The sequence below is a fragment of the Tiliqua scincoides genome, chromosome 5 (assembly GCF_035046505.1).
Source record: "Tiliqua scincoides isolate rTilSci1 chromosome 5, rTilSci1.hap2, whole genome shotgun sequence".
Classification (NCBI taxonomy): Eukaryota; Metazoa; Chordata; class Lepidosauria; order Squamata; family Scincidae; genus Tiliqua; species Tiliqua scincoides.
Genome location: NC_089825.1, coordinates 87831460 through 87903400, shown reverse-complemented (window position 1 = coordinate 87903400; position 71941 = coordinate 87831460). Strand labels below are relative to the sequence as shown.

General features: G+C 45.5%; 2 protein-coding genes and 1 pseudogene across 3 annotated transcripts; 2 read left to right on the top strand and 1 right to left on the bottom strand.

Annotated features, from left to right (window-relative positions):
• The first annotated feature begins 13993 nt into the window (after positions 1-13993).
• Positions 13994-14110, top strand: LOC136654533 (5S ribosomal RNA; annotated as a pseudogene).
• A 15733-nt stretch (positions 14111-29843) lies between these two features.
• On the bottom strand, positions 29844-53433 carry CDK5RAP3 (CDK5 regulatory subunit associated protein 3). Of its 2 annotated transcripts, none has more exons than XM_066627881.1 (14): positions 53376-53433; positions 50180-50225; positions 49857-49988; positions 49501-49601; positions 48769-48817; positions 46448-46626; positions 45400-45536; positions 44821-44965; positions 41728-41853; positions 40729-40810; positions 36512-36600; positions 35752-35957; positions 33209-33380; positions 29844-30177 (listed from the first exon to the last, which is right to left on the bottom strand). In XM_066627881.1, exons 1-14 carry the CDS (start codon positions 53379-53381, stop codon positions 30112-30114), a joined length of 1536 nt encoding a protein of 511 aa, XP_066483978.1. In that variant the 5' UTR covers positions 53382-53433; the 3' UTR covers positions 29844-30111. The 2 variants fall into 2 exon arrangements, with proteins under 2 accessions (XP_066483978.1, XP_066483979.1); XM_066627882.1 differs by having other exon boundaries at positions 41728-41850.
• A 6022-nt stretch (positions 53434-59455) lies between these two features.
• PRR15L (proline rich 15 like) lies at positions 59456-64616 on the top strand. Its single transcript, XM_066626918.1, has 2 exons — positions 59456-59502; positions 64265-64616. The coding sequence occupies exon 2, from the start codon at positions 64287-64289 to the stop codon at positions 64614-64616; it is 330 nt and encodes a 109-aa protein (XP_066483015.1). The 5' UTR covers positions 59456-59502; positions 64265-64286.
• The last annotated feature ends 7325 nt before the right edge of the window (positions 64617-71941 follow it).

Below are 71941 nucleotides of genomic sequence, written 5' to 3'. Positions count from 1 at the left end.
TTCTTCCAAAAGCTGGCTTGCTGCTTTGCTCCAAGGGCGTATTTGCCCTGCATTGCCCAAGGCAAACATACACACCACCCTCCCCTGGTCTCCAACTCATTCCTCCCCCTCCCTGCCCCTGCTCATCCCCTATGCTGACTATCCAGCACCACATTTTTTTCCTGGGGTTTCTGGCTCTCGGCTATGGCTGCTTGCTATTTGCGGCAACAGCCTGGCTGCATCAAATGGTATGCTTCCATTTGTGACCTCCATAAAGCACAATAAAGCACCTTCTGGGCTGCCAGAAGGTGAGTTCCAACAGCACAGCTTGCCCATAGGATTGGGCCCTTATTGGGGCAAAAACGTTGCCTTTAATATTTCTCTAACCCCCTCCCCATTTTGAATATGAACAGGTAGTAGATAAATAGATTTTTAGTGAACGGTTTAATCCACATAATTGTTTCTTTCTAAAAGAAGGGGTTCCAGGGCTCAATTCTGCCTGTAAACTATGTATTGACTCAGTGGCATTGCGAGGGGATTGCAGGGGGTGCAAGCCACACCAGGTGCCACGCATGGGGGGTGACACCACTAATGGCCCAAATTTTTAAAATCTTGGCGTTTTCGAACAATATCATGATGTTATATATCATTCGATGTGTGCTTCATGCAGAATGCAATGAAGCAAACTGTGTTTAAATATCTCTATTCTATCAAAAGTTATAGCCAAGAAACCAGCAGGGGCAGTATGATGGTGCATCAAATGCCCACTACCCGAGGCATTGCCCTGCCCACTGCCTGAGATGAGGTCCATCATGGGAGTAATGCACTGGCCTTCCACACCAGGTGACACAAACCCTAGTGACGCCACTGTGTTGACTTTAAAGTTTCATCGTTTCAGACATTTGGTGCATGTTGGCTGTAGTTCTCTCTGCACACACTGTACTGCTTTTACATGTTCCAGGGGGAAGCACAAGCACTGAAAGCAGATGATGCAGCTGAAACCTGAATCTATATTATGACACCTTGAGGATGTGCCCTTGCTCTGTCTTTCTATACAGAGGTTCATCCGACCATGCAACACTAGGGCAGGGTGCAACACTGTCTGGGCAATGACAACCTCGGTAGAACCATCAGATGGCTGACCCCTTTTCCCCTGTCTCACCCCCCCCCCACCCATGCAGGACATTCTTCCCATCCATCACTTGTCACTCGGAGCCGGATGTCCTGAGATCGATCAGCTGTTCATCCCAACTGCCCTTTAACAAAATCTCTGCTCAAGAGGGTCAGGTATTTTATTTTGGTTTATCAGGAAGCCACAGCAGTGGCTGGCTGATAACAGGCTCTTGTTCGGAGCACAACTACACTATTCAGATCATTCAGGACAAAAGCAAAGGGAGGATCACAGAGAGACAGGAGCAGCAGGCGGTCTTGAGGAAGGCAGAGCCATCACAGGCTGCTTCTGTTCATTGTGCAGCTCCTGCTTATTTCAATGGGAATTGTGCAGAAGAACTTCCTTGTTTATTACGCCCCCCTCTGTCTGCCTCCCATTCTACTGTCCCAAATGGTGCCTCAAGTCTGCTATGCTTTGCTTCATGGGAAGGCTACCTCTGCACAGATAATTAAGAAGTTGGTCAGCACATGCAGTACAGAACTTTTGTGATGAGCCAGGGGAGAAGAGGGAAGTAGGCTTTCTAAGGCAAGGATGGCAAACTCTTGGGGTCTTCTTGGGGTTCATTTTGTTGTCCAGACTGGAAGTGTATTTTGGTGTACAAGCTGATGAGCGTAGTGATGAAAAGCATGAGTAAAAGGCTAGGAAATCCTTAGTTCAAATCTCATAACAAGGTTGAATTGACCGGATAGATTTAGCAAGTCTCTAACTCTCAGCTTTCTTTCCCTAAGATGTGGGCAATCATACTGGCTTATTTGCGCAAGAATGACACAGACAAGTAAGTGATGTGGCCTGCACTTTCATAACAACATAAGAAGAGCCCTGCCAAAGGCCCATCTAGTCCAGCTTATCGTATCTCACCATGGCCCACCAGACATCTTAGGGAGCACACAAAGACAACAAGAGACCTGCCTCCTGGTGCCCTCCCTTACATCTGGCATTTTGAGGTAGCCTGCTTCTAAAACCAGGAAGTTGCACATTCCCATCATGGTTTGTAACCTGTGATGGACTTTTTCTCCAGAAATCTGTCCAATCCCCCATTAAAGGCATCTAGGCCAGATGCCATCACCACATCCTGTCACAAGGAGTTCCACATACAAATTACATGCTAGGAAATGAAATATTTTATTTTGTCTGTTCTCAGAAAAACCATGATATTAATACTAAATATTATTCACCTGAGCCCCGCTGATATTGTCAGGCTACATAACAAAATCAGAGGAACTTATTTATGGATAAAGAACACATGTATTCAGGTGATATAAAGTCACTGATGGGGAAGAAGCAAACACTTTTTTTTTCTTTTTCAAAGATCCCCTCAGGATACAGATTCTTAGCAGTCCTTTGTCTTTCTGGAACATGCCTGAGACTTTAAAAAACGCAGTGTGTGATTGCTTCTCTGAGGCACTATCAGCCAGTGTTCCATACAGTCAGGGCCTGTGGGGGGGGTAAAGGGGGTCATTTGTACCCAGGCCCAGGTTTAAAAAGGGGGCCCAGGAGCCAAAGAAGGGGGCCCAGAAATTTCCTGGGATCTTAAATTTTCCTATCTCAGTCACTGGACTCGCTGCCCGTATGGGATGCTAGGTGCGCAGCTGCTACTGCTACCAAAAGCCACATGTGCTGGTTCAAGGAATGCATGCATGTTACTCCTTAACACAGTATCAAATCTGGGAGGAAACTGGCCAGCTACAGTAGTTCTTTGGCTTGTGGATCCAGGAGCTCAGGGACACAGCTGCGGGCTACAGCTGCAGAAGTAAGTTTTGGTCCACCCAGGACACTTTCCATTCTAGTGTGAGCCTAAATAGTGGGCAACCTTCAGTCTCGAAAGACTGTGGTATTGCGCTCTGAATGGTGGTTCTGGAACAGCGTCTAGTGTGGCTGAAAAGGCCGATTCGGGAGTGACAATCCCTTCCACACTGGGAGCAAGTGCAGTCTGTTCCTGGTCTGTCTCCCTGACTATGGGCCTTCCTTCTTTGCCTCTTTGCCTCAGACTGTTGGCCAAGTGTCTCTTCAAACTGGGAAAGGCCCTGCTGCACAGCCTGTCTCCGAGCGGGCCGCTCAGAGGCCAGGGTTTCTCACTTGTTAAGGTCCACTCCTAAGGCCTTCAGATCCCTCTTGCAGATGTCTTTGTATCGCAGTACAATACGATACTAATCTCCTGCAATGATTTTCTCTATTTAAAAGATTTTAGAGAGACTAGCAGCACAACCCTATGCAGGACTACGCAGAAGTAAGTCCCATTGTGTTCAAGGGCCTACTCCCAGGAAAGTGTGTCTAGGGTAGAAGCCGTAGGAGTGTGTTTGGTTTTCCATATTACTGTATTTAGCTGCCAATAATGCATGGGCACCTGGGCTCTGCATTGGGAAACCCAGCATACCTGGGCTCCGAAGATTTTTCCAGTTGTTGCCACCCTCCACTTGTTTGTTTCCTCCCCACTCCTGCCCATCTTTGTCACCACCCTCTGCTTCTGTTTCATCCCCTCCTCTCCCCTTTTGGGAAGAGGCGCAAAAGAAACTTGGTGCCCCCTGTTAAAATTCGTTGGAAACCCTGCATACAGAACTCAAAGAGAGATGTAAAATTAAAGTATAGAATATTTTTCTGTGATATGCATTCCAAATATGTGGGGAAAAAACTACTGCTTCCAGAAGAGAAGGACTGCTTATTTAAATTCTCTCAGAGACTGCTACATTGGAGAAACTATCATGCTCTATTCGATCATTAGAAATGAATATTCATTCAGGCAGTTAAAAAAAAAAAAGATTTATATCCTTGGCTTTCTGGAAAAGACACACATTTTTAGGAATTTGATACTGCTGTGGAGAATGTATAGAATTTATTCCAACTGTGAAATACCTGTTGGTGATGGTATAAAATGATTAAATAAATTTGATTTTTTTTTAAACTATAGAATACAGTATTTCTCTCATACAACTTTTGAAAATATTTATTTTCCTCATGATGAATATTTGTACTGCACCTTGTGGAAAGCAGGGGGTGCAGGCCACACAAAATTGCTTAATAGGTCAGATCTAGTCTGTATTCTGCCACTTATCCATTATAGCCATATACGTAGTATGCATACAGTACAAAACTCCATAGGATTGGAAAGGTTAAATATAGCACTGCCCACAAACATGTGAGGAGCTAATGCAGATACTGTGAATCAGTGGTAATATTCTGTCAACATGGAAGTAAGGGATATTGGGGAACAGAGATGGGCAGCCCAATCCTGAGTTGCCCATTGTGCTGGGACTGCTGCAAAATAGCTGCTACAGCATCCTATGCACAACAGGGCAGCAACTGGCAGCTCCTCACCACCTGGCTCCTTGCTGTCGTCCCCTTCCCCCAGGTAAGAAAGGTAGTCCTGCAATGGGGCTAATCAATTCTATGGCAACTCTTGGGTCACCATAGAATCAAGAGCCTCTTTGTTGGGCTGGTGGCCCAACATGGAAGCTCTGGCTATGGAGGAGCCCAGCTCCTCTGGTTCCGCCTCCCCCAGCCCCACCCCTTCCCCACCACACCTCCTCTCTACCGTCTCCCTACCCTCTGTCCACCTCCCCCCTGCCCCGGAACATCTCCTCCCTGCCTTCCTCCACACCCCCACCTACCTCTCCACTGCCCTGTGGTTTGGGCAACTGCTGAATGGCAGAGCACCAATGATCCACTGGTGCTAACCCAGTACCAGTTGGCGCTGAGCTAGCACCGACGGATCAGCACTGAGGGCTGCAAACGTGCTTTACGGCATGTTTGTGATACTCACCGCTGGCAGAGTACCAGCAGTGCAAGCTCAAGATTGGGCTCTTAGGCTGCAATCCTATATAGGTACACACCTTCCTAGGAGTAAGCCCTATTGGACACATTGGTACTTATTTCTGAATAGACATGTGTAGGATTGTGCTCAAAAGCAGAGATTGTCTACTTTATTCCTTAGGTGTAGCAGATAGGGAAATACTGCTCCTTTTCCCTAAAGCTGCCTAGGGTAGAGTTCAGCACAGGAGGTTTCATGTAATTCAAGTGGCAAAAGGAAGTCTGATGCCCTTGGGAGGGCATCAGTGCAGAGAAAAGCAAACCAGGGAGAAATGCAGCACTGCTTCCCAGACTGTCCCTACTAAGGGCCCAGGGGAGACCCTGGGGAGAGTGAGGATAGTTCATCATTCCGGTCTAAGTAGTTATGGGACCAAACACCTCCTCCAGTTTGGGGGGAGGAGAGAGAGGATACCTGCTCCCCAGAGAAAATGCAGACAGCTCAGCCTCTCCCAGGTCTTCTAAGGGGGAGTTTTTGCTTTGTTGCGCGGCGATCTTCTCCATTAGCTCCTCAATCTTGCGGAGATAATGCATTGCTGGCATGCGGCTGTGTGGTTCATTTGGGGAAAGAAAGGAAGGGGGAAGAGAAGCTGAGAAATGAGGGTGGAATGCTGGGTGCCTAGCCGAATGCAAATGAGGAGCACCGGGCAAGCAGCAGCCCCAGCTGTAGAGAAATGGAAGGAGCAAGACCCGCTCACTCCCCTGCAGCCTGAGGCCTGCAAAAGAAGACCAGTGGAAGCACAAGCAGAACCAAAGGGCTCAGCCCCTAAGAGACCACAAAACCCTCCTCCTGTCCATAGCTTCAGTGCATTCTGAAGAACCTTTCATGGTAATAAATGCTGGAGTCTTTTTTTCCAGTGAAAGTATATTGCAAGGATAGACATGGGGAGGGGGGAGGCAGGTGGAATCCTTAAGGCAATCATATAAGAACATAGGAAAGAAATAGATGCATGGAAAGGAAGGAAGGAGACAGCCTGGCTGGAAAGAGAGAAGGTTGGGGGGGGGGGGAGGCTGCAAGAACAGACAGCATGTGTATATTGGTAACAGAAAAATAGAGACAGAGCATGGAACCAAGTAAAAAGAGAGGATTTATGTATTCCTCACTTTTCTTTCTAGTGCTGTATTTGCCTGTATGGGAGGAGTGAGCGGAATTTCATTAGGGCTGGGGCTGCATCTAATGTAGCATAATCTCTCCCAGTAGCCCTGGGAAGCTCACAAGTTCATTTTATTTATTCATTTATTTCACTTATTTGTATCCTGCCTTTCCTAGCCAGTGATCAGCACAAAACTACCAACTCAGAAATAGCCACCCTCTGTTTATCCCCAGGAACTTGTAATCAAGGTATTTTTCCTCTGTACCTGGAGGTCCTATTTTTAGCCATCCTAGTGAGCAGCTATCGAAATTCATAAACCTTTATGAATTTATCTAATGGTTTTCAATATGCCAACTGGCAGACCTACCCACAGAGCAAGTAGACCCAGCTACAGTTATTAATGCCTCAGTTACCGTGCATATAGATTATTGCAGTGCACTCTATGTGGGGCTCCATGAAGACTTTTCAGAAACTTCAAATGATTCAAAATACATCTGCCAGGGTGCTGAACTGTATGATCATGTTACTGGTTGTTGATGCAGCAGCAATATTTACCAGTTTAGTTCCAGGAGTGATTCAAGATGCTGGTTGTAATCTTTAAAGCATGACCTGGTCGGCAACCTTCAGTCTCGAAAGGCTATGGTATAAGCCTACAGCACCTGGTAAGGGGTCTCCCATCCAAGTACTAACCAGGCCTGCCCCTGCTTAGCTTCCAAGATCAGATGAGATCAGGCATGTGCAGGGTAACAGTCATGGCTTAAGGAATAGTACCTCAGGGACTGCCTTCCAGCACATAAATCTGCCCATCCTGTAAAATCTGCCCAGGGAAGCTCTCTTATAGGGTCTACTGCCTTCTGAATTCCAGTTGGTAGCAACTAGTGAGATGGCATTCTCTATGGTGGCCACCTTCCTGTATAATTCTGAGTCCTCTGAAGGGTGGCAGATATGTTTGGTGGCTGATGCATTTAGTCACCAGTTGAAGGCCTGCCTATTTCAGCAGGCTTTTGCTCATTTGTCATAAGTTGCTGGGTCCCCCCCCCCTTTTTCCTTTTCTTTTTCCACTTTCTTCTGGGTGTTTTATACGGTCTGTTCTAATGGTTTTTTTACTGCTAGTTTGCTTATTTAGTTCTGACTCTTATGTTTGCAAAATCTGATAGATAGATAGATAGATAGATAGATAGATAGATAGATAGATAGATAGATAGATAGATAGATAGATAGATAGATAGATAGATAAGAGGACTATGAGATGGAATAGGTAGATGAAGAGGAAGAAGAATAAGAATGAAGAACTGCAAAATACAACCAGGGAAGGATTGATCACAAGTATAAAAAAAGGATTGATGAATGGATGGACAGAGACGATAGGTAGACAAAGAGACAAAGAAATAGACAACAACAAGAACGGATATGGGGTAGCAATTTCTGATATTTTTTGGTGCCTGTGGGGCAGACGGAAAAGAAACTTAGAATAAGGAAACAGAGAATAAGACACATCTGAGTAAGGAGAAAGTTTAGAAAATAAAGTATGTGACTTTTCACAAAATAGATAGATAAATAGATCTGAAAAGATAACAGAGGCCCTGAGTTGTCACTTTGAGCTCTCGCCAACCTACGCTAATATACAAAGAGCCTTTTAATTCCCCATTACTACAACACACACAACTTCACCCTCCCTTCCTTTCCGACTGTCACTTTTTCCTTGCTAGTCACAGGGCCAACTGACCCTTGTTGGGAAAAACCCTGACCCTTGCCCACCTCTCTTCAGAGGTCACCCCTTGACCTCACAACTCAAGGCAGAGGCCTAGGTGGAGCAGCTGCAGCACCTCGGGGGCTGGCAGTGGCGGTGCAGGGTCACTGGGGGTGGCATGAGGGGCTGTGTGAAATTCCCCCTTCCTTGGCCCTTTTGCAAGCCCAGCAGCTGGGGCCACATTAGTTCCACTGCCTGTGAGGAGAAAGGACCTATTATAGATAGGCATAAAATAGCCTTCTAGATTCATGCCCCCTTGGGTTACCATGGAGACCAGGAGGCTCTCTGGCTCCACAAAAGGGATCGGAAAGGGAGACAAGATACTAATCATGAATCCCTACTCTGTTCTTTGCCCTTTCCAGCACCCTCTAGCACACAGCCCAAACCAGACACATGGGTTAATCTCTCTACGGTTATCACAGCAAAGTTCCCAGGCTGGGGTTTGAATCCCCCTCTTCCTTTCCTTGCAGGATTTGACAGAGGAAATGTATTTGACACTGAATTGAGGAAGGAGTTCATGACATACCTCTGAGGAAACCACTTCCATGAAGCCTGGCAGCATGCTTCAGTTTCATCAATCCAAGCTGTAACATGGTGCACGGTCCCGGCAATTAACAAGTTAGCTATTCTTGGATGCACTGCTGGTGGGGTCACGCTTGACCAGGAGTAGTTTGATGCGAAATAACTTCTGCTTATGGTTGTTTCTGTTAGGACAGTGTTTCTCAACTAGTGGTCTCAACTAGTGGTACTGGGTACCACCAGTGGTACTTAAGGTGGCATCTGGTGGTATTTTCAGGCCCCCTGGACCCCTGCCATTTGGTTGCAAAACTAGGAACACAATACAACAAACCAGGCTTGGCTTGGTGGGAACAGCTCACCCTGAGCCTGTCCACCCTGAGCCTTTTATTGGTGCCGCATAGAATCTGGCCTCCCAACCCAGAAGTAACATGGTAATGATGTCATGTCATGTAATGATGTCCAGTGGTACTCAAATAGGTGGACCGTGTGAAGTGGTACAGCGAGGGACAAACATTGAGAAACACTGCATTAGGACAGTGTTCTTCAACAAATGGGGTCGTAAAGCCTCAGTTGTGGGGTCGCAGCAACTTATGGAAATGAAAAAAGATTGAAGACCACTGGGCTGGAACACCAGCAGGTAAAGGGGGAGGCATCTGGTGTACTGCTTCAGATACCAGGAGACTCTGTCCTAGTCCTACTCAGGTTCTTAGCAATCACGCTGAAATAGCTTTTGCATGGTAAGTTTTTCTACCCTCTCTAATAAGAATATTTCATTATAGTGCTGGGAGAGTATTATGGGGGGGAGTGGGTGGCGAAGGGGCAGTGGGTGGGAGGATAGGATCCTGGGAGGATGGCAGATTGATGGTGGATCCCCAGTCTCATGCTGTATGTATGTATTGGGGTAATGGCATGAGTAAGGTTAAGAACATAAGAACAGCCCCGCTGGATCAGGCCATAGGCCCATCTAGTCCAGCTTCCTGTATCTCACAGGCCCACCAAATGCCCCAGGGGGCACACAAGACAGCAAGAGACCTGCATCCTGCTGTCCTCCCTTGAAGACCACTGCTTTAGGAGATTTGAATGAGGCATTTATGGATGCTGTACTCAGGTTCAGCAATTACAGACACGCTGCCTGAAGCCCCCCACACTTATAACACATGACTGAAGGAATGAGGAGTTTACATGGCAGGGATGGGAACTCAAGTCACGTGACTCGAGTCCAAATCACGAAAATCAGCATTTTTTGCTGACTCATGGAGACTCAAGTCACCTGTGCTGATGACTCGGGCATTGATTCAACTGAGGCCATTTGATATTGCACTGATTCCCCATGCATGCACACTGGAGTCTGTCTGTGCCTGGTGTACTTGCTTACTTTTTTTCCAGGAGGCCTGCGCTGTTTCCAGCACAAGTTAGGGGCACAAATTGGCTCAGCCGGAGGCAAGGGGAAACTCTTCCCCTTACCCTTGGGTAAGCCACTGCAGCCCCAATGGGTCTCCTTGGACTTGCGCCGCCTCAAGAGTCAGAGGAGAGCAGAGCAGCTTGCAGCTTTGTGCTGCTTGGGAATGGGAGCTAGGATATGGCTTATCTGCCGGGTTCCAACCCCACCTCCTGCTCCCTATCCGCCCACCCCAGGGACCGCCCTCCCCCGCCCTGGAACACCTCCCTCCCGTCTCCTTCCCACCTCCTCCCCGCCCACCCCAGACCCTTGCATTGGTCGACCTCAGCCGATGCAAGGCTCCCTTCCCACCTCCTCCCTGTCCACCCCAGACCCTTGCATTGGTCGACCTCAGCCGATGCAAGGCTCCCTGGCTGAGTCTGCCCAAAGGCTGGATTCAGCCTCCTCAGGCTGGCGCGTGTCCCTGCACCAGCCCAGCCGACTCTAGAGGAGGTGCAAACATGCTTTACAACACATTTGCGACCTTCCTGGGCAGGCACAAGGGACTTGTGCCGGCCCAAGGGTGCATTAGAATTGTGCCCTTAGTGTCATGCGGCACTGGCTTAACAATGAGGCCAACCGAAGTCATAGCTCTGAGTGTGAATGGTGACTTGGAGAGACTGGTGAAAAGGGACCTCACATCTGCCCTCACATCTTCCCACTGTCCCACTCATGCCCACTGTGGACCAAGCCACAACAATTGGCTCTCTAACCTTATTCTTGCTCATTGGTGGAGGAAAAAGAAGAAAAAATTCCTGACACCCATACTGCCTCCTCACTGCCTCCACTCCCTCCCAGCTGCTTAGAAAAGTGGCAAAGAGAAGCAGACTGTGGCGATCTAGAGCCTATCCCCATTCCTTATCGAGCTCCAAAACTTCCTCTTTTTCTATGCCATCCTGTTCGAAATAAATAGGATGAGCAGAACTCCCAGTATGCTCTGCTCATCCTGGTTATTTCCAACAGGACACTGTGGAGGAAGGAGGCAGCTCTGGAGCTTGTGCTAAGGGGGCAGGGACAGGGATGAGCTCTAGATCACCGTGCTCTGTTTCACCTTTCCTTGCCTTGCTTCTCTTTACTCCCCTAAGCAGTTGAGTGAATGAGGAGGTGGTGGAAGTGGAGGCAGTAGCAGTGATGGCAGCAGCGAGGCGCTAGTGTTAAAGCATGTGCAGGATTTTTTTTAATTATTGGGGGGGGGGGCTGCATGTTAGCAGGGGCAATGGATCTGCCCCAGAATCATGCAGCAGTCATGCTGCACATATGTCACTCCTGGTGACACATATAGCTTAGCCCTCAGACTTGTAAATAAAAGCTCATCACATGGTAAAACTGCTTCTGGAATAGATACCATTTCAGCCTTCCAGTGGGAAGTTGCATTTTTTTAATCCTTCTTCATAGAAATAAAATTTCTACACATAAATTTGTTCTGAGATGGTAAACTGGAGTCTCAAGTGTACCACTTCATAGTGCAGGCAGGGGGCTCACATGATAGACTGCTCCTCCTCCCTGGTTGACCAGATCTTACCCTCCATATTGGGCTGCAAAGCCCGACACAGAGACACTCAAGTCTGTGCTGGCAAACTAGCCAGCGCAGTCTTTAAAGCCCTATTGCAGGACTTGGGGCTTTTCTCAGGGGATGAAAGTCCCCTTCCTCCAAGGTGACTTTCAGTACTGCTGCACCCAGCGGAACCACCAGGGATAGGACTGGGCTGTTAGTTGGCTTTTTATGGTAAGATAGCACAATGCAGATTACTGTACTATAAATACTCCCCATATTTTACAATGTGTTTGCTACCAAAAATAGTGATGTTGGACTTATACAGCGGTTCTCAAACTTTGTACTGTTGTGACTCACTTCATCCTCTGTGGTGGGTTGCAACACAGTGCTTGTAGTCCTGCTGCAAAGCATTCCTAGGAGCCACCAGAGGCATAGCATCATGACCAACCTCACATGGGGTCAAGACCCACAGATTGAGAAATGCTGACGTATAAACAAAATGATTTATGAACAGACCCCTGAAACCTAACATGATCATAAGTGGGGAAGTAATTGTTTCATGAAGGAGCAAATGCAGAAGAAAGCTGTTTAACGAACATTATGTTCTAGCTAGCCAATATAGCTTTTATCTTTGCATTACAGAATGGTTTAAATGACAACCAGTTAAAGCATAGTGTGTGAAACAGATTTAGATCTGGAAGGGACCTTGCATAGGCTGCTGGGTTAGACTTTGGAACTGGGATGGGGGGAACTGGCCTTCCTTTGGGTCAGGGCTATTCAATTTTATTTTTATTTTTTTATTTTTTTGCAAGTACCCTTTTTCCAAGTACCACATTTTGTGGGTACTACCTCTGGCACTGAAGAAAATAGCTGTGTGCAGGAGTGGAGGGCTTACCCCACAAGTGGAGCATAGCCTCTCTCCCCACTGTGTCTCTTTTGAAGGACTGGACAGCTGCACAGCCATATCCTGCCCACTGATGTATCACTGTCTCAGCCAACTCCACTTCCAGTGGCTTTGGGCCAGGTGGGGCAGTGCCCTGTGGTTATCATGGCAACAAGGCCAAGTACCACTTGCTGAAAAGCACTGCTCTGGGCCATTAGGGTTTGCAGAGACTAAAGACAGAGTGTAGGGTAGTATAGAGTTGCTTTGGGTCCCATACCCACTTGAAAGCACATCTATCCTCTGTTGCAGAATGTTTTGAAGTTGCAAGGTCCTGAGGAAAAGATACACTGTTCATTTTCAGAGTTCTTGTTATTTCACATGAGCCCTGGCACTAAAAACAAGCTCTTAAATTGTGAGTCCTGCAATGCTGCATCTCTCTCAACCAAATGTAAAGGGCCCAGTTTTTCCAATTTTCCAGTGCCGGTGTAGCCATGCCAATGGGGCATGCACTGCATCCTGTGGTGGATGCATCACCTCAACACTGCAATACAGCAGTACCAGTGCTGCAAAGTTGGATAGGATTGGGCCCTATAAGTTAACCCATTTTTGCCTGGTCCACAAGTGTACACATTTAGTCCCTGTTGTGTATATGCAACATTGGGCAGAAACGGCTTAAAGCACACACCCTCTCTCTCTCTCTCACTGGAGACCAAGAGACATTTTTAACCCCCTTTGTAAAGGGGGGTTAGCAAAGTCTGATAGAAGCACCGAGTCATCCTCCAACGTTGGCTTCTGCCCACTTGGCTGCACGACAAGTCCTTGGCAGCAGGCCAAGATTGACAGAGGCACCTGCAGCCTCGCTCCCCCCCACCCTCTGGCGAAACCACTTGGTATCCAATGGGTATTTATGAGTATTTTAAGGAGGAGTGACAAGGCCTTTTAATATCCCTGACAGCCCTGTATGTTTTAATAGATTGGGGAGATGGAAAAGAGGGAGGGAAGCTGAACTGTCAAAGCTTGCTTTCTCTTACAGTTCTCTCGATCGACAATATGACACAGTAAAATATGGGCCATGATCCTTTCTTTTCCCCTACAGTTTGATGGACTGTCCATCATTGCTGACTACTAAGCCAGCCCGTTGATCAAATTCTACCTACCTCCTCTGGGCCAGTGTCAAGGGATACCCGTGACTTGGATTGTGCAACTCCCGTAACACACAAATGCCCTTCTTTCATATGGGATTTCCCAACCTTAATATAAAATCCTATCAGCGAGGGCTGAAGCCCACATTTGATGAATGGGACATTTGGGATAGATAGGGTATATACAGTTCAGCTGTATATTTGTGTATCTGAATCTTTCCTGTGTTTTACAAAATGCTATGTCTAAATCAACCTCAGCGGATCAGTTCATTTTGTCTCTAACCAAAAGAGTAATAGATTTTTCAATCGCCTTTTGCTCCCTTGTGTCAAAAAATTCTGGCAGGTTTTGAAAGATCTACCAACCATTACATAGTGACATGACCGTGATATGCACCATTGTACAGCATAACTTCCAACACGTGTCAATATTCTCTGACAGTACTTATGAAAGAAGGGCACAGTCCACTGGGAAGTTCCTCCCGCACAACTGATTTGAACTTCTCCTGTGAAATGAAAGCCAGCTCTGCAAAAAATCAGATATGGTGAGTGGGAGAGCTTCTGCCAGGCAACTTCCAATGCCAGTAGATTCTGCTTGAAGTCACCAAGGCCTACGACTGCTCACTGAGATACTAAACCTATGCCTGGGCCAGTGGTTTCACTAGGCCAGCATGTCACCCCCATGATGGACCTTCTCCCATGCAGTGGGAGGAGCAATGCCCCAGACAGTGGACATGACCCTGCACATGCCTGATCTCGTCTGATCTTGGAAGCTAAGCAGGGTCAGGCCTGGTTAGTACTTGGATGGGAGACTGCATGGGAATACCAGGTGCTGTAGACTTATACCATAGTCTTTCGAGACTGAAGGTTGCCAACCATTCCATTGCTCCACCCCCACTGGTTTTTGGCTATAACTTTTGATAGAATAGAGATATTAAAACACTGTTTATTTTGTTGCATTCTGCATGAAACTACACACAGAACAATATATAACATGATAGTATTATTAGAAAATACCAAGAGTTTAAAAATTTTGGCCAGTAGTGATGTCACCCCCCGTGCACATCACCTGGTGCAGATCACACACCCCTGCACCCCCATAGCAATGCCACAGGTCTGAGCTGTGTCACTTATACTGGAGGTCGGAGTCTTCGCATGACAAAATTCCTCCACACAGAAAACTAGCATGGTAAGGTTCTAGCCTAGCCTTTTCTCCAGGATGTTATTTTATTCTCTACAGTGACGTAGGTTCATATTCAATCCTCTTAGGTCACAACACACACACACCTGCTGCAGTTTGAAGTGGTATAGCCCACACAGATTTACCACTTCAGTGAAATTTGGGCCTATGTCTCCAGCAGTAGCAGTGGCTCCCAGTTCAACTGCATGCATAGAGCCTCTAAAAATAGCAATTTGCACACATCAGCTGTCCTGCAAGGGTGAGGGAAGAATTACTGTAAATCCAGTCCCCTCTCTTGAACCAGGTTCCAATAGAGCACTTGGACCAAGCTCTGTATTTGGGTCCCCGGCACTTGGGTACAGACACACTAACTCCCCCACATCCCCAAGGAATGGCTTGGAAGCTCCTCCCTCAGCACCACCAGGATGGGTTGCAAAAGGAGAAGGGTGTGATCTCTGGACACTATTGCTTTCAGTCATGATGCTAAGGTAGGAGAATCTGAAATTGTTTCCCTCACCTTCTCAACCCATTCAGCACAGAGGGGAAGCCATCCACCTGCCTTCTCTTCCATCCTCCACAAATAGGATTCCTCAGAAGCCTCAACATAATTGCAGGAGCCACTAAAGAAGCCCAACTGCAGGTTAGGAGGGGGGGATGGAAGAGGGCAGTTATACTACTGCTGCCTGCATCATGGGGGGGGGGTGCTTCAAGTTGGGTAAGCTTCATCTTGAACAACTGATAAACTCAAATACGACTCCGACTGATGGATCAAAGAAAGAAACAGTTTAATAGTATCTATTCATAGTTTAAGGCTGCAATCCTAACCGCACTTTCCTGAGAGTAAGCCCCATTGAACAAAATAGGACTTACTTCTGAGTAGACCTGGTTAGGATTGTGCCCTAATACTTTTAATCGACTGCAGGGTTTTAGCGGTTTACTGTGTTTTCAGCTGCTTTGCTTTCAATTATTGTTTTTATTTAACATTTATCAGTACTGTTTTGTATTACTACTGTTTTTATGACCTGCAGTCCTGTTAAGGTTAGCCAGTATTGTGATGTGCATATTGAAGATGGAAGGCTGAGTCAGAGGGAAAAAGTAGTGATTTGCCTGTAGCTCAAGTGAGAGTGGACTATGGCAGGGGTCCCCAACCTTTTTCTTTGAAGGGGCCAGACTTTGGCAATGATGTCATTGTTGGACAGCTGAACTTCTGGGTTGTCGAGCACCCAGAAGCAGCCCACATGGAGCTCAGCTTGGGAGGGTTTGCCTCCTGCCCCCATTTGCTGCACACAAGACAGGAGATGGTGGAGTTATCCACCCAGGTTCACTGAGGGCCCAATCCTATTCAACTTTCCACTGTTGGTGCAGCCACTATGCAGCCCCGAGGAAAGGGAACAAACATTCCCTTCCCTGGAGGGGGCCCTTGTAACTGCCCCAGCACCACAGGATGCAGTGCATGCCCTGTTGGCACAGCTGCACCTGCACTGGAAAGTTGAATAAGATTTGGCCCTGAGTACTTCTGCCATGCAGCAGCACAGGGACTCAGCAAGCCCATACAGGCAGCTCTGCCATTCCTTATCAGGTGTGCAGAGACTTGGGTGGGAGGCAATATTTCTGCATGGGCCAGACTTCGGGTGGCAGGCTGATCTGGCCAGTGGGCTGCAGGTTGTCAACCCCTGGACTAGGGACTACCCAGCTTACTCCCATATATCATTTTCATTCTGATCACCTTGGGATTAGTGGGAAAAACCCACTAATTTTGGGTTTCAGCACTAGCAGAAGACCTTTCATTCACCTCTGAATATCAAGCTGTCTTATACTGAGTCAGACTATTGGTTCATTCAGCAAAGTCTTTAAGAGTCTTCAAGAGTTACAGGGCCAAACTATGCTAAATGCTATGTGACACCTCATGCATTTATTTATTTTTATTGTAAATAGCACTGGGGGGGATCAGAATTGAGACTATTGCATGTGTGGTTAATCCATTATCCCCACACCCCACTCCTGATGAAAATCTTCTCTCTATAAGCTGCTATTGTCACAGGAGGGAAATAGTCAAACAATACTTCCTTCCCAGGGCAAACAGCAACTGTTGCACATGTGTGTACTGTGGCACAGGGGTAATGAGTAATCCACCCACTGTGGTTCAAATCTTGATCAATGAGCCCTTCCTGCGGCAGATATTTGCAATTTTAAAAACCAATAGACTGGGTGTTTAATGTAATGTATAGTTTGACTCCCAGGGCCTTTCCTAATTGAGCTGTTGGGGGAAGCTGGAGATGCAAGCTATTGAACCCAGGACCACATACTTGCAAAGCATGTGTTCTACCACTAAGCCTCTTCCCTGAGCATGGTATGTCTCCAAACATCTGTGACTTGGAAGAAGACTTAATGTGAATTAGGACTCATCCCCATCCAGCCTTCCACAAATTTTCCACAGGAGGTACAAATTTGCTCCTATTGGAACAATAGAACTTAACATTTATATAGCATTCTCAGAGCGTACCAAGTGTTTCAACTTGATGTAATTCTGACAGTAACCCTGTAAGATTATTACTATCCCTGACTTACTCCTGGGAAGCTGAGCTCTGTTTCAGAATTTTAAAGTTAAAACCAGTCCCTTGAATTGAGACCAGAGAACAAGTACCTGTAAATAACACTGAATAACAATGGAGTATAGTGTATTCCAAGTATAATGTACTTCCAGCCAGCAACCGGACAGTGGCATTTTACACCACTGAAATTTCTGAACACTTTTCAGTGGCAGCCCCCAAAAAGCAAATTATGTTACTCAAGCAAAATAATTTGATTGCATTTAATAGCAGATATGCAACTTTATTTAATAGCTGACATGCAGGGATACCTGACTAATAAATACCTGACAACATCTAAAAGCCAATCCGAAAGTATTTTTGCAATGATAGTTCTGAATATTTGAAAGTTATGAAATGTCATATTTGATAGTGCCACAATAAAAAAAAATTTAGAATGATTAAAAGATGCCAGATACTCAACTTTAAAAGTCTGAGTTAATATTTTATCAATTCAAAACATGAATTTGATTTGCAAATACAAAATTTCACTTTCAGTATTTTCACAGCAAAAATTAGTTAGGTTTGAAATTAAAACTTGATTTCTTTTCTAATGTTTTCTATAACAAGTCCCATGTTCAACTGGAGATGGAAAGATCAGCAAATGTTATGACATCCATACACTTATTGCCCAGAGAGACCACAAGTGTGGAAAGCCAACCACTAAAAAATGTTTAAGAGCCCAACTGGATCAGGTCAAAGGCCCATCTAGTCCAGCTTCCTGTATCACACAAGACAACAAACTACCTGCATCCTACTGCCACTCCCTTGCACCTGACATTCTGTGGTAGCCGACTTCTAAAACCAGGAGGTTGTACATACCCATCATGGTTTGTAACCTGTGATGGACTTTTCCTCCAGAAATCTGTCCAATCCCCTTTTAAAGGCATTTATGCCAGACGCCTTCACCACATCCTGTGGCAAGACTAATTCCACAGACTAATTTCACGCAGGGTAAAAAAATTATTTTCTTTTTTGTCTGTTCTAACTCTCCCAACACTCAATTTTAGTGGATGTCCCCTGGTCCCGTGTTGTGTGAGAGGGAAAAGAACATCTTTCTATCCACTCTATCCAGTCCCTGTAGTACATCTTAGTTATGTCACCCCTCAGGTACCTATTAGATACTCCAACTCTCAAAGTCTGAAACATTTCCAACTTTTGTCCCTCAATGTACCACCAGAAGTAACTGGTGATGACATCATTGCCAGTTACGTCTGGGTTGGAGGGCCAAACGCCATACTCCAAACAGCGGTGAGAGGCTCAGGACAAAGGGGTGGGCTTTTTCAAGAGTTTGAAAACTGCTTGAGCTCTGCCCCCCAAGCCGCCTTCTGTTGTTTGTTCGAGCATCATAGCATCATGTCATGGTCTTGCTGCTGGGTGGCAGTTGTCCCCTGGGAGCTGTACATTCCACTGGAAGAAGGCAGGCTGAACAATTTTTTAAAACACTGCCCTAAGGCTACACTCCTATGCACACTGTTCTGGGAGTTGGCCCCATTGAACATAATGGGATTCATTTCTGAGTAGACCTGCATAGGGGTGTAAGAATATTTATATTGAAGGGAATTATTATAGGGAACTATTATAAAATTATAATACGAGATAATATATTATATTATATATAATATATAATATATAAATTTTATTATTATATAATTATAATAATTATTATTATTATAATATAATATTATATATATATAATACATATAAAATTATATTATAATAAAATTATAATATAATATAAAATTATAAGTCTCGTACTAAGACTTATTAAGTCATGAAATTCTTGCATTATCAACCAGCTAATGGCCACTTTACCACACTGGCTCCCCATACTTGGTGAAAACGAAATCCTACATGTGGCAGCAAGCCGGTCATATAGCTGGTTTGCCATATGGTGCGAGTCAGAGTGTGCAGGAATGTGCAGGCGCTCTTGAGCCCAGAGCGTTGTATGAATAGGCCTTTTGTAATGGCTGCAAGATTCTGGGCTGTAGATCTTGCAGCCTGTGAGGAAAGCGTTAAAGGTACTGCTTAATTCATCCGTTAATCACAGTTAAGAGGAGTGATGAGTAGCTCTCTGGAGCCTGGGTGTTTCTCCGCAGATTAAACACCAATTTACATAGCGCCTTTATTCATGTTCACCTTCCCCTGCAGTGGCACTGTGTCCTTTCAGATACAGCCAAGCAGAGCTCGTGGGAATGTTTGACAAATGGCTTTGCAGTGCTGGAGCCTTTTTCGGGAAACTGGAGGGGGGGGAGAGACATGGAGGTGTAGACGGTGCGCTTGGGAGAAATGGGACGTTTCAGACACTTTAATGGATCGCTGAGGTTGGTAAATTGCAAAACTTTTTTTTTCCTCCACAACGTGTCTAAGTTATTCAGTATCCAAACAAATTAGAACTGTGTCTCCCATTAGAATTTAAACAACACAGGGAAGAGACTAGCAAACCACACCCTTGTCTGAAACATAGAGGCGGAAATGACAGGACCCACACGGCCAGGCTAGCGTTTGATGAGACAGCAGGCACCAGCATGGCAGTTCCAGCAACTTGCTGTACTGCTTGTATGATATCAGTCACTTACAGGTTTAAGTTTTCAGAGACGACAGGGCTGCTTGCTACAGAGAATACGTAATCTAAGCCGTGGGCCTTGAGTGAAATGGCCCTGAATTGCTACATCACAAAGAGGTAAACTTAGGTTTGCCCACAACTCTGTACAACTCATCACGCCGACACAAAATAGGGAGCTGCAGCCAGTTACGGTGCCCGGTCAAGAATATGTTAGATGTGTTTGCAAGCTTGAGCTGACATTCACATGCTACAATTTTATGTCCACACTTAAAACATATTAGGTACAATGGTGGTTCTGGCGATTTTCCTGCCAGGAGCCAACCCCTCACTTGCCACCCCCCAACCCAGAGGTAATCGGGGTGATGTCTTCGCCTCCACAGTTACTTCCAGCATGCCACCACCTCCTTTCCACCTTCTGAAAAAGAAGGGGTGAGGGAAGAGGCGGCCCAGGCTCCATCAGAGCTCCTAAACTGGAAAAGGTGCAAAAGGCTCCATCAGAATTCTGAAATTAGAGGAGGCACATGTTGCTTCTGGCTGGCTATCCAGCTGTTCTGAGGACTGCCCTCTTATCCTCCCCTTAGGGGAGGAATGGAAGGCAGCCTTCAGATATGGTTGGGAACCATGCCTAGAATGGCTGCAGGAGTGCAGTCACTCTAGGAATGGTTCCCCACTGATCTGAGGGCCACCCGCCATTCCTTCCCTCTAAAGAAATGGGAAGAGAAGAGGGAAGTCCTCAGAACAGCAGGGTAGCTGGCCAGAAGCAATGTGCACTTCCTCTGATTTTGAATGTGGTTCCGAATGTGCAGAAAAACCGGTGTCAGGGGATTGGGTCACGGCCGCCCCACAAGCACCTGGTGCCCTGGGCATTTGCCCCCATTCCCCTCCCTCAGTTACGCCACTGTTAGGTTCACACCTAAAAATGTAGTGTGTGAAGCATCCACTGTTTCAATGTCAGAGGATTGTATGGTTGGGCAGCTGCCAAGGGCCCACTGCAGATTCTTGAGACCAACCCTGGTGTCCATAGCCTTTATGTAGTAGCAGCAGAGCAACTCCCTTAAGGACAACCCGGGTAGGGGGGGCTGCCTGAAACCTCATGAGCTCCAACATGTCTTTCAGTATCTTCCTCTTCTTTCATTGTCTATAGGTGACTCCAGCCCTACTCAGATGTGTTTGATAGCTTTGACTGACAGTGCCTTTCCTGTGGTGGCACCGCAGTTGTGGAATTTCCACTATCAGGAGATATGACAACTCCTCACACTAGCTGTTTTTAAACAAAATGTAAATGTGTTTTTGTTTGCCTAGCTCAGGGGTCTCTAAACTTTTCAGCCGAAGGGCCACATCAAATATCTGGCACAGTGTCAAGGACAGGGGAAAAAAATTAAATACAAAATTTAAATAAATACATTAGAGATGGATCTTAGATTAATGACTGAAATGAATGAATGAATGGGTTCAAATGTCCAGGATTTCTCCAAGCACGAACACAGCCCAAGAAATAAAGCACACACTCTTAAATGGCGCCCCATTTAAGTGGGACCCCCCCCCCCCCCCCACAAGCACAACTCTGGTTGTGTTTGGCAACTGGGCCAGAGGCTCTCAGGGGATCAGAGGTTGGCCGTGGACCGGATAGAGGCACTTCGCAGGCCACTTCTGTCTCCCGGGCCGTGATTTGGAGACCCCTGGCCTAGCTTTTAACTGAGTTTTATGCTGGTATTACAAGGTGTTACACTGATAGATTTTTGTTTTATCTTACTGTTTTAGCGTTGTTCTTTTATATTTAACTGTTCCTTGTTTTGTACACTGCCTTGGAATTTTTATTTTTAAAAGTGGGATGTGAATCTATTAAATAAATTATTGCTACTATCATTCCTTCTTCCTTCTGTTGATTTGGGTTTTGTTATTCTCACCGAGGCAGTATAGGGTAAGAAGCAATATTGTTATTGCCCTTGACCTTTTTCCCTTTAGACCTCTGTATAGCTAATAACTAAAGTTACAAGGTTCTTGCTTTAGATGAGCATTGATGGTGTTTAACAGCTGGTGGCTACCAGCAGCTCAACACTCTGTACCTGCTGGGGTGTGAACTGGAGAGAAAAAGACTGACGTTTGGAATGGAGCTTGCCAAAGAGATAAAATCCAGAGGTGTTTTTACACCTGGCTAAGAGTGGGAGGCTTGCATTTCAAGGAAATTCTGTTTGTGGGGGGAGGGAAGAACCAATGTTTCTTTAGAACTGCATGGTATTTGCCTGCTCAACAAGTATACCTGAGGCAGCCCAATCCTAAGCACTATCAAACCAATGCAGGCCCCCTGTGCCAGTTCTTGAGTGCTACAAATGTGCCGTAAGGCATGTTTGCCCCAAGTCAAGAGTTGGCTGGAACAGTGCAGAGGCCTGCGCCAGCTCACCTAGGCAGGATCCCGTCCCTATGCTGGTCAGAGCAGATAGGTTTGCGCCGGGTGGCATAGGTGGTGGGAGAGGGTGGTGAGAGGCCATTCCAGGAATGGGGTGGGAACGTTTCTGGGGAGGAGGGTGGAACATGAGCAGGAACAGGCCAGGAGAGGGTGGGACTGGCCGCAGCAGCACACACTGTATCCTAACCTTCATTCCCATGCCTCAGAGTCCTACATGGAATGCTCAGATTTGTGCCAGCTAAATAGCAGGTGCAGATCCAAGTAGCCCCATAGGGCAGACTGGGATGTTACATGCAGTGAGGGGGAAAATATTCCCTTATCCCAAGGTGACTTCAGCCTGCTCCTCACCTGCGCTGGATACAGCAGAGGCCACTGCAGCCTGGCTGTACCAGCATAAGATTGCGCCATAAATTAACTAAACACCATATGGCTTCCGTGCTCTCTCTTCACTACGGACCTAATTTTATTAAACAGGGCTCCTGGAACTTCCTGCTATGGGAAACACAAAACAATGCTGTGATTTAAAAGAATATACACAAATGTACTGTATGTTTTTATTTGAGCTCTTGCCTCCACTTAACCCTGGAGTTCACAACCATTTTGAGAACTTCCCAAATGATTATTTTAGTGCACAAGGGATGAGCCCTTGTTACAGGGAATCCAAATGTCTTTCTGGCATCTACAACATCTGTTGCAGGGAAATAGCCAGAGCCCAACTGAAATTTTTAACAAAATCAAAAACTTGGCAACATTTCTGGATACACATATTGCTTTTGAAACCTAGTTTTGAAGGATTTTTTAAAAAGCTCAGTTCCTGATTAATTTTTAAATCAATAATGCCAAGTATTGAGTTACTGAATTACTTTTCTGCTTGGGCTTCCTAAATTTCTTATACTCAACAATATCCATAAAACTGGTAGTGTGGAAAAAATAATACCCCACATTATTAAGCTCTAAAGCAACTCCTTAGTGGGGCTTGTACAGGAGAACTTCCCCACAGATTGTATATTGAAGTTGTCTCCTACAGAGCCAAGCCACCAGTTCAGCTAGTTCATTATTGCCTACCCCTACTGGTAACAGCTCTTCAGAGTTCCAAGTATCCGGGTCCTTCCCAAGCCTACCTGGAGATGCCAGGGATTGAATCTGGGACCTTCTACATGCAGTTCGGCAAACCAGTTCTGTGAGTCTCCCACTCTACCACCATTGACGACACTCAGAATCTGCAGTTCGCTGTGCCTCATAGTGCAACCGCCTCTGAATTTCATACGAAGACAATGCTGGGACTATAAAAAAAATCAAAGTGACACAGTCCCTTAGTTGAGAACTTGCAGCATGCCCTAGGGATGAGAGAACAAGAATCGATAGATGCAGTGGCGATTCCAGATTTTCTCAGGTCACGGGGCAAAACTTCTATGAAGATCAGGGCTGCCTGGCCTATGATACCAACTAAATGGCTTGTGCTGTGTAGGAAATTGGGGGGAGCAGCAAATTGATAAAGGTGCCCCCCAACGTGTTATTACCCACTGTCCCCTTCTGGCCCGCTGTACCACTTCAGTTGGTTCTCTAATTTCTTCCTGCTCAAAGAGGATCAGGCCAGCCATAGCCCACTTCCCCCTCCACTACTGCTGGAAGAAGGAAAAAAAGTTGCTGTTGCCACCCACCACCACTTTCTCACCCAGACTTCTCTGCTTAGGAAAGAAGATGTAGGCAAGGAGGAGCAGGTGCAGCAGTCCAGGGCCCAGTCCCCTTGCCTGAAGCTCTGGCACCATCTCCTTCTTCTGCAAGGAGTCAACGGTACGTGGAGGCAGAGGCAGAATTGGACTGCCTCAAGGAGTAAAGGAGAGTGCACTCTAGCCCACAACTCTCCTCTCTTCCATGCTTCTGTTCTGCTCCACTCCCCTCTTCCTTTAACAATCCAGAGAGGAGGAGGAGGAAGAGGAGCAGCAGCAGTGAAACTGAGTAGACAGGCTAAGGTAGGTGCACCCAGCAAGTCTGCTGCCTGAAGCAATTGCTTCAGTTGGCCTCATGGATGGCCATGACGCCATGATGCCATGGACACCTTCCTTTATATTTATTTATTTTTATTTTTCACATTTTTATACCACTCTTTCCCCAAGGAGCTCAAGGTAGTTCCATGAAAAAGGAACTCATCCACCTCATCCACCTGCAGCCTTTTACCAGTGTTTGTTGTGTCACATCTGGCCTCCCAATCTGGAAGTAACTGGCAATGACATTGCCGGTTACTTCAAGTGGTACTTCCAATTGGTGGACCATGCAAAGTGGTATGGCCGGGGGCAAACATTGAGAAATGCTTCTCTAAAAGGGTGCAGGCATGGTGTGGGCCAAGGCAACTCTACCAGTGTGGGCCCTCCTATTACATCCCTATATTGGTCATGAAAGCACATGGCTCAGGGCAGCCATCCCAGTTGCCCTGCCCAAGGGACAGCTCTACCTACTAGATCGGATTAGAGGTATATTGAGTCCAGCATCCTACGAGATACAGTATGTGAAGAACCCAAAACCACTGCATAAATGCTGGTTATTATTACTATACACATTTATTTCTCCAATTCAACCTTTCATTGTTTCTTTATGCTTTCTCTTGGGCAACACTTTGAAACACTAGTGATGTTATGGTTTGACTCTTTGATGCCTCTTCCTTTACACATCACCTTTCACTGGTAAGTCATATAGCAAATACATGATGATCTACAGCAATGGTTCTCAAGGTTTGTGCTCCACTGTACCACATCACATGGGTCCACCTTTTTGAAGTACCACAGGAAGTAAGTGGCGATTACATCCTTGCCAGTTACTTCTTGGTTGGGAGGCCAGACACAATGCAACAAACACCAGTAAGAGGCTCAGGGTGGACGGGAGAATTTTTCGAGTACAGAAAAGCATGTTTTTGAGGCATCCTACCACTGCTTGTTGTGTTGTGTTCCTGGTCTCACTGCTAGGCAGCAGGTGTCCAGGGGCCCTGTGAATACCACCAGACACAACCTCAAGTTATCACTGGTGGTACCCGACCTGTACCACTAGTTGAAAAACACTGATCTTCACACATTAAATACTCGTAATATTTGTTGGTAGGGGTTGGAGTTAGTTCATGTTATCATGACATACTTTTGAGGCAGAGAGGTCTATACTAGTGTTAAACTGTAATAAACGAGGAGGCAATTTTAAAAAAACTTTTAAAAGCACAGCACACTACATGTTGAGTTAAAGTAGTTGGGGAAATGGCACAGCTACTGAAAGAAATAACAGGAGAACTTACTTTTTGATGGATTAATGCTTTTGTCAGGACTTAGGGCGCAATCCTAACCAATATTCCAGCACTGACCTAGCTGCAATGCAGGCCCAAGGTAAGATAACAAACATGCCCTTACCTTGAGGAGGCCCCCCAGATTGCCTCCCACTGCAGGATGCAGCGCATGCCACATTGGCACAGCTATGTCAGTACTGGAAAGTTGGTTAGGATTGCACCCTTAGTGGCTAAAGAAGACCAAGAATTGATGATTAATATGTTTGGAGGCTGTGGTTGAAGTCAGGTTGGAAGTCATCAGGAATCCCAGCAAAAACCAAAATACTGTGGAAACGTATGGAATGTAGCAGAGTTAGTAAAATTAACAAATCTGGTGAAAGAAATGTTGAGATGACAAACAACTTTAAAGCCAAATTATTAATTTTAGGACCAGATTGATGGGATATCAAGATACATCTCAGTGTACATGTACTCCTATAGATAACAGTAACAGGATGTTACTGAATGCTGTGCAAAATTGTACTATATTGTAAAATGATACATTTTTGAATAACAAAAGAATAGCAACAGCCAGTGGCATCACTAGGGTTTGCGTCACCCGGTGCGGGAGGCCAGCGCATCACCCCCATGCAGTGGGCGGGGCAATGCCCCAGGTGGTGGGCGTGGTGATCTACCATCGCCCCGTCCCCACTGTTGTTTTTTTTGCTGTACCTTTTGATAGAATAAAGATATTTCAACACAATTTGTTTCATCACATTCTGCATGAAATTACACATTGATTGATATATAACATGATGGTATTATTTTTGCAAACTGTGATTTTGGTCACTAGTGGTGTCACCTCCCCCCAGGGTATCAACTTACTAATACCTTATTGGAGCAGTTCTCAAACTTTTAGCACTGGGACCCACTTTTTAGAATGACAATCTGTCTAGGAACCATCATAAAGCAAATTAAAATAAATAATTATAAATAAATTAAAGTAAAATGAATGAATGAATGAATGAATGAATGAATAAATAAGGGAAAACCAGCCCTGTTCCACCAAGTGAATTTTCTCTGTAGCCTGCCTGCAATAACACCCCCCCCCCCAAAAAAAAAGAATCAGTAAGATTTGTACCTCTACCCAGTACCCAGTTCAATTAAGTTCTTATATTTCAAGCATATCACTATCAGGACCCACCTGGCTTTACAAGTCTGAGAGCCCAATCCTATGCCTTTCTACTCAGAAGTAAGTCCCATTATAGTCAGTGGGGCTTACTCCCAGGAAAGTGTGGATAGGATTGCAGCTTAAAACAAAAAGATTCACCTTACCCTGTCAAGCCTCTATTTCATTCTTTTTATTGGGGGGGGGGGCTGCCTTCTGGAGCATTTGTTGAGCTCCATTTGCATCAAAACAGGACCATTCTGGTGGCCTCACATTTCCCTTTGCCTGAACTGCCCAGGAACCAAGGCATGTTTGCTTACTTGCGAGTAAACACAACTATATGGCTTAGTTTCGCTTTCCATAGGGCTCAATACATTCGCCAGCTTGGAGGGAGGGGCCTCCTTCTCGGGTGTTTTTGGGGGGCTACATTCATTGGATCAGGACCATTCTGGTGTTGTTGGATTCCTCTCAGCCTGCCCTTTCAGATGGACAAAGGCACGTTCACCTACTCACCAGTAAACCCATGATACGGCTCAGTTTCACTTTCCATTGGGCTCCATTCATTTTTTATTTTCTGGTTGTTTGCCAGTATCTTTTGATAGAAAGGAGATATTTCACTCCCATTTTTTGCATTGCATTCTGCTGGAAATTCCACATCCTAACCAGTGCAATTTTACTCCTAACCAGTGCAATTTTTACTCCTAACCAGTGCAATTTTAGTATGTCACCCTCCCAGTGCGCGTCACCCCCCCCTCTTGCGCGTCACCCGATTACTGCATTACTGGTTACGCGTTACTCCTAACCAGTGCAATTTTTACTCCTAACCAGTGCAATTTTAGTATGTCACCCTCCCAGTGCGCGTCACCCCCCCCTCTTGCGCGTCACCCGATGCAGTCCGCATCCCCAGCACCCCCTAGCGATGCCACTGGCAACAGCAAACAACAGTATCGCTTTTAAAATTGTGACTTACTTAATGTGTGGAACTTCAGCACTCGTAAAATTCTCTGGATCACATCCTATATTGTTGTATATTGTGGTGGCCATCCAAAGAAACCACAGACTGTAGGCCTGTTCTCCCCCTTTCTTTCCCTGCAGGTTCTTCCATTGCTGACCACAAAAATGCACAGCTATTCTCCAGAGTATCAAAAGTAGTACTGAAAAGTTTAACTGTGAGGAACATAGTGGAGGGGTTGGGAACTAGGTGAAGAGCTGGGTCTGTCACCTGTGGACCAGAAGATCTTAGTTTCAGGATTTACCTTTTTCAAAGCATGTTGTTAACCATGTCCAAGTTTTAAAGGCCTAGCTACACCCCAGGCTTGGTGTCTTGCTATTCCCTCTTCCACAAGGGCACCAAAGTTATGTGAACACAGGGCTAGAATCTCTTCACCAATCTAAGGCCAATAATCCTAACCAACTTTCTCATGCTGACACAGCTGTGCCAATGGGGCATGTGCTGCATCCTATGGTAGGGGGGCAGTCACGCAGGCCTCCTCAAGGGAATGTTTGTTCATTTACTTTGGAGCTGCATTGCTCTTATCCGGGTGCTGGAAAGTTGATTAGGATTGCACCCTAAATTTCCCAAGATTATTTGGAGCAGCATGCCCTGCCTAAGAGACGGTGTGTAGGATACAGAAAATGGCTAAACAAATAACCAAGGAGTCGGACAGGAGGAAGAATAACAAGTTTTTAAGCCAGGATAAGTTTTTCAGCAGTGGTGGCAATAGTCCTGTTATAAGATTTGTCTCCAAGGCTCTCTCCTGTCCCAGAAGGCTTTGATGAGAGAGGCTGAGGTCTTTAAAAGATCCCAGCTAATGGTCCAGGGGATACAGTCCGTTTGCTTTTTCTCTCCTTACACCCCCTCCCCCAAGAGATGTCCACTTCTGTAACCACAAGAGGGTGAAAGCAGGGAACGAAGGAGGGGCTGGAGAGTCCTGCTTGACGTTAATTGATTGGAGCGGCTGTTGGTGCCTTATCTCTCTCCCCTTCTCTGCCGGGTAGCGTGTGTCCGCCAGAGTCCGCGGGGTCGGTGATTAATAGGGCCCATCACTCACTGTCCAGGATGGCTGAAAGGCGGCATGGGGGGGAGGGAGCGGCCCTCCCCCCGCCACTGAGATAACAAGCAGCAGGAATAATGAACGCTGTCATTCCACTTTTCATTTTGATGGAAAGTCATTACGAGAGTCAACACCACCGACAAAGAGCAATGAATCAACTGCTCTCCTATGAAATTAAAATCGAATCACCTCCCCCCTCCCCAAACCGATCACCCTCTCTTGCCTCCCTTGCAAATGGTAGGATGGTGGGGGTACAGGCTCCAATGGTATCCTCTGCCAGGATAAGAGACAATAGGTGCCGATTCATGGCTAGACAAGACCCTACTCACTGGCACTAATGTCTTCCCTGCCATTCATCCAGTTCAGGAATGACTCGATCCAACCACTTCCTGGCTGCCAGCGGTGGGTGGGTGGGACCGATTCTTCTCATATCTGGCTGTGTTATTGCTTGCTTGTCATTCAAAGTGCTAGGCTTGCTGGTGGGACAGAATGGGAAGGGCGCTCCCTCTCAAACCCTATCTGGCAGAAAGCGATGTAAATATTTCAAAGAAATGTGTATAGGTGGGGAATATCTCAGCAGGAATCCTTTGCCCCAAGGTGACTGCATATTATATTTCATAGACAAAACAGCCTCTGTCCACCCATTATGTTACCAAAAAATGTAATGTGTGAATGTGACAAATGCACGCTTGCAAACACAAGTGTCACAGACATAGGCACACACATTAGGGAACAGCATTGGCTGCAGTACTCTGTACAACATTTACTAGGTGGCAATTCCAGGTTTGTTCACTTTGTGGAGGACAAACCTGGAATTGCCACCCAGTGAATGTTGCAGAGTACTGCAGTCAATGCTGAAGAGTCTGTTTCCCAAGTAGGGGACAGAGTGAATGTCCCACCTGAGAAGGCACATGTGGCTTGTGTCTCAGTACAAATCTCTTGATAATACTTGCGACTGGAGCCACAGTATTAGAAGCATATAGTAAGACAAAGAGTCAATATTCCTCTGGAAACAAGTAGGAGAGACCTGTAATCTCTGAGGAATTTCTCCCTCAAGAAAGCTGGGAACTGAGTAACTTTTCTGAAGATAAAGGCAGGACCTCGTCTTCCACAGGTAAGGAGTGGAGCATGTGATGAAAAAAGTGGCAGTGGGGCTTCTTCTCTAGTTGAAACATCTTCCCCAAGGCCAAGAACCAATACCTCATTGACACTCACAGGGGTATCTCTGCCACCAGGAACTGGGGGGAGTCAAGTTTCAGGGAACAAGGAAATATTTATGGTAGGGTTAATAGCCCACAGAGACACCAAGAGGGATTAATCTTGTACCTTAGGCTCAAAGGGATGGCTGTTAAGATTAACACAGGAGCTCTGGGTGGAAGAGGCAGCTTTATTCAACCAACTTATTCAATGAATCTGTAAATGAGCGCTTACAGATTCAGAAAGAGAGGAAGGAATCCTTATTGGCCATCCCTCACTCTTGGAGCCAGTCAGCACCCATTCTCCTTGGTTCTTTTGCGGCTCAGCCCTCTCTTCTCCTTGGCATCCTTTCTCCTTGGTTGCGGATGTGGTAATGCTTTATTGCTCCGGCCGCCAAAAAGCACACCTGAAGTGTATGTGGGTACAGGAAGAAAGGGGTCAGAGGGAGGTGCCCATCAGGTTCACAGGTCGGCCATTGTATCGCTTAGAGATGTCAGCTTCAATCTGAAAGACAGAATATGCTCATTAACTACTGTCCTCTGAAGCAGAAGAGCAGAAGCTTCTCCTTTGAGGATTCTACAAACAATAACTTGGATAGCGCAAGGGATACATTCCCTGAAAGTTGAGTGCTGTGTGAAACAGCACTAGTGGAGAAATCATTTATTTAATAAGCAGAAGATGGGACTGACTGGTCCAGAATGCACTGCTTTCAATGGCAAGAATGGCTGTCAATCATGTGGGGACAGAGTGCTGTAACAAATCCACACTAAAGGAAACTGTGGCATTGAAGGTATGCCTGTACATTCTGTTTTTCAGTGCAGAGTCATGTGACTAATTAAGCTTTTGCAGGCTCTGGCTACCAAGGCATTGTGACTGTTCCCCATACAAATCGCTTACTCTGCTGGGGGCCTGGCTACCCCTAGAATCAGCCCAACATTTTCAGGCCTAATATCTAAATGATACCCCCCCTTCCATGAATTAAAATAGGACACAATCCACCAGGAAGTCCTCCTGCACAAGCCCTCCTGAAATGTAAAGGTCCTATTTCCTCACAGCCTCCTCCTCTCCCCACTGTTGCCAGCCTTGACCTATGGTAAACATTTATGGCTTGAGACCAAAGCTGGAATATGGTTACAGATTCTGATTAACCGAAGCAGGAAGGAGAATTCATGCACAAAAGAGGAGAACAGAAGGAAGGGAGGTGGTGTCAGATCTACTAATCTGCTCCATAGCCATGATTAAGAGACAAATCATGTTACATCTACACTACTCCAAGGAAAACTAAATTAAGGATACAAGAAGATCTGCTACATCAAGCTGTGTTAAGGATACAACAAGTACTATCCCAGTGCTTTCAAATGTGCTTACCATCGGCCAAGGTCCCAAGCTGAGATTTTTCCCAACCCTGCTATCAGGGCTCCTTTAATTGGCAATGCTAAGGACTCAACAGTATCCTTCTATGTGCAAGCCATGTCTACTACTACTGAGCTATCAGTACCCTATGTCCCTGAGCTATGACCTGTATTAATTCAATGAAATATAATTTGCATATATCTGATTATATTGCACAACACAATCTCCTTCTGGTAATTTTTTTGGGGAGAGGGGGAGAAGGAGACATACAAACAAGCCAGCATCTGCGACAACACCATACATTATTAACCAGTGGTTCCCAAACTGTGAGTTATGGCTCTCTGGGAAACCACAGAAACCAGCCAAGGGAGCCACAGAATCCTCACAAAAACTCACCAGCCTACTTTATGTATAGGATTGTAGCCCTAATGGGGAGCCGCAGCTCATGGCCCAGTCAAAACAGTTTGGGAAACACTGATTATAGACTATTATCATAATTAAAATATTATTTGCAAATTCATATTCACAGCCATAAGGATTAGAAACTTGCCTTCTATTTTTTTTTTTAAAGAAAGCAACCTAATATTTTCAAGGATTATGCACTCAGTACGAAATTCAATGTTTGTCTGGCAATTGTAGGGAATGGTGAAATAGCTCTGGATAGAATAGTGAAGATATAGTACACCTTCTCCCAAACCTTGAGGCAGTAAGCAGTCTGAGAGCGGTTGGTTTTATTGGAAATAATCCACTTTTTGAAAAGGCAGAGCCTATGCTCATCAAATGGATTTGCAAGAACCATGACCTCAATACGTTTTTTTAGGAAAGAGAACAATCAGCTTTCACCCTCTGTGGAGTGTCCTTAAGTGAGAATGGCTCATGGGTCAGCCCATTAAACAAATTGCACAAGGCTAAAAATGTGTGTGGATTCCTGAGCAGGGGCAAGAAAGACTTTGTAAGGCTCTGATGATCTCAAACTGGAGATTCTAGCAAGCAGGCCATTACTTTCAGCACCAACGTGGTGGTTAGCCAGTAAAAGCCAATAGAAAGCTAGCCTGCTTTCTAGTGCAACAATACTTAAGGTGGGTCAAAGGCAGTGCAGTAACTAAGGGCCCAATCTTATCCGAATCATCTAATCTGAATCATCTTACCCAACTTTCCAATGCCAGTGCAGCTGCAATGCAGCCCTTAGGAAAGGGAACAAATATTCCCTTACCTGGTGGAGGCCTGTGTGACTCTCCCCCTACTTCAGGATTCAGCACGTGACTTGTTAACACTGCTGCACCGGCACTGGAAAGCTGGATAGGATTTGGCCCTAAGTCATCAGGAAACAGTAACCCAAGGGCCAATGAAGGCCACAGCTCTGTGGTAGTGCACCTGCTTTGCACACATAAGGGTCCAGGTTCAAACTCTGGCACCTTAACCATTTCCCTGCCTCTTGACTCCCCATTTTTTGGTGCAACAGGTCAACTACTTGCCAGGCCAGCTGTCTGCCAAGCTTTACGTTCTCGAGACAAACTCCCATCTCCTGCCAGCAGATCTTTCTGTCAAACTTCACGTGGCATTTGTTCATAATACCTTTGTTGTGCAATCCCACTGTGGTTCTTATCGCATGGGAAGGAGATACCACTTCCAACAGCACCAAATCATGCTGGGTCCTAATGACTCAATTTTATTTTGGAGTACTTCTGAAATGGTACTGATCTGCAGAGCTTAATGCAGCTGATTATATGAATGGGAAGCCCTTCATCTTTGTGGTTTCCACTGTTGTCATAAAATCAAAATATTTTATGAGCGCTTCTGTCCCTTTTGATACATTTTCGGCTCTGTGCCTATTTAGTCCATTTCTCTATGTTGGGAACAGGCTAAACTCACTGGCACCAGTCTGTGCCATTCAGAAATGGGATGCCAATTACAGTTGTCAGGGTTAAGAGAGGGGCTGCCAGCAACTGCACGCTGATTCAAGCAGCCTAGTGGTTAGCATGCTCACTTCCTTCCTGCTCCCTCAGCTCTACACTTTGGACATGCAGCTTACTAGGGAAAAGCCTTGGTAGTTTGAATCCACTGCCAACAATCCAGGAAAACAGGCTAGCTAGAGGGGCTCTCTAGGCAATACTGAACCCCAATACTGAACCTCAGGGGTTTTGATCAAAATCACTCAGTATTGTTCAACAACTGTACTCACCAGTTTCTGCAAATCCCTGGTTTTCTGCACAAGGAGGTCAAGCTTTGGTTCTAAGGAGGTCTGTTCTTCTAGTGCTTCCTGCCGCTTCAGAACCATCAGATCCTTCTTCAGGAGTAGGAGATCCGCCTGTTTCAGTTTCTGGTGGAGGAGTTCAGTCACACGGTCCACATACCTGAGCCACAAGAGTTGCCATGAAACATCTGCTAGCAAATTCTTACCTACTACAATAAGGGCCAAATCCTATCCAATTTTCCAGTGCCGGTGCTGCTGGCCAATGGGGTGTGTGCTGCATCCTGTTGTGGGGAGGCAATCACAGAGGCCTCCTCAAGGTAAGGAAGCATTTGTTTCCTTACCTTGGGACTGCACTGCAGCTACACCAGTGCTGGAAAGTTGGATAGGACTGGGCCCTAAGTTAATAAACTTATTGATCCCACCCAGAAATCCTAGAATCACAGGATCTGAATCATCACCAAAAATACCACAGTAAGGCCATCCATTAGCACATACAAAGGTGCTGATAGAATTGCCCAATTTGTAGGTATATGTTGTTGCTGTTTTGCAGGCATTTGTTTTCTGGTAAGAAAACTATGGGGCATGGAACTAGAGGTGCCACAATCTGGAGTGGTCTGTGGAGGAAAACTTATGGGGGCAAACATAAAGGGGAGGAGATATGCACAAAATAAGGCATACTATTCTGATGCGGGCAACAAGCTTTAACCAATTGATTAGGATGTGCAGTGCAATTTGATGCATTTTCTTGGAGGTAAGCCGAACTGTATTCATTGGGACTCACTGTCAGCTATGTACGTACAGAATTACAGGTGAAATGCCTTGAAAATGTTCATGCAAAAAATCAGAGCTGCCAAATATAATAAAATTTACTTCTTGTCAAATAGGTTCAGGATTGCAGTCAAAAGCTGACTATGTGCCCAATCCTAAACAGTGTGTGCCAGCATACCAGCATACCACTGGCGTGCACAGTCGCAAACGTGCTGGAAAGCATGTTTGCAAGCCCTTAGCACCAGCCCAATGCTGAGCTAGCGCTGGTGGAAAGCCGGTGCTCCGCCGCTAGGCTGTTGCCTGAACTGCTGGGTGGCAGAGAGGTGGGCGGGGGCGTGGGGGGAGGTGGGGAGGAGGCGTTCTGGGGTGGTGGAGGAGGGTGTGGAGATGGTGGGGAGGAGGCATGCTTGGGGGAGAAAGTGGGGCGGGAGGAGGGTGGGACTAGTACAGCTCAGCTCCACGGGATCCTGAGCTCCGTGTCAGGCCTCGAGGTCCAACACGGAGGTTCTTGATTCTGTGGCATCACTACTTGCTGCAGAATTGAGTAGTCCCATTGCAGGGTTACTTTCTTTACCTCGGGGAGGGGGACGAACATCCCCTTTGCTCAAGGAGCCGCCTGGTTGCACTCAGGATGCCATGGCCGCCATTTTTGGCAAAACGGCAGCTCTGCGCACCGGAAAGCTTAGGATTGGGCTGTAAAAGATTAAAAATTGGCCCTTCCCTCATGCTTGATCAAGGAAGCCAACAAAATGCAAAGGGTTTTGAAAGTTCTGCTTCCATGCATGCCTCATTCAACACACCACTTCCCTTGCTTCAGATTTGAGGAAGAAGAAACGTAAAGATGTCTTTTCCTTCTAGCTTGTATCCAAAGCTAGCAGACTGTGTTTCATGGCGAAAACTGTCCAGATTTCTTGGTGGCAGTAAGACCACAGTGGCAGTAAGACCACAGACAATTCAAAGGCTGGCAGTGTAAAATCAGTGTCAATCAGTATTTCAGATCTGGAGCTTTCACAATACTGATAGATCTTACATTTTGCAAGTCTACTGAAATGGTCTTTCTTCTAGAAACAAGTGGAAGGATTATCATTGATGACACTTATATTGTATTCTTCTTCCAAAAAGCTCAGCATAGCTTAGGCCAACGGTTCTTAAACCGTTGGTCCATGACCCACCAGTGGGTTGTGACCCAATTTTTGGTGGTTCGCGAAACTGGCGGTGCAGATTAGAATATGTGCATCAAGGGTTAAACAAGCTGCTATTCTGGCGGGGAGCACTGCTGCCCAGTCACCATTATAGCCACACTCCTTGACATTTATAAATCAGGCAGCAGTCTCTAGAAGGACCTCTAAAAAGTTTGAGAACTACTGGCTTAAGGTATTGACAGAATAGCAATGCGCAGTGTGGGGGTGGCAAGTGAGGCAGGACCCCCCCACCAGAGTTCTTTGAAAAGTGCCACCACTGCTGGGTCTGTGTCCACACAAGCACTCACAATCCATGAGCCTCACCCCACTGTTGACAGCACATGGGTTGCGAATGTTTGTATGATTACAGCCCCGGTAACGGTGGTGGCACTTTTCGAAGAAACCTGGTGGGGCAGTCCTGCCTCACCTGCCACCCCTGCTCTGCACTTCGTTGGTACAGAATGGAGAAGATATCTTGTCTTCTTCCCGGTCTCTCCACTTTGATTGGAAAAGGGCATTCATGGCCAACAAAGGAAGGGTCTGTTCCTAAGGAAAAAAAGTGGCAAGAAAAGGTTCACCAACCTTGGTGAGGCAAGGATCATGAAAAGATGTTGCATTCTCAAACTGGTCAGCCGGCCAATCAGATCCTGGATGGTGGCCACCATGACCTCCAATTTCTCTTTGGTCTGGTCTTGTAGAATGGGAGGGGCCAACTGGAACTGGCTCACAGATAGGATATCTGCCTCTTCATTTGTCTCAACAATGCGCTGGGACAGGAAGATCTCCAGCTGGAGAAAGCAGGAGCAAGAAGTGAGGAAACAGAGCTTAGAAATGCATCAAAACCTCTCACGTTGGGTTCAGTCCCCAGACAAACAGGAAGGCAGTGGGGTGGCAGTTTTCAGAATTTCTTTTTAGCCAGTCCCTGCTAGGTCTCAACTGCAGACCTTGTTTTCCATTACAGGATCCAAATTTTTCAGAACAATCAAAAACTTCCATTTATTTCTAGAAGAAAAAGCCATCATCAGTATTTTCTTTTTCCCCAGACTTGGGCTTGTGGAATGTAAAATACTGATATGGCTTCAAACAAGGTCAAGATCCATCAACATTGCAAAAGCCCCAGTTGAAATACTGATTGGCACTGATTTCAATTGGCACTGATTTCAATTCAACCTTTTGAATTGTCTGTGGTCTTACTGGCTAACTAAGTCTGGGCACAATCCTAACCAGGTCTACTCAGAAGTAAGTCCTATTTTGTTCAATGGGGCTTACTCTCAGGAAAATGTGGTTAGGATTGCAGCCTTTAACTATGGTTTAAAATAATCACAGAAAAAGCCCCTATTACCTCCATGAGCTCATCAATAAACTGATTCCTGGTTTCCAGGGTCTCCAGTAGGGTGAGTGCATCAGGTCCTCGAGCAACTCCTTCTGGGGCTGGACATGGAGAATTGGAAAGGGGAAGGAGAAAAGGAAGCAGAACCAATATATTAGTGAATATCTAAAGTTCTGAGACTTGGTGCTTACATTATTATTATTATTATTAACAGTATTTATATACCGCTTTTCAACTAAAAGTTCACAAAGTGGTTTACAGAGAAAAATCAAATAACTAAATGGCTCCCTGTCCCAAAAGGGCTCACAATCTAAAAAGATGCCAAGGAATACCAGCAGACAGCCACTAGAACAGACAGTGCTGGGGTGAGGTGGGCCAGTTACTCTCCCCCTGCTAAAAAAGGAGCACCCAATTGAAAAAGTGCCTCTTACCCAATTAGCAGGGGTTACATCCCTCTGTTTTTCTTCTTCATCATTCTAACCCCCACCCTGCAAAATGAGAGAATTGAAAGATCCCCTTCTGAAAGATTCTTGGCAGGACTGCAGTTCACACCCCTCTTTCCAGCAGGGGAAAACAGGACCTACTGGTGGAAAATGCTGCACAAAAATGGGAGTTCGTACTGAACACAGGGTACTGTGCCCTGAGAATCTCAGCTCATATTTAAAAAAAAAACCAAACCACACGCCTAGCTCTTATGACTGCAAAACCAGACTTGAAATTATGGGAAATGATCACAGCTCAATGTACAGAACATGATTTGCATGCAGAAAGTTCCCAATTCAATCCCTGGCATCTCCAGAAAGAACTGAGACTTTTTGGCTGAAATCCTGCAGAGTCACTACTGGACAAGACTGAGTTAAGAGTGACTAGTAAAACAGTTTCAAGGTGTGGAAAATGCCTGGTGAATCTCTGAACCACAGGTTAGGTCATGGGACTGGACTCCAATGGCTAGCAGAGCAATTCTAAGTGGTGAAGAGAACAGAACAAAGAAATGCAACATAAAGCCAATAATATACATAGGTGCATTTAATGTTGCATCATTTATAGGAGTCACAGAATTCAGTATTATTTGGTGCAAGATGTGGGGGAACAATGCAGAACTTTGCTTTTTCTTTTAAAGGATTCAGTACTAGGTTGTCACAGAAAAACAGCTGAGGGAGGAATCCCATTGTGAGATAGCATTTTGCATGGATGGGAGGGCTGTCTCAATGTCTAGGAACAAGGTGACATGTAGCTCTCACAACTCTTAGTTACAACACCTGCTGTGAACTTGGATATATGTTTTGAAGCACTGCAGCTCACTAAAGTGGTCACAGGTGGCGCTGGCAAGTTAATGGAGGAGGACTTTTCCAACCTAGTTAGCCATCCTCCACTTGCAAGGGAGGTGTTGCAGGTGTCCAGTACGCACCTGTGGAATTCTACACGCAGAATCACAGAATATGAATTATTTTCATCAGTCATTTTTCTTCACAGAGTACATGCCAAAGCACATCACAAAGAATCAGGCCAACCTCCAGCTGGTGGTCATGGGTTAAGACTTTCATTAGGCCTCAACCTGCAAACGTTTTTCTGCAGAGGTCGGCATTAACTTTCTAGCAACATCCTTCATGATGATGGTTCCAATACAGTGGGGAGCACTGTGTTCCCCACTTGAAATGGCAGGCAGATGTGCCAAACCCCAAGAAAACATACCTGTAAGTAGATTTCCCAACCTGCTGTTTCAAGAGGCACACCCTTTTATATGCCTCATATAGAACAGAAACCTAAGATGGAATTTAGCAGCCTCCAAGAATCTCTGTTTTCCTTTCGAAAGTTTCTAACTCATAGGTTTGCAAATGAAAATCTGCTTGAGAACAGGCAGGCTATTGCAGCTTGCCATATGAATCGCACAGCAGATGCCTACTTGCAAGTATTCCAGTACGGTCTGTGTCACCCGTGTACAAACAAGAGAGGAACAAAGAAAGTACGGCCAGGACACCGAGAGACTAATGAAAAAGAAACCAAACAAATGATACGAGCAAGGAGGGCCGAGATGAACCCATGCTTGTCTGTGGGCAGGGATCTCACTGCAGGAGGAGGAAACATGCATCCAACAGTACCCTCTTGTGGCTACTTCTTTCCCATATCTCTTCCAAGTCAGACTGACTCTCAATAAAACTACACATTATCTCCCCAAATATGGATTCCCAAATTCACAGTTTACTAAGGTGACATGAAAGCACGGGCGGAGAGAACATTTATGCTTAGCCCCTCTCTCTTGCATCCATCAATTCTCCCATGCCAATGGCCCCACCTAACCTGTTTTCCCCTCAGTTGGGCTCACTCCAGTTTCAGAGTAAACAAAAAAGCAATCCAAAAGAAAACAAAATTGATGAAAATGGCCGGGGGGGGGGGAGGAGCTTTTTCTAGGGGAGAACCAGTGAGCCAGGACGGCAGATTTGAGCACCTGACTCTCCTCTACAAATGCCACTCTCCATCCCTCAATTGCCTTCTGGGGAAAATACAAGATTGGGAGTTTCATGCGTTCTTTACAAGATATAGTTCTGCCCTTGCTTCCATAGGTTAGGTCTCTAAGAAAAGCTGCTTGCCTCCCTTTCACCATCTCCAGCTAGAGATCTGTTAATTCCGCTAAAATTTACAGAGCCTCAGGCTGGATCTAGGAACACTCTGATTTTTTTCTCCAAAAATTATACAGATTAATCCCTGGTCTATGTAAATTGGCTAATTTTACATCTCGTTTTATTGGGGGTGGGGGTGTTCTTACAGTTTGTGGAGTATTTGGGCAGGGAAAGACCATAATGGCAGGATAGCCAATATAACAAAGAAAGGACAAGACAGTTATACAGGTAAGAGGAAGTCAGTCAAGGCTGGTGGTAGGATGGCGAAGGACAAAGCAATATACAGCCTTTTGCAAAAACTTCATGCAGGTTTTCAAACACAGGCTTCAGAATCAAACAGGCTAGATATTTACTCTCTCTTTTTAAAAGAAAGGTTGAGAAAACATGCAGGATGACAAATTTTTTTAAAAAGCAAAAATCCTGCCATTTTAGCATGATTTCACAGTTCTCCTTCTCTTTCAGCTTCCCATTCTGTCCCAGTGATAGGCATTTACGTAGTAATAGGTCCCGCATTTTCAACCCATCACCAGCTGTCCAGGGATCCTTCACTGCTTGGGCTTTTATAACCAGTCTCTGCAAATCTTTCACTGGAGGCAATATTAAATGCTTTCTTACTAAGAGAGGCTGTGTGTGCCCTGTTCTTCTACCAGCGATAAAGAAGTTATAGCTTCCTTATTAGCAGGAAATCCCACCCTTAGAGAGGGGCATCTCTGTGAGTTACAGGATTTTCTTGAGCCATTTAGGCACTCTTTGAGTTCTCCTAACTGTGCATCCCTGACACGCTGAGTAATCATGGTTGCCTTGCTGATGGAGTCCACCATAGGATAAGGCTACTTTTTCCATAGGGGACAAATCAGGCATAACAGTTCTCTTCCAAGTCAGATTGACTCCCAACAAAACTACACATTATCTTCTTATTAGAAGAACAGATGGCCTAGCTTAGGAGACAGAACTCAACTGGATTGTGCCCGTGACATAGGAAGCAGTAATAAAACAAATGGAAGTATCTGTGCAAATGCAGCATACAACTTAACCCCTGCTAACTGAGTAAGGGGCACTTTTTTCAAGGAGGTGTTCCTCTTTTATTTAGCAAGTGGAAACCGACCATCCTCACCCCAGCTGTGTCTTTTCTAGCGGCTGTCTACTGGTGTTCTTTTGCATCTTTTTAGACTGTGAGCACTTTTGGAACAGGGAGCCATTTGTTGTTTGATTTTCTCTATAAACCGCTTTGTGAACTTTTTGTACAAAAGCAGTATATAAACAAAAACTACAACAACAATAATAATAATTTACTGGATAAGCACAGCCAAGTCATACACATTAGAGACAAAAGTGCAGACATAAGGAAAGCCAAAGGTACAGCTTCCAGATGCACCCAAGTCCCAGAATCTCTATTTTTTTAGAACTAACTATGAATTAACAAATTGCAAAGAGCTCACTACATCCTGCTAAAGGCCTGAAAAGAATTCCTGCTTTCCCATTGCCTTGATCGTGTGCACAGTTCATCATCAACTTTTCAGTCTTATTCCCCCAGCAAGCTTCACCGTAATTTTTTCTCACTGTGCATATACATCTCCCCCCCCCCCCGAAACAGTTACCAGAGGCACTTACTCTCACTGCCAGCCTCCAACACTGTGATCTGAGCTGCATCATCATTTGTGTCTCCCCAGTCTATGTCACCAGTACTGCTCGCCTGTGGAAAGAGAAACACAGACTTTCAGTGCATGGAAACTGTAAAGATTTTAGAACACATGATTGCCATGTTTTTGCTTTGGCTGTGCCAGGGCCATAGACAAATATCTGGTTTCAGTGAAACACTCCCCATAGGTAGTCTTATATAAACAATCCTATACCGGTTTACTCAGAAGTAAGTCCCATTGTGCTCAGTGGGATTTAGTCCCATGACATTTTTTATAAGAGTACAACCTAATGGCCCATTCCTAACTAGGTTAGGTTTTAGCAATGGGCTAAGTCAGATGCAAGGGAGGGCACCACGATGCAGGTCTCTTGTTATCAGGTGTGCTCCCTGGGGCATTTGGTGGGGCCGCTGTGAGATACAGGAAGCTGGACTAGATGGGCCTATGGCCTGATCCAGTGGGGCTGTTCTTATGTTCTTAGGTTTTGTACTGGCAGAATGCAATGTGCTGTAAAACTCATTTTGACTGTGTACGACTCAGTAGTGCTGGTGGAAAGCTTTCCTGCCAGCACCAGTGCAAGGAGTAGTGGCTGCCAAAACAAGTACACTCTGTGCTAGCAGTGCAGGGGTGGAGGAAGGGTGGAGAAGGGGTAAATGGGACAAGGAAAGACAGTGACAGGGTTGGAGTGGGCAGACTGGGCCTGGGAATGGCAGGATCAGTGGCAACAGAGCCTGTATAACTGGTGGGGTCATTGAGCAGTCTGGGGCTTAGCATGGGACAAGAGGCTAAATGTCTCCTTACCTTGAGGAGACTTTCTGCCTACTAAACTTCCCCGCAGGTTGCAGCATAGTCGGTGCTGTCACCACTGCATCAGCACACTGACTTTTAGGTAGGATTGGGCTGCCTGACACACAAGGGAAACTATTCATGTCTTGGCCAAATGCAGGGGCAAGCCAATACGGAAGACACCCACCTGAGTATCCGATTCCAGAGAAATTCCCCAGTCTATCTCTTCATTTGCTCCTTCAGCTGAATTGCCATAATTGACCACCTCAGCGGCAGATGTGGACTCTTCTCCGAAGTCACCCCAGTCAATCTGCTGCCAAAAGGAAAACGAGTCTTACTGAGTCTTTTAGAAATGGAATGTGGAGTCAGCAACCAGAGTTTTAATGGATTATTTCAGTTGTATCACTTCAATGCCAACCTCCAAAATGAGATTATATGAGCCTTTTCTCATCCAAAGAAACTTACTATGAAGTTTAAATAACTGTAATCCATCTACCCGGACTTATAAGAACAGAAACACACACACACACACACACACACACACTCATAAATCCCTTTTCTCCAGTTGTTTACAAAGCACAAGGGCACAAAATGCTTTGCAGTCTTTACCTTGACTGCCCACACAACAACCTTGTCACACAGCCCCTTCATGTTCCCATTTTCCAGATGGGAGGAAGCAAATGCCATGAATGCCATCCAGCGAGTTCACAGCTCAGGGGAAATTTGAATTCAGATTTATTTTATTTATTTAGAAGATGTATATACCACCTTTCCTATGCTCAATGCAGTGTATAATTAAAAAAACATGAATAAAAAACATTAAAACAATGTCTTCCTGATATAAAAACCTCATCACCTGGACCACAACACTCAGTGATCTCCATTTCTCTCTCTACACATCTACTAACCAACCAACTTATCAATATACTGATTTTGGAAGAATATGAATTTGCATTTATAATTCTTGCTGCAGGTTAGCATCTTTTTTAATAAGGAATGCTACACAAATATGTATACTTTGGTTTTCCTAATCCCCGCTTATTTGCATTTATAATTCTTGCTGCAGGTTAGCATCTTTTTTAATAAGGAATGCTACACAAATATGTATACTTTGGTTTTCCTAATCCCCGCTTAGCCATGAACCTTCTTGGGTGTCCTTGGGCTAGTCAATCTCTCTCAGTCTCACCTACCTCATAGGGTTGCTGTGAGGACAAAGGAGGGGAGCAACTATGTACACCACCCTGAGCTCTTTGGAGGAAGGATGGTATAAAAATGTGAAAAATATAATATAGATTATATTATTATTATTATTATTATTATTATTATTATTAACAGTATTTATATACCGCTTTTCAACTAAAAGTTCACAAAGTGGTTTACAGAGAAAAATCAAATAACTAAATAGCTCACTGTCCCAAAAGGGCTCACAATCTATAAAGATGCAAAAGAATACCAGCAGACAGCCACTAGAACAGACACTGCTGGGGTGAGATGAGCCAGTTACTCTCCCCCTGCTAATAAAAGGAGCACCCACTCGAAAAATAAATAATAATAATAATAATAAAACTTTATTTTTATCCCGCCCTTCTCCCTAACGGGACCCAGGGCGGCTAACAACATATTAAAAACAATAAAATTTAAAAAACATTAATACAAACAGATAAAAACATTTAAAAACACACTACAGGGCCATAAAAACAGTAGTCAGATTAAAAGAGTAAAAGAGCAGATCACCGAGGAATCAAGCCTGTAAAACTAAAAGATGTATAAAAAGTTAAGAAGGCCAGAAATCAGAAGGCTTGTTTAAACAACAGTGTTTTCAGGCCTCGCCGAAAGCTCTCAAGAGAGGGAGCCATTCTCAAGTCAAGGGGAAGGGAGTTCCATAATGTTGGTGCCACTAACGAGAAGACCCTATTTCTTGCAGCCACCCCCCGGACCTCCTTGGGTGGCGGCACTTGCAAAAAGGCCTTCTCTGATGACCTGAGATGGCGAGCCGGATTGTACGGGAGTAGGTGGTCTCTAAGATATCCTGGCCCAGAGCAGTATAGGGCTTTAAAGGTCAAAACCAGCACCTTGAATTGGGCCCGGAAACGAATGGGCAGCCAATGCAGCCCCTGGAGAAGCGGGCTGACAGAGTCAAACCGCCTGGCTCCGGTGACCACACGGACCGCCGGATTCTGTACTAATTGTAGTTTCCGAACCGTCTTCAGGGGCAGCCCCACATAGAGCGCGTTACAGTAATCTAACCTCGATGTCACCGTGGCATGGATCACCATGGCCAGGTCTGCACGATCCAAGTACGGTCGCAGCTGGCGCACCAGCCGAAGCTGAGCAAAGGCCCCCCTAGCCACAGCCGCCACCTGGGAATCCAGGAGCAGCTGCGAATCCAGGAGGACCCCCAAGCTGCGAACCTGCTCCTTCAGAGGGAGTGCAACCCCATTCAGAGCAAGTCGATAATCCAGCACCTGCATCGAGGATTTCCGAACCAGGAGAGCCTCTGTCTTATCCGGATTTAATTTCAGCTTGTTAGCCCCCATCCAGATCCTCACTGCTTCCAGACAGCGCTCCAGGCCCTCAACCGCCACCTTGGAGTCTGGAGGAAAGGAGAGATAGAGCTGGGTGTCATCAGCATATTGATGACACCTCACTCCAAACCCCCGGATGACCTCTCCCAGCGGTTTCATGTAGATATTAAATAGCATGAGGGACAGAATTGAACCCTGCGGCACCCCGCACCTCAAGGGCCAGAAAAAGTGCCTCTTACTCAATTATCAGGGTTATATATAGATAAAGCACATCTTGTACATAACCAAGCTTGAGCACATCCAACCAAGCTTGAGCACATCCAACACTGGATTTCAGTATTACTAGAGAAATTGCATATTTGTCCCTTGTTTACCCTGCTTTTATTATTCTTCCCCTTGCTCTGTGATCTCGCCTGCATTGAATCTGAGCCTGTAAAACCACTGCAGCACGGGCCTGTCTCCTTGTGCTTTGCTATGTCCTCCCTTGCATTTGCATGATGTGGAGATACTGAATAGTGGAATTTCTTCCCTCCCTTCTTTCATAATATTAGAGCTTCAGTTCGCCCAATGAAATTGGTCAGCAGTGTGGGAACTGGCTAAGACGATTCAAGTACTGAGGAAAAAGCACCTTACAGATGAACAGCAGAAAGGTATTTTGCCATTCTCAACAAGTGATCCATAACTTAGAAGAAGCCCAGCATGATCTTTCCCCCAGATTAGGAGACGTGCACAAAACATTTACTGCAGGGACATACCCCCTCCGGTTCTACTGCCTCCTTTACTTCCTCTGTCTTTGGCCGTTCTACCGAAGTTGGCTCGACTCCCCGCCTCCACTGGTAAATGGTGGTGTTGCCCAGAACCTGCATGTGCCTCAGCAATGGGACTACCTGTTCTGTAGAACTACAGCACAAAGAAGAACACCAGGATAAGCATGTGGGTTATCAAGAAGCACACTTCTTGCTCAAAAGATGCTTTATTGACCATACCTTACTACTGTGAGTAAACAAAGCATGTTCTCTATATAGTGTTTGTACCATGAGAAAACCCCACTCCATTTACTAGAAGGTACCAGAATCACATTACTAGCCAATCAAGCTAAATACTGTGTACTCCACTTCACAGAGATTCTACAAGGCTTCAGGGAAAAATGTCTCCCAGCCCTGTTACCTAAGATCCTTTCATAGCTAGAGATTGTCCCTGGAAAATTTGTGCTTTCAGAGTATGTGTTTTACCACTTAGTTTTGTGTCCTCTCCAGCTGCACCTGCAGAATAGGGAAGAACACAGACAGACAAAGGCTTCACAGCCTCCCTTTTCTCAGCTTGCTAGCACTGACCTGTCACACACAAACTGCACACAGGCCTGGTATAAGTTGATGACCTCCAGAAGTCCCTTGGCACCAGCCCCAATATCATCAAGTTGCGATGGTAGGTCTTTCACCAAGGCCAAAAGCTCCCGGCGCACATCATCCCCCTGAAAAGACAGAGAATTGGGTGTATTAAAACAAACAGTGCCCAAGAGAAGGTCTCCCCAATCCCTACGTAGATTTTAGAGTATTACACTGGCTGCATGCGCATTCCAAGAATTTTCTCTATGACAGCTTAGAAACCAACTTTTAAAAAAATGTTCTTAAAATCACCAAATCTCACAAAATCAGTGACTTAAGTTGACAGTCAAAAAGCCATAAAATGCAGGATTATGTTGACTTAAGATATTCAGGGACAAAAAGATTTGTTGAATATTCTGGGCACAAGAATACTTGTGGGAAGGACAGGGGTGTTCACCTTCTGAGATCCTAGGCAGGCAAAGTTAAGGGGGCAGAGGCCTTAAGGGGGCAGAGGCCAGGGCCCACAGGCTGGGCATTGCAATGCCCCAGTTTGAAAAGCCCTGCTCTAGAAATTCACTGCTAAAAAAAGGGTGCTCAAGTATTTCTGAAAATCATGCCCTGTTGTAGAAGCTGTTCCTCTTACAACCAAATATGTGGGGTCTGTATATAGCCACTAAGTGGTAGCGAAAAGGCACATTTTCAGAGACATATGCCCTAGTAATTTTATTTTGTCTTAAATACCAACATTTTAAACAATTTAGGGCTGTAAGAGAGCACAAAAGTTCTCAGAATCTGTCCCACAACTGTGGAACTCCCTTCCTCTGGAGACTTGCTAAAACCCAGGTGAGAGCATCTTCAGAAGTGGTTGAAAACTTTATTAATTTCAGCCACTGATATACAAGGGTGTGGTTCTATTATCTAACCATGTTGTTGCAAACTTTACAATGTAAAGGCATTGCCCTACAATCTGCCCTTTGCAATAGGAAAAGGTGTCAGCTGCAAATTCTCAGTGGTGATGGGGGGGGGGGGACAGGACAGATGACAACAGTGTTCCTACTGTGATGCCATACTGCTTGCAGGAACTGTAGAAGCGCTCCCTCATCTCGGCAGCTGCTAGTTGGCACTCCTCCTCCTTGCGGCTGTATTCTTGCTGCAACTGCTGACACTTGCCAATCTGTTTCTTGAGCGAGGGGATCTCATAGCTGACATTCCGCACCAGGAGGTTGGCCAGCTCCACTGCAGGAGCAAAGAAATAAGGGGAAATAAATGAGTGTGTGTTTGTGTGAGGCTACATTTCCGCTTACCATGATCATTTAGCAGAGAAGCAATATCCAGCATGCGTAGAAGTGTTAGAATTTCCCTTTCTGTAGATCATGTGGTATGCAGCAGTTCAGATTTTGTTTCTAAAAATTTGTCTGAGAGGAATACTTTTAAATAACGATAATTCTGAAGTTGTTAATGTTAAAGATGCGATGTCAAGCATCAACCTATCCTATTTAAACCTTTATTTACAAAGAGTCAAATGTCTATATGCAGCTACCTTCTGATTCTTGCTGCTCTTTCCAGACACTGGAACTTCAAAGAGTAACTATATTGGCTTCCCTTACTGCTATTTCCAAACTTGTATAAGTTATCCAAAATATGTTTCTTCATAAAACAAGCCTGAACATCTCCCTGTGTTCTTTATAGGGTTGCTGAATACCTGGCCCCAGTTACATTCACCCATAATGAAAACGTCCAGCAGAGATGCAAATCCCAGCATCCCTATTCACAGATTGAGTTTATCTTAGGTCTTACAATAACCCCCATGCAACTGCTTCACTCATACACACTTTCCACCATAGTGAGATTATATCACAAGAAAAACTGGCAGAAGGCTGTGCTTGGATTATCAGGCTTCCCTCGGAAGATGTTTTGAAGACTTTGCATTTTCACAAAATAACTGCTTTATACAGAATCAGATCAGGAGGTGAGTGAGGAAAAGTGAATGCAGAGAAGCTGAGTTTGTAAAAAAAGCAGATGGAAATGGGAAAGGGTAAGAACAGGTGACAAAGATGGATGTAGCAGCGCAAGATGCTGCTTTGGGGAGCAACCAAGGCTTTTGGGGCCTTTGTTGCTTGCTGGGAGTGCAGAGCACTGAAAGATGTTGTAGTTTGACACTGCTTGGGAAGCCCACAATGCCTAGGGCTTTGTGGCTTGCTGGGAGTACAGAAAGCAGATGCACTGAAGGGTTAGTAGGCACTGAAATAGCAAGGAATCAGAGCAAGGATGAGACGGCAGTCATGGATTCAAAGGGTAAAATGCTGGCAGGAGAGCTAGAAGCAGAACGCTGGGAGATCGAGAGAGAATGCGCTCCTCCCGGCTAGCCCGCTCAGCCTTTATTGAATCTTAAAAACATGACACAATACTATTACAACATTAAGGGTTATTAAAGGTTAATAAGATTATACTGGCTGCCTACTAGCTAGTTCTAGCTTAACCGCAATCCACATTCCTAGATATGATTCTCCATAACATCTTCTTGTTGACAGGCTACGGAGCTTCAGACTCAGCATGTCACCAAGGCCACGCCGAGTGTGCTCTGCGCAGGTGCAAAGTGTGCTTTGCTTTATTGCCTACATACCAAGGCTAAAACTAGCGCCTCCGCATAAACACTACAATGCAGATGAAAAGCTATTCCACACACATTATATATTACATTTCTTTACACTCTGCCTGGAACTTCTCTTGCAGCTTATCATGTGGATTCATACATTTCTGAAGACTTCCCAGGTAAACCACAGACACTTCCAGGAACAGGTGGTGTGGAAAAACTCTAGATGAGCTCCCACATGACGTGGTAAGTCAAGCTAGTACATATGTGGGGGGCTCTTATCACACATGCCAGATGATGAGGGGGGCACAGACATGAGGAAACAAACATTCAGTCATGTGATTCCCACCCATATCTGGAGCAGTACAGTCCCAGTACTGACTCACACAGTATATTAACTAATTTATGGAATTCGTTTGCCAAAGATGTATAGACAATTACTAGGATAGCAGTCTGTAGAAAAGACCGGACAGAATCACACGTGATAAGGGACTAGCATGACAGCTAAAAATACAAGCCACTGTTCAGAGGCATTAAACATATGGTGACCACTTGCTGGGGAAAAACAAGGGATGACTCTCTCCACCATGACTGGGTTAGAAGGGCATTTGGCAGGACACTAGTGCTAGACTGAATGGATCCTTGGTTTCATCCACCTATCCAGAAGGACAGAAGTGCAGAATTTACAAAGCCTTGGTTGCAGAGAACTGTCCCAAGACAGGAATGACCTCTATTTCACTCTTATACCTTTGTGTCTCCCTGCCATGTACAGGAGGTTGCCTTACCCAAGTAGGTGTTATCCTTTTCATAAAGTGACACAATTTCTTGCCAGTCCTGGAAAACAAAGATAGAGAAACAAAAGGATAAAAACACCGTAACATCAACCAATCGACAGAGATCTAACAAGGAGGGAGACAATCTACTTCCTTTCCCTGCTCAGTTCCTCCACCCACTGTGAAAATTCCAGACTGAGCAGGGTCACAGCAGTGACTGTTGGATCCCTCAGCAGTTTATTTCCAAGAAGGTGGCTTGCAGAGGGAGCTGCAAGTGGACACACATGGAGGAGAAATGAAAAGAGGGCCAATTATCAAAGAACTTCACACGGTAGTAACCACATAAAATGCCAAGACTTTCAGTTTCATGCATGGCCTCCACAGGCCTCACAACACCCCATGGAGGCAACAGAAGCACAGCTCCCATTGCCACTGGAGGGTACTGGTTGGACCGATCCCGAGGGTTCGGAACCTGCAGATAGTCAAATCATCATTTAAATTTTGGCCATAAAGAAAACCTTTCTAATCACTGTACCATTGTCAAGGCAATGTTCACAGTATACAGCATCTTGTCTCTTGATATGGTGGACTTGACACCTTGCAGGAAGAGTCGGGGCAGGGGGAGAAGGGCAGAAACCAATGCTTATGAGAGAGGCCTGGACCAGGCGAAATACAGACCTCACAATATAGATATCACCTCACAATATGGAACACTGGAGATTCAACCTTTCCATGCTCACTTACCTTCATACGCTGAGAAGAATAGCGACCAAAGATGTTTTTAGTGGAAGCTTCTGTTCCTTTAAGGATATCTACAATCCGCAGGCAGTGAAAATAGTGAATATCTGGAATCAAGGAGAGAAAGATCATTAGATTCTCTTTGCTACATAATCACCTTCCATTGAGATGTAAATCCTAGCAGCTAGGAAATGCAAGCCACTTCTGTGTTACTGTTTTAGCTTGGTTCAGGCCTTGCAATGCTACTAGGCCTGAACTGTACATATCCATGACACCCCCTACCAAGCAAAAAAATCCCAGATACAGGCACTTAGAAACTCAATCTGAAATATTTTCCAAAACCAGCCTCCACAAACACTCACAAGAACCAGAGAGAAGCTGCTTGATCTCTTCATTCTCTGGCATGTCTTGGATGGCCAGGGCAATCTTCTCGCGGACAGTGCGCACCTGACCCTGCCATTTCAAGCTGCAATGTCGCCTGTCCACTAGCCAGTCTGCAGAAGGAAGGTACACACATTAAACACATACCAGGAAAGGAGTCTTTTCTATCCCAAAAAGATATTTACATTTGAGGTGGGGGAATGATTTAAGGACTAGCCATTAAGACACTGGAAGTCTTAAGACAACTCTCCCATTTCTCTTCCTATCTGATTGATAGACCTCCTCACCCCCAAAAAAGACATACCGAGCAGCTTGCTAGTCTGTATGTCAATTGGCAGGTTCTGATAGTCCTGTTGAAACAGAAACAAGATTTACATATAGATAGATGCACACACACATGCACCCCATCCTGAGACAACCTGGCCAAAGGCAATTATATGAAAACCACAAATAACACATAAGTAAAACGTCCATTAAAATGCTAAAATATTATATTGAACTAGAATTATTGTACATCTGCTTAAATCTGGCTCCAATTAAAAAGGAACACAGGGTGCATTTACATGGTAAAACATGCAACACTGGAAGAGGAGGCACATAGCTGGAAAAAAATACATATTGGACACACTCTGGAAACCTGAGATTGCCCATGACCATTATATGTTTACAGGCATGAGTCTCTCCTTCAACTGGTACCATATTTTCTTTATGGACATGTTAAAATATTGCTGCAGCATGAACAGTGATGCTACCCTTTAAGAGTCTAATCCTCAGTGCGTACACTCAAAAGTAAGTCCCATTATAGTAAATGGGGCTTACTGCCAGTTAAGTATGGATTGGACTGCAGCCTAGAAAACAAGATTCTGATTTATGAAGCTGTTAATTGGATCAGGTTCATGAGTCTTTTGAGATGGGAGGAATATCAGTTTTAAGTAAGTTAACACTCAAAAACAAATTACTACCCTATCTTCCTATCTATGAAGGGAGACACATTTTGAGGCTAGTGGGGATCTAAATGGGGGAGGCAGATCGGAAAATGAATGATTGTAAGAAGTGAGCTGGTTCGGGTGACCAGACATCCTCTTTCTCCAGGACATGTCCTCTTTTTTAGCCTCATGTCCTGGAAGAGAACTTAAATGTCCTCCTTTACCCTGTGAGCAGCCACTGCAGGCAGCACATAACCTTCTTGTAATTAATAAATTATATGTAATATGGTTTTAAATTTAATAATAATATAGTGTTTAAATTAACCCCATGAAATCATTCGAAGAGCGTTTTTACTTTTGTCACATCCTACATTTTTCTTGCCCATGACCATTTTCACGCCCATGATCATCACGCTGTACAAGAACAAAGGTGACAGGGGTGACTGCAACAACTACTTCGGCATCTCTCTCCTTAGCGTTGTAGGAAAGCTGTTTACCCAAGTTGCACTAAAGAGGCTCCAGGTACTTGCAGAGAGCGTCTATCCAGAATCGCAGTGTGGATTCCGAGCCAACAGGTCCACCACTGATATGGTATTCTCCCTTAGACAACTGCAGGAGAAATGCAGGGAACAGTGACTGCCACTCTTTATAGCTTTCATAGATCTCACAAAGGCTTTCAACCTGGTCAGCAGAGACAGCCTCTTCAAGATCCTCCCCAAGATCAGATGTCCACCCAGGCTCCTCAGCATCATCAGATCTTTCCACAAGGACATGAAGGGCACAGTTGTCTTCGATGGCTCCACATCAGACCCTTTTGACATCCGAAGCAGAGTGAAGCAGGGCTGTGTTCTTGCGCCAACCTTGTTTGGGACTTTCTTCGCTGTCCTGCTGAAGCAGGCCTTTGGAACTGCAACAGAAGGCATCTATCTCCGGACCAGATCAGACGGAAAGCTCTTCAACCTCTCCAGACTGAGAGCAAAGTCCAAAGTCCAGCTGAAATGTCTGCGTGACTTCCTCTTTGCCGACGATGCAGCTGTCACTACCCACTCAGCCAAAGATCTCCAGCAGCTCATGGATCGTTTCAGCAAGGCCTGCCAAGATTTTGAACTGACAATCAGCCTGAAGAAAACACAGGTCATGGTTCAGGATGTGGACTCACCTCCCTGCATTACAATCTCTGAGCATGAACTGGAGGTTGTCCATGACCTTGTGTACCTTGGCTCAACGATCTCCGACACTCTTTCTCTCGATACCGAGCTAAACAAGCGCATCAGTAAAGCAGCTACCACGTTTTCCAGACTCACAAAGAGAGTCTGGTCCAACAAGAAGCTGACGGAACATACCAAGATCCAGGTCTACAGAGCTTGCGTCCTGAGTACACTTCTGTACTGCAGCGAATCATGGACTCTTCACTCACAACAGGAGAGGAAACCGAACGCTTTCCAAATGCGCTGCCTCCGATGCATCCTCGGCATCACCTGGTAGGACAAATTTCCAAACAACACAGTCCTGGAACGAGCTGGAATCCCTAGCATGTATGCACTGCTGAAACAGAGACGCCTGCGTTGGCTCGGTCATGTCGTGAGAATGGATGATGGCCGGATCCCAAAGGATCTCCTCTATGGAGAACTCGTGCAAGGAAAGCACCCTACAGGTAGACCACAGCTGTGATACAAGGACATCTGCAAGAGGGATCTGAAGGCCTTAGGAGTGGACCTCAACAGGTGGGAAACCCTGGCCTCTGAGTGGCCCGCTTGGAGGCAGGCTGTGCAGCATGGCCTTTCCCAGTTTGAAGAGACACTTGGCCAACAGTCTGAGGCAAAGAGGCAAAGAAGGAAGGCCCATAGCCAGGGAGACAGACCAGGGACAGACTGCACTTGCTCCCAGTGTGGAAGGGATTGTCACTCCCGAATTGGCCTTTTCAGCCACACTAGATGCTGTTCCAGAACCACCATTCAGAGCGCGATACCATAGTCTTTCGAGACTGAAGGTTGCCAACACACATTTTTCTTGGATGTCCTACATTTTGGGATGCCTAGTCCTCTTTTGCGGTTATAACATCTGGTCACCCTGGCTGGAACAGAACCAAAAAAGGGGGCTTGCGAGAGTCTCCACATTTGGGGGTGACTTTCTTTTGTAGAGCTTAAATTTTAGAGATCATTAGATTTTGGAGTTTCTGAAGTAATTTTTAAACCATTTCAGCCCCCTATTGCATATAAGCAACAGGGATCAAATATGTACACCAGTGGGCCAGGCAAAAATGGGTTAAAAAGAAAAAAGTCTCTGAGCATATGCAGAGTGTGGCTATCTGCACATGCTCAGGAACAGTGTCTCCCCAACACTCTCTCACCTCCCCAGCACTGTAATTGTCCCCAGGCTCCCTACATGCCTGGGACTAGAGTATGACTTGCTTCTTGGAAATCAAGCACAGGGGACTTGGGGTATCTGTGTCTCCCACACAGCAGCAAAGCTTGGAAGGAAAAAAGTCGCCTAGCAACCAAAAGATGAGGAGGTTGCTAGGCAACGCAAGAAGTATATCCTCCCACCCCTTTATTAGTAAGTGGTCTTTCCCACCTGCATGGTCCTCGCAGCATCCGACGGCCAAAGAAAGCACTCTTCTTCGTGACCCCGCCCTTCCGCATAGACAGCCAATCGATGGAGACGCACGACGCGACGCAACCAATCAGGAACGAGCTCTCCTCCGCCCATTTGCGACGTGAAACGAAGGTCTTGCAAAAGGCCACGCGTCCCTCTTTCTGATTGGCCGGCGGCAATCTACCAATAAGGAAGAGAGGCGGCATGGCCAAGGAGGAAAACTCTAAGAGGGGAAAGGCGCAATGACAACCAGTGGTCGGCAGGTGGCGCACGAGAGCCTCAGGTGGAGCTTCTTAAGCAGTTCGCCTTTTTTTCCATGCGTGCATTAATATTATTAAATGTGCAAGTGTGAATCTTTTCTGCGTGCATATAGGGATGAACAATTAGATGGCAGGATTATGGTTAGATGCGATGGAAGATGCGCAAAGCCACCAAGATATACTCTTGTAATTAATAAATTATGTGTAATAAATTATATGTAATTTGGTTTTAAATTTATATGTGCTTTTAATATATATTGCATTTGTGAACACAATATATATGTGTGTGTAATATCATATATGTGCATTTAATAGGTGTATAATATCTGTGCATTAAATTTAATATATGTGCTCCATGTCCATTGTAGGTAGAAATTCAGCAGGGTGGATGTGCACTTTCTTTTTATGGAGAGACAATGATAGGGAGAGATGTTGCATTTATGTCTGTTGTGTAGCCATTAAAGGCACAGAACCTGGTAGCCTAAGGCTGCCCAAGCCCACTGTGACAGCACAGTAGCAAAGGCTAGAACGGCTGTGACACATTTTCCTGCTCAAGCCAGAAGTGACATCAGATAAGCTGTTTGCTGCAGGATAATACTTGACCCGAGCTGTGAATTAGATAATAAGTGGGTTTAGCATAGTGAGTAAGAGGCTAAGCTGCAAATCAGGACTGGAATCTGGTTTGAATCTTGCCTCTGCCTAAGGTAAGCCACTTCCTCTTTGCCTCAGCTCCCCAGCTATAATCACAGGATAATGATCTTTACTTACCTTGCAGGGTTGTTGTAAAGATAACACATGTGTAGTACATTCCACACTGGAAGTGTTCAACAAATATGGAGTAGTATTGAACTGAGACTTTATCTAAGCATGTCTACAGTCTCATCAGCATGGCTGCAGGTAGCTCCCACAGGGCTTCCAGTCAGAGTTGAACCTCCAGCACTTTTTGTTTTAGCAATTATTGTATTGATTGATTACATCTATATCCCACCTGTCTTCATGGAGCTCAGAGTAACCTACACAATTTTCTTCACCCCTGTTTTAACCTCTCTAACTGTCCTGGAAAAATAGGCTTGGCTGAGAGATAGAAACTGGTACAGCCCTACCCTAAGCATATTTACTCAGAAGTACTGTTTTGTTCAGTGAGACTTGCCCTTGGTAACTTTTCATAGAATTGAACTTCATGGCTTAGTGCCAATTGAAGCTGGGTCTTCTTCCCAGTTCTTGTCTAACAGCCCAATCCTATGCATGTCTACTCAGAAGTTAGCCCCATTAGGGTCAATGGGGCTTACCCCCAGGAAAGTGTGGATAGGATTGGGCTGTAACACAGTTACCACTACATCATTCTGGCTCTTGTAACACCTTATGCACCTCTGCCTCACCATCAAGTCTTCAGCCCAGAAAGAACTGTGCAAAAACCCATGTGGAACTCAGTAGTTCCCACAGATGTAGCACATACACATAGATGCAAAATCTGTTTGAGTTCCTTGGCCATGAGTTATCTGAAACTTTTTCCCACAGAATAAGCCAAGTATCTTTTTCACTTCCTAATCTGTGAGTTCAGAATCTTCCATGTGGGTTTTGAACGTATGGTTGGAAAATGCATGTGGCTGATACCCAGAGTTTTGAGCCATCAGAGAGCATGAGAGGGCTTCCTAGACTGTCTACAGGTTTGGGTATTTAGAACCAGGAAGTTTACTGCCTCAGAAAGGCAAACCCACAGCAGGAAACTCCTGCCCCTTTTCAGCAGTCAAGTGTTGCTAGGATACATGCAGACAGAGGAAGACAACTGAAGGATGATTGGCAGCACTGGTGGGTGTGGGACTAGCACAGCTTTTTCCATACATATACCCCCAGATTGGAGTGAATACATGGTTGCAAATCCTAAGTGTGTTGAAACTCACAGGTGTGCTCACAGATGTAATTTCCCATGGAATAAACTGCACGTCTAGTGCAGGCCTTAGAGATACATGGCCAGAGAGGACTAAGGAAGATCATCCTATGACAATTGCTGATATGTTGCACAGCAGTGGTGATAAGCATCATCTTTCTGGTTGGTTCCTTTATTCATTTACTGTAGGTCATTATAAAATGCACAGGATTCACCAGATCATATGTACTGTACAATACAAAGGTTTTCATTGGGAATAGTGAATGTATATAAGAGTGATTGCGACAGCACTAAGTGTATTTTAGCAGCATAATTCTCACAATCTCATCACCATTTCTGTATTAGACGACACCTTGGCAAAATATAACAGCCATCTGAATATCTTTATGCTGAAACTTCTAGGCAGTTACAGCGAATAATGCTTTCTTATAAGTAGTGTATTTGTCTTGGTTCAAAAGAAAGTAGCCAGTCTTGTCAAAATTGGACATTGCTGTGTGTCTGTTGGAACATGCCAAACTAATGACATATTCACATTGGTCTCTGTCCAGAGAAACTGTCTTACTTGTCTAACTGAAATCCCATTGATTTCAGTATAAGTTAAATGCAAATAACTTTCTCTGAAATGGGGCCTGTGGGGCTGGTGATGCTGATTGCTTTTTAACCATGAGGGAATAAGAGAATCCATAATTGGGACTAATGGGGAAAAACCAAATCAAATTGGGAGAATATGTATGAATGTTTGCAAGCAGATTCAAGTTAGGGAAATTTGCTTGAGAATTCGTTGTCCTCATCCAGCTGTTGGGAAGATCTGCTACTGTGGGATAATGCAGCAAGATAAGCAGAAAAAGAGAAAGGCAGGGAATGAGGTGGGGGGGGGGGAGAGAGGAACTGGTCTGACAAGTGGTTGAGCCAGAATAGGCTTTGACTAATCCTTCAGAAGGAAATAATAGATTTAAAGGACAATAGTCCAGTCAACTGAGAACTGGAGGCCTTAACTCTTTAGTGGTGAAACAGAGTGAGACTGAGAGTGGATTGGAGGAAGCTTCCACCCAACTCACCCTCTCTCTCATGTACACGTGTGCTCACACACACACACAGGCAGGCAGACAGAGGTGGGAACTTAGCGCAACAAGATATTTCTAAACCAAAAAAGCTAGAAAAGACCTTGAGCTTGCCTTGAAGTCATACCCTCTGATTTCAGACCTTCCAGAACTGTGTGGATGGTTCAGGGTTCCTCCATGGTATGACTACCATGGAAACACTATGATTCTCTGGCTTATACAGTGGGGGCAAAGGAAATTACGAGCTGGGCCAAAATGTCCCCAATTCAACCTGATAGTGTAGGTCAATCTTTGAACTGAGGAAGGGATGGACCAGAGACTTACCTAGACGATGGCGCAAATCGTAACCCACTTTCTAGCACTGGCATAGCTGTGCCAGTGGGACGTGTGCTGCATCCTGCAGTTGGGGGCACTCACGGAGGCCTCCTTAAAGTAAGGGAATGTTTGTTTCCTTATCTAGGAGCTGCACTGCTTTTATGTCAGCGGGTTAGGATTGCGCCTTATAGTAACTTTCCAGGGTTTCAGACTGTGATTTTTCCCCCAGCCCTATTTGGAGGGACAAGGAGCTACATAGGGTGCCTGAGCACCCATGATGCACCTATTAGAAATCCTATGGATTTTGGAAGCGTTCACCAATCCGAGTTCTGGACTGCGCAGGATGGTGCTTTCAGTGTGTTGAATAAAACAGTGACTGGTATCTTTTGCAATGTCAAATTTAAACTGTAAGTTTTTTGGAGACCTATCTTTTCCTTATGAAACTCTGCAAAGAGCCATGTGCATTGATGGGACTATATAAAATAATAAGCAAAGATTGTGAATGCCATGCAAACATTGTCTTCTTGCTGGTGGTTATGGGCAGGTGTGTTGCCCTACAGGAAAACCTCAGATTTACCCTGAACCAGTGTCATGGAGGCCCAGAGATGAAGTGGGAATGTAGCAATCCTGCCATCCGGATGTGTCTTTAGAAGAGCTTCTATCCCTCCATTTTAAAACTTGGACACTGGAAGGGGTGGAAGCTGTTCTGCAAACCTAGTGGTTATCCCTCCTGTGCCGTTGACATAGTCACCTGCTAGAGTTGCCCTGTGGCTTTTTATAAAAGCAAAACAGTTCCGTCGCCGCTCATGAAAACCAAACGGAAACAAATCTGCCATTAAAGAGGCAGAAATGACAGTGGCAGCAGAAGATTTCCATCTCCCTGGACATTCTGTCTTTAAAGTCATTGCACTCAGAGCAATTTCCCATATATGTGGCCATCCATTTCCGTGACATCAAGCAGTGATTTGCCAATGTGGATCAGCAGCAAAAATCAACTTACAAAAATGGTATTTCATCTGTTATGTTTTTTTTTTAACAGGCTGTTCACACATTCAGCTGTGAGTCGCTAGGAACTGTGGCACGCAAGTGAATCAGGCCTCAGATTCAGGAGACGTCATGCTGAAGAAAGGAAATTATTAATAAAAATAATAACCAGCCGCTCGAATAAGAAAGTTGCAAAACAGGAATTCACCAAAGGGCTGGTTCACATTTACCCATCATTCAGGTGATCACATGATGACTGCAATATCAAGTGGTGAACAAGCATGGTGCAAATGAGCTCGCACTGATCAGACTCTACATACTAGATAGAATCTAGTGTCCCCCCTACAAATGCATTGTTTTTAAAATAGTTTGAGTTCATACATCCAGGTACCAAGAAATCAAGTGACAGGATATCAAATGATGAATATATGAAAACAGCTCTAACAAATTCAACTCAACAAGTTCAAATTCTACATAGCTTGAATAAGGATATTCACAGGTGGTTCTCTTCTTGCACATTGTAATTGCCCTGTTCCCGCCAGTGCGGTGTTAGAGCCACTGTTCACAGTTCAGTGCTCTAGCCCAAGGCTCACCCAGCCGTGAGGCCAGCTGAAATGGCAGGCAGCAGATTAGTGGGGTGGGTGCCCAGTTTGGTCTGCCTACTTGCCTCCACTGCTCTTCCTCCTTCCACACTCCCTAGATTGTGGAAGAGAGTGTGGAAGATGAAATCTGGAGGGAAGGAGTGCTGAGCTAGAATACTGGAGAGTGGAAGGGGCTGAGGCTGGCAGATCAGTGGGTAAGCATTTGGCATGTTGCCCCAGGCATCAGGCAGTCTTGGGCTGGCCCTGGTCTAGCCAACCCTTAGATTATGGTGCATTCCTGTTTTGCTCCCCAGTTATCATGGTGTGATCTTTGCAAGCCCAGTGTTTCAAGTTCTTTGCCTTGTTAACTTAGATTGCATTCCAGTGGCACCTCAACTTCTCTGTGTCTGTATGTAGAATAATATATAGCCCATGGCATTCTCAGTCAATGAAGCACGCAATTTGCCTATCAAAGGTTTTGCCCCAATAAGTCCTTCCTTAAAGAGTCACAGGACTTTTTCCCCCCCCTACAACAGGCACAACAGGATTGCTGTTCTGGAATTTAACCCCCTATGAATCTAAAGCCCCTGCAGTCACCCCCTCCCCTCTGATTTTTCTCAGGTGCCATCAACTGCTGTTTTGGGCAGCAGAGAGCCTTGGCTTGAGTTTCTTTCATCATGAATATTCAGATCTCTCCGGGCTCAGCCTATGCTGGCTCATGTTTACTTTAAACAGGAGTGGCTCAGTCTCTGGTTAACCTTGACATACAGCGGGCGAGAGAAAGAGAGAGGTGCAGCAGGAACAGGTATGTGGCACCTTGGCACACCTGTGTTTCCAAGCACCTGAGATGTGAGAACCGCTTTTCACTGGGCTGTAGAATCCCAACCTGCCTGTCTTGCCACGGAGATTATCTGCTTCTCGGTCAGGTCCCACACTTTCTTCATGTCGGTCTTTGCCCATAACAGCTGAACATACGATCCAACGTTAGAGAAGAAGTGTAGAAGTCCAAGGGAACAGGTATGTTGGCAGTGGAGTTCTCAGGAGAGCAGGGGGAGGGAAATGTGAACCACTGGGAGGTATGTCACAGTGCCTCCACAAATGCTTAATTGTTCCGCTCAACAGATGGAAATCCTGAATCCGGTAAAGTCAGTGAAAAGAGTGCTCAGTCTGGATCTGGGAGACAGCAGTTTCAGTCCTTGTCTCGGTTGGTGGTGTTGGACCGAGATGTCTTTCAGCCAAATGTACCTTGCAAGGCTGTTGCGATGATCAAAAGAGATATGAACAACCTGCCTTTGTGATAAGATGCGAAAACAATCTGAAAGCACGTGATGGGCAACTCATGCCCTAATCATGTTTTGATACATTGCAGGGCAGCAAACCCAAATTTACCTCTGAAAGACAAAACTGCATTTGACTGGGAGATGGGGCCAATCCCGACTCCTTAATCAGTGTAGATGTACGATACACATGTTTGCGTGTGCAAGTTAAGTCATTCATCCAAGATGTACCCTGAAAAATTTAGTATGTGAATTGGACCCCAGAAACTTTCTGCACAATGGGATGACTTGCACATTAAACGCACATTTGCTCCTTATTTGTTGCACAGGAGAGTACTCCCTCAAGGTAGTGCTTCTATGGCGGGGACATAGCACTGTATGATTCAAAGTACCATCTTTTGTACTGTGGGAAAAACAATTCTTCCAGGTAGCACATCCCAATAACACAATTATTGCAATAGTCTGTGACTGTTTGTGACTGCAATAGTCTGTGACAGTTTGTGACTGTCACAAACCCTTATTGGATATTACAAGTGGCAAGAAGGGCCATGAGCAATTTGATTGATCACTTCTGGGCCCCCCCCATCCCAAATGCCTGTATCCCAAAAGTCTTTATTAGTGACTAGAGTTGTGTGTTATTGTATATTTATTTCAGCAATGCTTTTGGGGCTGAGCGCTCTGTCCCCATTTCACTTCAGCTCAGGTGTGCAAAGGCACAAGAAGGTCCTGCTTTTTTTCGGTTGCCTCCTTCTGTCTCCTGTTCCCTTCTATAGTCAGGGAAAGAGTTCATGGGAAGAAGGGAGATGATGACTGCACTAAAAAGTTCAACCATTTTTAAACCAGCTTAGTGGTCAAATCTCCAACCCTGGTGGGGGGGGGGGGGAAGAATACTTATTTGAAGGAACTAAGCCTTTTAAACAAAGAATTGTGAGCTTGTGTGTAAGACATACATCATTTGTGGTTGGAGGTGAGTGATGGGTGGGTAGGGGAAGCCATAACAGGTAAACCCATTTCAAACAGTTTTAAATGTTGTAGTGTAGAAATGCCTGACCAAGTGTGAACTCCTATCTATCCACCCCTTCTTTACAAGCTATTTCTGGCAAAGCAGATGAGGAAGGGTGGGTTCTTGGTCCTCACCCCAGTATTGGTGCCAGGTTGCTGGGGGCCTTGGGCAAAGCCCTGCACGGGGAGGGGGGGATGGCACCTCCTGCCTGTCCCCTGAGAGTGCACTGGACACTAGCACTGCCACCAATACTGAGGTTGAAGGGTCAGCCTGGCAGGGCAGGCCGTTTAATGGACGTGAGCATTTGACCAGTGCCCAATCTAGCCAACCTCTGCCACCCCTCCTTCTCTTCTCCTCTGCATGACCTGCTACTAGATTCAGGTTGCTTCTGTACAAGAGCCTTTGGGCACCAATGAAGCATTGCTTTTCCACAAATAGCTGTAAGTGAAATCAAAATGGAGGTCCACAAGAAACTTAATACAGCACTGTTGTTTTTCAGCAATGCTCATCCCTAGGGCAAGATCCCTCTGTAATGACTACTCAGAAGTAAATTTCATTCACCAATGACTGGTGAATTCATGAGCTCCAGAATGCCTGCAGAAGCAACCCAGAAGTAAACTGGAAATCACTTCCTCAAGGCATTCTGAGGCTCACGAATGCCGATGGAGTGGGTTGCGGGCTCGATGTGACCTGGAAGCAGCCTCTAGAGGCTCCCAATAAGGCCTTTGTGACACAGCAGGGAGCATCAGGTCGTGATTCACTAGTGGATCATAACCCACAGTTTGGGAAACGCTGAGCTAGAGACTTGGTCTATATTATTTCCACCAACCAGCAGTGATTCTCTATGACTTCAGGCAGGGGTTTTTCCAGCCCTATCTGCAGATGTCATGGATTCCACTTAGCTGGGTGCACATCCACATACAAAGCAGTTCTGTCACTGAGCTGTGGATGCTTTCATAGAACTGTTTTCTGAAAAGCAGGCACCACCTACCCATAGGAGCAATTCATCAGTGGAGCAAACTAGTGAGAGAGGTTGTGAAATCATCTTCCCTAGATGGAAAAAGGTTCAACAGGTATCAGTCAGGAAGGCTTAAGGAGTTGTCCTATGGATATCCTGTGGTGGGGCAGGATCCACTCTCCCTTTCCAATGACCCTTTCAGGTCACTATTCCTCCTGAAATAGTTTGGCTGCAATCAGATACTTTTCTGGCAGGTCTACAGGACCTGTGCGTACACATGTATACACAACATGCACATGTGAATGCAGGCACACACACCCTCACCGTCTCGGAAAAGCTCAAAACAGGCTAATCTACCTTGATCTTATGCTTGCAATGGCAAAGCAAACTAGAGAATAAACCAGGGAGCATTGTGTGGTGTTGCTAGTAGTTTGTGACTCACAACCGGGCAATGCCACAGCTGTCATTTTCTTTTTCTCATTAAGAACAAGAGAGAAGGAAATAGACGGAAGGAGAGAGAAAGGATTAAAACAAATGAGGTTGGGGAGGCTACATCTGAGATTTGCCTAAAGGCCGCCTAGTGAGTTCTTGATAAAGGTCAGATTTATACCAGGGACTTCCCGATTCATAACCCAACAGCTTAACTGCTCCACAATGCTATACCAACGCTTGTACATGATAAAACAAAAACATAAACATTGGGTCACTTACTTCAAATAGGGTTCAAAAGTATTTACGTGAGGGTTGAACCGAGGTTGGGAAAGCCTGAAGATGAGTAGCATAGCAGGTGAGGCAGTAAGGGCACAGGCCTAACCAGGTCTACTCAGAAGTAAGTCCTATTGTGTTCAGTGGGACTTACTCCCAGGAAAGTGAGGTTAGGATTGCAGCCTATGTTATGAAGTTCCTAATTCCCAAGAACAGCTCAGCCAGACTTCACTTGCAGGCATTTTGCATTCTTTTGGCCTCAGTCCTCTAGATGTCATGTGGGGTCAGTACTTGTTGTGACATGGAAGACTTGAAGTAAGTGCTACCTAAATGCTGCATATCAATAATAGCCAGTTCTCAACATTCCCTCTCCAAAAAGAGCTGGTTCTGTTCTCAGTGGCTCCCATTCAATTCCATGGGACAAAATAGACTGCAATCTGCAAAGCTGTTGAGTGGGAATAAAACTTGACTCTCAGTGCAGACATTTAGTGCCACAGGGTGAAGGAGAGATTTGGCCTCCCATGCTATGATGTCTCCAAATGCACTCCTTTGCTCTTTCCCATGTGGGCAGGGCCAGGCCAGCTTGACACCTTCTGATGCTTGAGACGGCATGCCTCATACCTGATGATGTGCCAGTCTCCGCTTCTCCCACTTTTCAATGTTCCAGCTCAGCACTGGCCTCCCCTCCATGCTTCCTCTTCCTCTCTGTCCCCCTTTTTGTTTCCTAATCCAAGGTGTAGAAGGAGAAGGTGGGGTAGCAGAGGACAACAGGCAGTTAGAGATTAGCACTCACCACCAACCTGCAGCCTGAAGCAACCACTTCAGTTGACCTCATGGATGGGTCAGCCCTGCATGCAAGGAAAAGTCAAGAGCTGTACTTGAGGCAGCACTGTAGTGAGGTCAAAGCCTTTTTGGCATCTGTTCTCAGTTTTCCATTGAAAAGAACCCCAGGAAGTAGTACAGTGTGTCTCAGAACTCAGTGAGCTTCATTGCAACCCAGCAGAATCCCTCAGCAGAATCCCTGCTGAAGCTCTGCTTGGAGATCTTCGACCCACTCCAGGTTGTGCCATGTGCTCACTGACAAAAACATGCTCATCAGCAAGAACATGCTCCATATGTGGGATTTTCCATTTAAAAAATGTGAACACTCAGTAATCCAGAAGCGTTGATTGTTCCAGGCAATGTTCCACAACCCACCAGAAATTAGGTTGCAACCCACAATTTGAGAAACACTTCTCTATAAGCATGAATATGCGTACCTTCTCACAAACCTTGTCCCCAGTTCTTGGAACCCCTTCAGTTCCCAAGTTCCAGCAGCCCAAGTTTGTTCACAGACTGAAAGAAAGATCGCAAAGGCAAACACCCCACGCCTTCAGCAAACACCCCACTGAAATCCTGATGGAGACTGCTTCAATCCAGAATGAAGGTTGGCTTAGAACCAAAAACAACAATAACCGAACACGCAGCCTGCAGCATTCTGTGGGGCACTCTGTGGGAGGGACAGCAAGGCAGGATGATGAAGGTCTCAGAAAGCCTCCTAGACCTACAGGCCTCCAAAAGGCACTTCTGGTTTCAGCTGAAAACCAGAAGTTCTTTTTCTTTTGGGGGTGTGTGCGTCATGTAATCTTAGTGGGACTTGGGTATGGTGGTGGTGTCATGATGAGATGCTGGACTTCAGAATTGACCACTACACCACTGCACAGAGGTGGGGAGTCTCATAGGATTTGGAATGTTTGCCACAGAAATATAGATATGCTATATTGACCAACTTTAAGGAGAAGAATTAGATAAACCCTTTTAAGCTTAGTATAACAAATCTGCTTTTTCTCTTCTCAGGGGTGACTTTCTGTCAGCGGTCATGGCAGAAAATAACTATAACTGGTGGAAGCTGACCTTCCTCCGGAAGAAGAAATCGACTCCCAAAGTCTTGATTCTGGCTTCAGAAAACCCAGAGATCTATGCCACCTCCAACCATGAGAACCAACAAGAAAATGTATTAGCTGCGGATGGTGGCAGCAGCGATAGCAGTGAGCGTGAATTCAACTCCCGCCTAGAGAAGATTGTGGACAAGAACACCAAAGGGAGGCACGTCAAGGTCTCGCATTCAGGGCGCTTCAAGGAAAAGAAGAAAGTTAGGGCCACGTTGTCAGAAAACCCCAATCTCTTTACTGATGGAGATGAAAAATGAAGGGTTGACAAAGAAGAGATGCCTGTCAATACGCCTTCATTTGAGGGCTTTTCTCTGATCACAATACACCATACATCAATTTCTTGATGTCTACAAATGAAGTTAACGAGGGACCACTTGGGATTCCAGAGCTAGGTCCTGATTTTCACTTGGAAAGGGAAGGTTCAGAAGAAAATGAACTTTTTTATTGTTGTTGTTGTTGTTTTTAATTTAAGGAATAAAGCTAATTGTATTTAAAATGCAAGCTTGCTGGATAATCAGCAGTGGAGAAAGGAAAAGCCAGGGTAGAGCAGAATACATGACACAGGACACATCCCCAGTTAGCTATCCTCTTGATCAGGGTAGGTAGAGAAATGATTTTGCCACCCTGCAAGTGCACTACTTAGCGCTGAAGTTAGGAAGCCTAACCCATTTTGTGGATTCTGAATGCAAAATTCTGGTGCAGGCCTGCACAATTGTGACCTACCATTTGGAGTTCTGATTTTCACTTGGAAAAATAAAGTTTCCAGATAATCCCATTTTACAGATGGGAAGCGGAAGAGCCCGAGGCTGAAAGAGAGCAGTCCCTATCTGTATTGTGGCCAATGAAGCAGTAATCCCTCTGGATTTTGTTTTGTTTCAGGTAGGCAATAAAAAGAGATTTGTTGCCCTTTCCTGTGGGTCACCATACATGGCTGGAGGGCTGTGCTTTCAGCTGGGTGAGTCATCATTTGTGTAGGCCTATTCTGGCAGTTATTCAGGATTGAGTAATTCAGACAAAAACGGATAAGAAATTGTGGAAATGCCGGCTCAGAAGGTTTTGTGTGTCCCAAGCAATCAATGTAAGTGTATATATATCCTATGCCAGGGGTGGCCAAACCATGGCTCTTTGGCATATAATGTGCTGCTCACAGAAATATGTTTGCTGAGCTCCTTTTTGCATCACAATTAAAGTAAAAGGTAAATAAAGTTTTCAAACTTTATAATTATTTACCAGGTATAACCTGAGAATCCCCTGGATTAAAATGTAATTTTAATGTTCATGGTGAGTAAATACATTTATATGCTTCTTTAAAATTGCAGCTCTCAAACATCTCTCTTGTGACTTTCAAACTTTTGAGGTTTATCATATGTGGCTCTTACATTAAGTAGTTTGGCCACCCTGTTCTATGGAGTATGATGCATAATACAAACTGATGTGTACAAGCCTGCATGAAAACTTCTCCTTTGTTTGGATATTATCTGCTTCAACTTACAAACTGGCCCTTTCTTTCTCCTCCCACACCCAACCTGTGATTTGCAATGAACCATCAGGTGTTGCTACAAAATAAGAAAGAGTGTTGATTTGCTGTGGAGTTGCAATAACGTTTCCCTTAGGATGGGATTTGCACATACTCCAGATCTGATTAATTGCTGTAGAAATTCCTCTCCAGTTCAGACAGATCAGTGACCCCATGGTAAGGAAGTCTGGCTCACTAACATGAGTCTGGCGCACCTCTTGGCTCACTAGTATAAATCAACAAGGACTATTTGTTCTTAAAGTGCACTTTCTCCTTGTGACTAGCTGTTTTCCAGATCAGGTTGGGTGAGGAAGGTGATGAAAGGGCTGGTGGGGATAGGATGTTTCTACCTTGGAGGAAGGAATTGGACTAAAGCACTGGTCCCCAACCTTTAGGAGCACACAAACCACCAAGGCAAAAATTGGAACCCCCCACATCTCCCTGCACACAAAAAATACAAGTTAAATTTGTAATTATAAGATATTTAATAATTAGGTTTGTTATTTATAGAAAAGATTTGTGAGTTGCTGCTTTTGTTGCTGGCTGCGGCTGTGGGTAGTCCTTCACCACCCTGTCTGGTGGTCCATGGGGGAGCGCTCGCTTGGTGAGACCCTGGAAGTGATTGAAGGCAATCTTTTTTTTCCTGAGACCTTGCAGACCACTTCTCAGGGTCTTGGGGAGGACCTGTGGTCCACAGACCATGGGCTGAGAACCAGTGGACTAAAAGGGTCCTTTGGGTCCTTGAAAGTCTGGAATTCTACTGCTGTGATAAAGAGAGCCTATTTAAATGTATAGATTGTAGTACGGAGTTGTCAATCCCCACTTCATCCTTTGCTGCTTTAGAAATTGCATTTGAACTGCTCTCAAGAGACTTGTGTCAGAGATCAGAGATGTTGTTTGAAAAAGACACAAGAGTTACAGGTATCCATGCTTATCCATTAAACTGAGGTTCAAAAGTTGAAGTAGGATGATACCACGTACAATATCCCCAAAGTAATGAGTACGCTTCTGGGTTCTCTAAAACTCTTAATCTGTCTGGATATTAAGCCCTCCCCCCCCAAAAAGAGTCGGGATGGGGAGAAGAAGGTCTGCAAAATAATTTTGTTGTTGTTAAGAAACGAGACTCAAATGTTTCACTTAGTGTGTAAATTTTGTTGCTGAATTATCATTTCCAGTCCCCTCACCCAAACCCTTGTTTTATTTAACTTCATAGCTCCCGTCCAAGTTCAGAGACTCCATGCCAGAGGCTTTACCAAATGGCAGCCATGATTCCCATAAATCCTAACTATAATGCCTTTGGTCCATTAAGGTGGGGGAAAGGACTTTTGAAAATGATTGCTGCACACATTGAATTCAAGGTTGTACTTTTCCCACATTCATTTCAATTGCCTCTAGGTCATTCCCAGCCAGTTCTGTTTGGCAACCCACATGAACTTGAGTTGCAAAGAATTTTATTAATAACTCACCCATCAAGCTCATTTTGCACTCGTAAAAACCTCCAGTTTTGCTGAACTTTGAACACCAGTTTTGTTGAACTTTGTAGCAGTTTGTCTTCCTGGCTGGCAAGAATGACCTATTGCAGAATTTTATCTTTTGTCTCAATATTGATGGAATACCAAAGTAAAACTTTACTTATTTGTGTGAGTCCATTGTTGTTTTTTTCTGCACCCACCCCAGCAAACATTCTAATACTAGTTGAAAGGAAACCTTGAAATGTTCATCCAAACTCCATTCACTTCTGTACCCCACCCCTAGAAGTTCCTGCCTTAAAGCACAATCCTGCTTTACTCAGAAGAAAATCCCACTGTGTTCACTGGGTCTTACTCCCAGGAAAGTGTGTATATAGGATCACAGCCATCCAACCCAATCCTATGCATGCCTACTCAGAAGTAAGTCCCATTATAGTCAATGGGGCTTACTCTCAGATAAGTGTGGATAGGATTGCAGCTTTAGAATCTTAAATACAAACCCCCAAAATTCAGATAGTCTGTTTCCTCCATTGTTGGCAAGGCAGCTGGGCTCTCTCTAGTTGCAAAGTGTGAAAACTTTATAGAACACTGCTTTTTTAAAAGTTAGGTAATTAAATTATACATAAACAGATCTAATGTTCATTACATTAGAACATAAGAACATAAGAACAGCCCCACTGGATCAGGCCATAGGCCCATCTAGTCCAGCTTCCTGTATCTCACAGCGGCCCACCAAATGCCCCAGGGAGCACACCAGATAACAAGAGACCTCATCCTGGTGCCCTCCCCTACATCTGGCATTCTGACTTAACCCATTTCTAAAATCAGGAGGTTGCGCAAATCCCATAATGGATTTTTCCTCCAGAAACTTGTCCAATCCCCTTTTAAAGGCGTCTAGGCTAGACGCCAGCACCACATCCTGTGGCAAGGAGTTCCACAGACCGACCACACACTAAGAAATATTTTCTTTTGTCTGTCCTAACCTGCCCAACACTCAATTTTAGTGGATGTCCCCTGGTTCTGGTATTATGTGAGAGTGTAAAGAGCATCTCCCTATCCACTCTGTCCATTCCCTGCATAATTTTGTATGTCTCAATCATGTCCCCCCTCAAGCGTCTCTTTTCTAGGCTGAAGAGGCCCAAACGCCGTAGCCTTTCCTCATAAGGAAGGTGCCCCAGCCCCGTAATCATCTTAGTCGCTCTCTTTTGCACCTTTTCCATTTCCACTATGTCTTTTTTGAGATGCGGCGACCAGAACTGGACACAATACTCCAGGTGTGGCCTTACCATAGATTTGTACAACGGCATTATAATACTAGCCGTTTTGTTCTCAATACCTTTCCTAATGATCCCAAGCATAGAATTGGCCTTCTTCACTGCAGCCGCACATTGGGTCGACACTTTCATCGACCTGTCCACCACCACCCCAAGATCTCTCTCCTGATCTGTCACAGACAGCTCAGAACCCATCAGCCTATATCTAAAGTTTTGATTTTTTGCCCCAATGTGCATGACTTTACACTTACTGACATTGAAGCACATCTGCCATTTTGCTGCCCATTCTGCCAGTCTGGAGAGATCCTTCTGGAGCTCCTCACAATCACTTCTGGTCTTTACCACTCGGAAAAGTTTGGTGTCGTCTGCAAACTTAGCCACTTCACTGCTCAATCCTGTCTCCAGGTCATTTATGAAGAGGTTGAAAAGCACCGGTCCCAGGACAGATCCTTGGGGCACACTGCTTTTCACCTCTCTCCATAGTGAAAATTGCCCATTGACACCCACTCTCTGCTTCCTGGCCTCCAACCAGTTCTCAATCCACGAGAGGACCTGTCCTCTAATTCCCTGATTGTGGAGTTTTTTCAGTAGCTTTTGGTGAGGGACCGTGTCAAACGCCTTCTGAAAGTCCAGATATATAATGTCCACGGGTTCTCCCGCATCCACATGCCTGTTGACCTTTTCAAAGAATTCTAAAAGGTTCGTGAGGCAAGACAGAAGCCATGCTGACTCTCCCTCAGCAAGGCCTGTTTGACTATGTGTTTTGAGATCCTATCTTTGATGAGGCATTCCACCATCTTACCCAGTATGGATGTTAGGCTGACCGGCCTATAGTTTCCTGGGTCCCCCCTCTTTCCCTATTTAAAAATAGGCGTGACATTTGCTATCCTCCAATCTTCTGGCACCGTGGCCGTTTTGAGGGGCAAGTTGCATACCTTAGTCAAGAGATCTGCAACTTCATTCTTCAATTCCTTAATAACCCTTGGGTGGATGCCATCAGGGCCCGGTGACTTATTGATCTTTAATTTATCAATGAGGTCTGAAACGTCTTCTCTTTTAACCTCTATCTGACTTAACTCCTCGGTCAGGAGGGGCCGTTCGGGCAGCGGTATCTGCCCGAGGTCTTCTGCCGTGAAGACAGATGCAAAGAACTCATTTAATTTCTCTGCCATCTCTAAGTTTCCTTTTATCTCCCCTTTCCCTCCCTCACCATCCAGAGGGCCAACCGCTTCTCTGGCGGGTTTCCTGCTTCTAACATATTTGAAGAAGTTTTTATTATTCCCCTTAATGTTGCTGGCCATGCGTTCCTCATAGTCTCTCTTGGCCTCCCATATCACCTTCTTACATTTCTTTTGCCACAGTTTATGTTCCTTTTTATTCTCCTCATTAGGGCAAGACTTCCATTTACGGAAGGAAGCTTCCTTGCCCTTCACAGCCTCTCTAACTTGGCTGGTTAGCCATGCAGACACCCTCCTGGATTTAGTGGAACCCTTCTTTCTTTGCGGTATACACCTCTGCTGGGCCTCTATTACTGTTGTTTTAAGCAGCCTCCATGCACTCTGGAGAGATTGGACTCTTTTTACCCTCCCTTTCAACCTCCTTCTAACCAGCCTCCTCATTTGAGGGAAGTCCGCCCGTCGGAAGTCAAGGGTTTTTGTTAGAGATTTGCCTGGTATTCTTCCCCCAACGTGCACGTCAAAACGGATCGCAGCATGATCACTGTTCCCCAATGGCTCAGTAATGTTTACATCTCTAACCAGGTCCTGCGTACCGCACAATATTAAATCCAGAGTCACCTGTCCTCTGGTGGGCTCCGTGACTAGCTGCTCTAAGCCACAGTCATTTAGCATGTCAAGAAATCCGGTTTCCTTATCGTGACCAGAACACAAATTGACCCAGTCAATATGAGGATAATTGAAGTCCCCCATGATTACAACCCTGTCCCTCCTTGTCACCTCCCTGATCTGTTTCCTCATTTCAAGGTCCCCATCAGATTTCTGGTCTGGAGGACGATAGCACGCCCCCAGTATTACATCGCTGCACAAGCCTGGTAATTTAACCCACAGAGATTCTACAGTGGAGTCGGACCCACCTTCAATCTCTACTTTGCTGGATTCTATCCCTTCCTTAACATAAAGGGCCACCCCACCTCCAACACGCCCCTGCCTGTCCCTCCTGTAGAGTTTATAGCCCGGGATTGCGGTATCCCACTGATTCTCCGCATTCCACCAGGTTTCCGTTATACCCACTATGTCAATATTTTCCCTTGTCACCAGACATTCCAGTTCTCCCACCTTTGCTCGTAGACTTCGGGCATTCGCATAAAAGCATTTATACACGGAATGCCCCAGGATGGGCTGCTTATTTGCTCCTTTGTCCCCGCATCCTCTCATTGTGCCAAACCGTCTATCACATCCCATCACCCTACCTTTCCCAATTTCTTCTCCTACCCTGCCTTTGTCTTGTTGTTCTCTAACCTCCCCATCCTCATCCCATAGGGATGAGGAGTCCCGAACCGGATGCCCCTCGGCTCCTGTCGGCCTTCCCACAGGGATCAGTTTAAAAGCTGCTCTGCCACCTTTTTAATGTTATGCGCCAGCAGTCTGGTTCCATTCTGGTTCAAATGGAGCCCGTCCCTCTTGTACAGGCCCTGCTTGTCCCAAAACGTTCCCCAGTGCCTAACGAATCTAAACCCCTCCTCCCTACACCACCGTCTCATCCACGAATTGAGACCCCTGATCTCCGCCTGCCTAGCTGGCCCTGCGCGTGGAACAGGTAGCACTTCAGAGAACGCTACCTTTGAGGTCCTGGCTTTCAGCTTCCTGCCTAAAAGCCTAAATTTGGCCTCCAGGACCTCCCAGCTACACTTGCCCACGTTGTTGGTGCCGACATGCACCACAGCCGCTACCTCTCCCCCAGCACTGTCTACTAGCCTGTCTAGACGAGAAGTGATGTCCGCAACCTTCGCACCAGGCAGGCAAGTCACCATGCGGTCCTCACATCCGTCGCAAACCCCCCCCTCTATGTTTCTAATAATCGAATCCCCCACTACAAGAAGCCCCCGACCCCCCTCCCGCCGAGGAGTATCCCGAGTGCGCTCGGATACGGGCCCATCCCCTGGAGAAGGGGTCCCCCCTAGGGGATTGTTTCCCTCCTCTCCAGGATGACGTCCTCCAGTCCCGAGACTTCCCACCTGGGCAGCCAAGGAGCTGCACGCCTGAGGTTGGGATGAAGCCTGATCGTCCCCGGAAGTCTCCCCACGGTCCTCCTCTGCCTGCATGCGCTTCTCCAGGTTGGCCACCAAGGCTTCAAGGGAGCGGACG

Excerpts from the sequence above, each read along its gene's own strand:
- CDK5RAP3 (XM_066627881.1), bottom strand. Across the intron at positions 49,989-50,179 it reads ACAGACTAGCAAGCTGCTCG|ACTGGCTAGTGGACAGGCGA; the intron begins GTATGTCTTTTT and ends TTCCTTCTGCAG. Across the intron at positions 36,601-40,728 it reads GTTGGAGGCTGGCAGTGAGA|CCCCAGAAGGAGTTGCTCGA; the intron begins GTAAGTGCCTCT and ends CTCCATGTCCAG.
- PRR15L (XM_066626918.1), top strand. The coding sequence starts at position 64,287 with ATGGCAGAAAATAACTATAACTGGTGGAAGCTGACCTTCCTCCGGAAG.